This window comes from Schistocerca americana, chromosome 1 (genome assembly GCF_021461395.2).
Source record: "Schistocerca americana isolate TAMUIC-IGC-003095 chromosome 1, iqSchAmer2.1, whole genome shotgun sequence".
Lineage (NCBI taxonomy): Eukaryota > Metazoa > Arthropoda > Insecta > Orthoptera > Acrididae > Schistocerca > Schistocerca americana.
This window is the reverse complement of record NC_060119.1, coordinates 935554365-935626453: the sequence shown is the minus strand read 5'-3', so window position 1 is coordinate 935626453 and position 72089 is coordinate 935554365.

Genomic DNA, 72089 nt, shown 5'->3' with positions numbered 1-72089 from the left:
GGGGAAAAGTTTTCTCCTTGATCCTCCACCCAATGCGGACGCCTGTGAGCGGGAGGGATACTCATCGAAGCCTCCATACTCTACGAAAACGGTACCGGCATTTGTCTTAATTCTGTGGTTCGAAGTCCTCTATATCTACTGTGACTTCGTACCTTTAAGCAAACTGAGGAGTCACATATGCTCTCTAGGTCCTCAAACTGATTGTGATGTTCAAGTCAGTAGTCAGACCATACTTTGACTGTAGGTGTTAATGCTACGGGTCGTCATCAGAAACGCCTCTCGTACACATTGATAAACATAAATCTTTATAGGCACTGGTATTTACTGTGATGAGGTCGATGCCTACCGAAGGTCTAATGATGGAGACCGTTCATATTACGCAGCAAATATCGATTAGATAAATTTATGTTCAGACAGTGCCAGGTGATTAGTTCTTCCTCAGTAAAGGAAATATAACTTATTTGCTCAACGCCTAATGAGCAGCTGCTGGGTAAAGAAGTAACTTCCATCACTAGAACAAGAAGGTATTGAAATTAAACTCTCACTGTGGTCGCAGTCAGTAACAGTAATCCTGTCACGACTATTTTTATGGATAAAGTCTGTGAATTTGGAATGATTGCTTTACAACGGTGGCCGAACCTGATTACATTAGCATTATACCGTATATGAACTACCGCAGTGGTTCCCAACATGGGGATAATACCGCGTCGGGGGTACAATGAAATTTTTCAGGGGTAAAAACAAAGGGTTTCGATTGTGTTTCGCTCACGGAAATTAATTATTTTGTAAAGATTTTTACAGCTATCACTATCTCGTAAAACAGCTATACTGATTACATAAGTTACTAAAAATGGCTTTTTTTTCAAATACGGGCATTAAAGGGTAACACAATGTGGTGGAAGTTGCAACTTGTGAGTATATCTTCCACATATAATCCGCCCAATATATCCATACTTCGTATTATGTACCATACATGTTTGACAGTAAAAGTGAGACATATGGGCACATATGCTTAAATATTTAATGAAGATGTCTTCATCGAGTTTTAGGTAGTTTCCACGTTGTAATAATAATAATAATAATAATAATACTTTATTCAACATGTAATGATTCATTGCATATGTACAAAAAATGGTAAACATTACAGTTCTTGATACATAACACAATAATACAGCCTTCTGAATACTTCATTTTTTAACGTATGATAATTACAAATAAATAGTATGCTGCAGTTTACACATTTTTTCAAAGCACTTTTTGTTCTTTATGCAAATAGAATGTTTTTTTAATGTGTAGATGTTTTGTAAAATGAATTTCTTAAGCTGGAATCTAAGGTTCACTGTGAGAAGAGTCGTAATTATACTAGGCATTCCATCCTGAATGGACCTTTTCCATGCAGAGGTATTCTCTGGCTGCTGATGTAATTTTTTTATTTAATCTGATGATGTACTGATGGAGTGCAGTCTTTAAACAAGCGATATGGTTTTCACAACGTACAGGTTTACTTTAAATGAAAACTTTTTAGGTTTGACTTTACCATGACTGTTATTGGTCTTAAATGAAACAAGTTAACTGTTATCTTCACTGTTCATTACATGTAACAGATAACGTGTCACTCGATTATGCAAATGAACATGAAATTTAAGCTATACAAACTTCGCAAAATTGGATTTATATACCACCTGAAATATTTATTCCAGCACACATAATCAACACCTCAAAACAAAATTTCTCCAAAAATCTTTAACTTATTCTGTAATAATGTTGTTATGATGAACTAGGTATGTCCACAAAGTAAGTTCTTTTTGGTTATATAAAACAAACGTGTACAGATACAGAAAACATGTTTATTGTACAAAAATCTACAACTGTTAAACTACTTTTCTACATAGCTGCCGAAATTTTATAGGCACTTGTCATACCGTGGCGCAAGTTTCTGTATCCCTTCTTTAACCATGTGGTAACTTGTTCTTTTAGCTCGTCATCATCGTTGAAGTGTTGACCACCAGAGACAGATTTGATGTGCAAGAAGAGATGAAAGTCGCTAGGAGCGAGGTCATGGCTGTACGGGCGATGATCAAACGCGTCCCAGTGAAATTCTCATAAGAGTTGTTTGGTCATATTCGCTGTGTGAGATCGGGCATTATCGTGGAAAAAATATCATCACCTTTTGACAGTAATCCGCGGCGCTTGTTTTGTATTGCGGCAGCGCAATTTCTTAATGGTCTCGCTGTGATCATGTGCATTGATTTTTTGGCCTCGTGGTACGAAATCAATCAGCAAAATGCCTTTTCTGTCCCAAAAAATGGTGCACATGACTTTTCGAGGTGTCAGGATTTGCTTAGGCTTAACCCTCGTTGGGGATGAAGTGTGCCTCCATTCCACTGATTTTTGTTTCGGGGGTGTCATATGATACCCAAGTTTCATCCGCTGCGACTATCCGAGAAAGAAAACCATCGCCTTCTTCATTGTAGCGTGTCATAAACTGAAGTGCACTGCCCATCCAATGTTTTTTGTGTTCTTCAGTAAGAATTTTGGGTACCCAACGTGAGCAAAGTTTTCGAAATTTCATTTTTCAATAACAATTACATGAATTAGTGATCGTGAGATCTGCGGAACCTCCATTGCAAGGGCATCCTCTCTTCAATTGTGTGAACCATTTCAGCAGTAACCACAGACGGGCGTCCACTTTTCCTCATGGTGCACTTAATCACGTCCTTCACTGAACATTCTGACCCATCTTCTAACCATTGAATCACTCATAGCAATTTGTCCGTAAACCTTGCAGATTTTCCGATGAATTTCCTTTGGTTTAACTTTCTTTGCATTTAGAAAACGAGTCACAGATCTGATTTCACACGCGGCGGCATTTTTAATTACGGCTGACATTACAAAGAAGCACTACAAAGCACACGTCGGCAGCAGAGATCTGAAAAAGGCGTACATGTCTTCTCCTTGAGTCAGAGTAACCGTCGCGCATGTTCGAACTGCGATCGTGGCGTTGCCGCGGATAGAAATAGAAACGGTACTTGCTTTGTGAGCGACCCTCGTATATTCTTTGTAATTTGTGATAATGTTTCTCATCTGCTATATGCACCTCATAGTTTCCAGATGCCATATTTGTTAACAAAATGTGACAATATACATGTGATGTGTTACGACAGTGAAAGGAACCTGTGACCACTAAAGGTACTCTGCTTTATTTATTTTATTTTTACTGTTAGATATACGTTCAGTTTTTTGGCAAAAGAAACCTAACACCATATTCTGAAATAGTGCATTGTATCTCCACTAGACAGTGCCATAAGTTCCTCCAAAAAAAGCGTAACGCAACACACACGCACAAGTCATACTAACAAATGTAAATTTACCTGGTGATGGAGGTTTAAAACTTTAAAACGCGTCGTGGAGATAAATAAACAGTGACTGCTAACAGTAAACTTCTTGTACATGTTTACTATGATCACGCCAGTTTTTGGAAATAAGCCACAGCATGGTTCCATATATTTAGCTCCAAAGATGATTCCTGTAGCTCCTTCCTGAAGAACCAGTAGCTTATTTAGACTTGCTTTGGGTGTTGCTCCCCAAATTTCCATTCTGTAGTTCTAAAGTGTGATTAATATAAGGCATAGTGTGCAATCTTTAGGACAATAGAGTCTTTGCAAAACTTGATAATCGTACTGATTTGCAAAAATATCCTTAGATAGGTTCATGCTGGAGAGTCAGCATACATGTCCCACTTCAGATTGCTTTGAATGGTTAAATTAATGAGTTTTACACTATAATCTTTTATAAACGTTTCATTGCCTATGTGTAGTTTCACATTAACATTGAATCTTCTGGTGTTCAGCTCCATTAGAAACGTATTACTGGTACTTACACTTGGGTGGCTTTCATTTATAGGTGTCTCATTCACTTAGAAACAGATAATTGAACTTACTGACAGCACAACACAACAGTGATCCTGTAATGGCTAGTACACAGCTGTAGGGCCTACACTTCATAATAATAATAATAATAATTATTATTATTATTATTATTATTATTATTATCATTAGTCGCAATAGTTATACAAAAAGCAGTCTGAAGACTTCCAATTTCTTCCGGTTAAGAAGTAAGGAGTCAAGTGATCGAGTGATTTACAAACAATAAGTATAGCGTACACATTTTAATTTTGTTTATTTTAAATGGGGGTGCAAGGTGTGGGTGAAGCTTGAGTCGCTAGGGAGAGGAGCGGCATCATCCTAGATAAAAAAAGTTGTTAGAAATAAGTGGTACCAATTGTCTCATTGACACCTTAGTGTGTGAGTTAATAAAAAACTTATAATAACTAAATATTTATCTTTCGCCTTTGTTAAAAATAAAAAAAACGTTACAAAGAAAATTCTTTTTCACTCCGAAGTTTAGTCAGGCAGTAATATTGATGACGTTGAGTTGGGAGAGTAGATCGGTTGCACTTAGGGGTAACGGGCCTCAGAAATATCGGAAACTACTGAACTAGGGACTAGATGCATAAATATGATGTTTCTATACCCGACAGTTCAAACTTTGATCATGCTACTGACTATGCTTTCACTAATGTAAAAACCTGCAAGTTGAATCAAATGAACTTGCGCCTGTAGCAACAATAATGATGCAATCTTGGAGGCACTTAAGATATGCAACAGTAATTTCAGAACATAATATCATGATGATGTCGGACTCTCATTCAACATTAAACATGTTAGAATACCACTTTAAGCATAATAATAATAATAACCCTTACGGAACAACCGAATGTAAACAGCGATTCAGTTTGTTGTTAGAAAACAGTCGACTCATTCGGTTGTAGTTTTACGTGTCTGCTGAATTATTCATTTATTATTTTGAGTGAAACCAATCTGAGGGAATTATCAATGGAAATAATCGATTCAGTAGGCTACAGCTGTACTTATCAGTTGGACCATTCAGTAATTTCTCGAGTGAAATCAGTCTATGGGAGCAATTGAATGAAAACAATCCATACAGTACAGTGCATTCAGTTCTGAGCGAAACATTCGATCGTTTTGCCATACGGTTATAATCAAGTAAAGATAAATCTTAAATGGAGAGTCATCGACAGATGTAGAGGTAGCTTAAGTTGTGATCCAGGGAAGTGTGTTGGGACCCTTGCTGTTCATATTGTATATTAATGACCATGCAGACAAATCAGTAGTAACTTCAGACTTATTGCAGATCATACAGTGATCTAGTATGAAGTACTATCTGAAAGAAGCTGCATAAATATTCAGTCTGATAATGATAAGATTTCAAATTTGTTTAAAGATTAACAACTTGCTTTAAATATTCAGAAATGTAAAATTATGCGCTTCACAAAACGAAAAAGCGAAGGATCCTGTGACTATAGTATCGATGAGGCTCGGTGGGAATCTGTCCACTCGTCCAGATAGCTGGGTGTAACACGTGGTATGGATACGAAATGAAATGATCAATTAGGCTCAGTCGTGGTTAAAGCAGGTAGCAGACTTCACGTAATGGGTAGAGTACTGGGAAAATGCAATCAGTACAAAACAGATTCCTTACAAATCACTTGTGCGACCCATCCAAAAATACTGCTTAAGTGATGGGATCTGTACCAAATATGACTAACAGAGGATATTGAACATATACAGAGAAGGGCACCAGGAATGGTCACAGATTTGTTCGATCCGTGAGAAAGTGTCACAGAGATTCTGCTGAAACTGAACTGGGAGACCCTTGATGATGGACGTAAACAATCCCAAGTAGGCCCATTTATAAACTTTTAAGATACAGCTTTAAACTAAGAGTTCGCTCCCGTAGTGATCATGAGGACAAGATTAGATTAATCACAGCACGCACAGAGGTATTTAAACAGTTCTTCCGCGCTCCATTCGTGAATGGAATGGAAAAAACCCTAACACTTGGTACGGAGTGGCGTAGCCTCTGCCTCTCATGTCCTATCTTTAAAATGAAGCTTGACACAAATTTCGTTTACGACATTCATCAATCGTCTATTTATTAAACGAAGACAAAGTTCTGTGAGTTCCGCATGTTAAAATTTCCCAGTTTTCGTGAAGAACTTATCAAATATATATTTGTAACCAATAACACCTAACGCGAAATCAGCCGTAACACTAAACCAAGAAAAGTCAAATACTTTGAAAACTACAATAGTTTGTTTTTCATTCATACTGTTGTAAATGGCGTTTTTCCAATTACCTGACAAATACAAACAAAAGCAGAAAAGTCGCACTTTCACTTGAGGTAGAACATTCTACTGTTCATAAAACTGTAAAGTTTTGCAAAACTACAGAGCACTTATCAACCTGAGCTTGTCATAGCCACAGAGGCATTCTCTCTAGTACCTCATAACGCAGTTAATTGTAGAGCTAGCTATGTTGCGTTTTCAGTAATGGGTAGTTCCGTAGACTGCGGCAGTATTACATTTGAATAAATGAACACCTTTAAAGGAAAGAAAACCAAGCGACACGCGAAACTGTGTCCCATATCTAATTTCCTTTTTGTGTTTACAGACATAATTCTAAATCTGCATGTGAACTCTGCAGACCGATGTGAAGTACGTGGCAGTGGGGATGCCCAATTGTATCAGTTGTAAGGGCTTTTTCCCTTTCTATTCGCCTATGGAGCGCGGGAAAAATGACAGTTTAAATGCCTTTATGCGTCCCATAATTAGTCTAACCTTGTCCACAAGATCTACATGTGAGCGTTACGTAGGAGGTTGTACTATATTCCTAGAGTCATCATGTAAAGTCGGTTCTTAAAACTTTGTAAGTAGGCTTTCTTGGGCTAATTTACGTGTACCTTCAAGTATCTGCCAGTTCAGTTCTTTCAACGTTTCAGTGACACTCTCCCGCAGGTCCAACAAGCCTGTGACCATTCGTGTTGCCCTTCTCTGTATATGATCAAAATCCCCTGTTAGTCCTGTTTCGTACGGGTCCCACACACTTGAGCAATATGGTAGGATTTGTCAGATGAGTGATTTGTAACCAATCGCCTTTGTAGACTGACTGCATTTCCCTAATATTCTACCAATAGACCGAAGTCTGATACCTGCCCTGCCCTACCCATGACTGGGGCTATGTGATCGTTCCAATGTGACTCATTGATATTGCAGTCACAGGATACTACGTTTTTCTCGTTTTACTGAAGGGCACAATTTTACTTTTCTGAACATTTAATGCAAGTTACTAATGTGTGCACCACATCGAAATTTGAGCAGTACTCAATGAATATTTATGTTTCTTGATTTTTCTCAAGTTGTACATTCTTTACCGGTATCAAGTGCAACATCACAATTGCCTCTCTGGCGCCTTTATCTTTCCTAAACCATTCTGAAAGACCTGAGTCGAAACAAGGCCCCCGGAGTAGACAACATTCCATTGGAACTACTGACGGCCTTGGGAGAGCCAGTCCTGACGAAACTCTACCATCTGGTGAGCAAGATATATGAAACAGGCGAAATGGCCTCAGACTTCAAGAAGAATATAATAATTCCAATCCCAAAGAAAGCAGGTGTTGACAGATGTGAAAACTACCGAACTATCAGTTTAATAAGTCACAGCTGCAAAATACTAACGCGAATTCTTTACAGACGAATGGAGAAACTAGTAGAAGCCGACCTCGGGGAAGATCAGTTTGGATTCCGTAGAAATGTTGGAACACGTGAGGCAATACTGACCCTACGACTTATCTTAGAAGCTAAATTAAGGAAGGGCAAAGCTACGTTTCTAGCATTTGTAGACGTAGAGAAAGCTTTTGACAATGTTGACTGGAATACTCTCTTTCAAATTCTAAAGGTGGCAGGGGTAAAATGCAGGGAGCGAAAGGCAATTTACAATTTGTACAGAAACCAAATGGCAGTTATAAGAGTCGAGGGACATGAAAGGGAAGCAATGGTTGGGAAGGGAGTGGGACAGGGTTGTAGTCTCTTCCCGATGTTATTCAATCTGTATATTGAGCAAGCAGTGAAGGAAACAAAAGAAAAATTCGGAGTAGGTATTAAAATCCATGGAGAAGAAATAAAAACTTTGAGGTTCGCCTATGACATTGTAATTCTGTCAGAGACAGCAAAAGACTTGGAAGAGCAGTTGAACGGAATGGATAGTGTCTTGAAAGGAGAATATAAGATGAACATCAACAAAAGCAAAACGAGGATAATGGAATGTAGTCGAATTAAGTCGAGTGATGCTGAGGGAATTAGATTAGGAAATGAGACACTTAAAGTGGTAAAGGAGTTTTGCTATTTGGGGAGCAAAATAACTGATGATGGTCGAAGTAGAGAGGATATAAAATGTAGACTGGCAATGGCAAGGCAAGCGTTTCTGAAGAACAGAAATTTGTTAACATTGAGTATAGATTTAAGTGTCAGGAAGTCATTTCTGAAAGTATTTGTATGGATTGTAGCCATGTATGGAAGTGAAACATGGACGATAAATAGTTTGGACAAGAAGAGAATAGAAGCTTTCGAAATTTGGTGCTACAGAAGAATGCTGAAGATTAGATAGGTAGATCACATAACTAATGAGGAAGTATTGAATAGGATTGGGGAGAAGAGACGTTTATGGCACAACTTGACCAGAAGAAGGGATCGGTTTTTAGGACATGTTCTGAGGCATCAAGGGATCACCAATTTAGTATTGGAGGGCAGCGTGGAGGGTAAAAATCGTAGAGGAAGACCAAGAGATGAATACACTCAGCAGATTCAGAAGGATGTAGGTTGCAGTAGGTACTGGGAGATGAAAAAGCTTGCACAGGATAGAGTAGCATGGAGAGCTGCATCAAACCAGTCTCAGGACTGAAGACCCCAACAACAACAACTGATCGTCGTCCGACATCAGTTTCCTTTTCCATTCACCTGTTTTATTCTTTTCAGAAACTTGTTACATGGACTGTAAGATAGTTCTTGCACTTATCTTCCCTTGCTATCTTTGGGATTGTGTGGCTGATATTATTATTATTAGGCTTATTATTATTTATTCATTCACCAATCCTTAAGTATTTATTTGCAGCTGGCGCCATCATTTTTGTACACACCCCCATGTACATGCAAATAAATATCTACATTATGAAAAAGATATTACAGGACGTAGTACACCATTAGTATCACAGTATCATTTCCGTACAAGTGAACAATACATACACATTACATATGCACAAAAACATAATTTTACCAATAATGAAACAACATGTTAAACTGTTTTCACTTAGAATATTATTTTTAGATAGATGTTCGCAAATTATGAATTGCTTGCAGTACTTTATTACTTTTGAATGATTGGATGTAAGAGAGATTCAGCAATGACTATTCGGGTCCGACTTTTTACCTTTTTTAAATAGAAGTATAACAACAGTCAATTTTATGGATGAAGGGAAACAGCCACTACCATATATCAGTTTAATCTGATGGCCTGCTATCACATCCACAACCTTATTTTTTTTAGTACAATTGAGTGGCTTAACTTTGCCACTGCTGTTGTAATATCAACAATAATGTACTCAAAACACTTTAAACGTATTTGATTATCTCTTGAAGTCAGAACAATACATGTCTCAGGTCTTCAATAAACGTTTATTACTGTTAAACAACTCTATAATCCTAAACGATAGTGTGACAGTGGCAGAGTAATCTCTCCAAGATGTTAATTAAAGGAAAACAAATGGCAGAATTTAATGAAAATGTTATGTGCACTAATTTTTGATACTGGGTATTTAAGCAGAGATGATAATTGTGTGAGAGCTAGTTGATGGCTTTCCACCACATAAAGGTTACTCAAGTGAACTGTGGCAGCAGACTGGCCGTTTTGGGGTGGGGTCTATCTTATAAAGATCGACGTACAGATATTTGCTGATTGCAAAATGTACATAATCGTTTGAAAAATTGCTACATTACGTTTTCCTGCTTTTGATGGACCATATACTCAGACTATAAATGAAATATGTTGTTTGTTAGTAAATCAGGAAAGTTGGTGAAACCATTTTATGCATCTACATTGGGAATAACCGTAACTGTAAGTGTGTCAGCTATATTTCAATTTACAGTGCCCTGTACAAGGTGTCTGGGATTAACATATAATGATATAAAATGTAAGAACTTGAGAGATAATTGAGATATTTATTGACTGTATGTTTCTACAAGTATGATAACTCAAAAAGATTTTTTACACACGTAGGCCTAATACTAAATATACACACCATTAGCTGTGCAATAGACATCTAATCAGTATTTCACTTCTCTTCAAGTGTTTTGCAGCATTGTAGACATAACATTTATGATAGCTGCATGAATGCGACAGCATATATCTGGTGGATCACAGACTGGTATCTGGTACACTTAATTCATGATAAACCACCACAGAAAAAAAATCAGCTTGTATAATGCCTGGGCTTATAGGGCACTAAGCAGTCGATGGACTACTGCCAATCCAGCGATCTAGGTACTCAGGATCCAAGAAATCCCTCACAGTGACCACAAAATGGCATGGTGTTCCATCTTGCTGAAAGATCATGTCACGAAGAAATTTTGGCACAGCATGCATCTCCAGTGTGTTGCATTAATTGTAGGCTCCATGAAGAACAGTGGGCCTATAACCCTGTCCTTCATCAATACACATCACATTCAGCGAAACCCCTGTTTTACGTTTTAGTGCAATTTATGACCAAGAATATTCTTTGAGACACAATGTTTGAATTTAAAAGGTTGACAATTGATATACACTCCTGGAAATTGAAATAAGAACACCGTGAATTCATTGGCCCAGGAAGGGGAAACTTTATTGACACATTCCTGGGGTCAGATACATCACATGATCACACTGACAGAACCACAGGCACATAGACACAGGCAACAGAGCATGCACAATGTCGGCACTAGTACAGTGTATATCCACCTTTCGCAGCAATGCAGGCTGCTATTCTCCCATGGAGACGATCGTAGAGATGCTGGATGTAGTCCTGTGGAACGGCTTGCCATGCCATTTCCACCTGGCGCCTCAGTTGGACCAGCGTTCGTGCTGGACGTCAGACCGCGTGAGACGACGCTTCATCCAGTCCCAAACATGCTCAATGGGGGACAGATCCGGAGATCTTGCTGGCCAGGGTAGTTGACTTACACCTTCTAGAGCACGTTGGGTGGCACGGGATACATGCGGACGTGCATTGTCCTGTTGGAACAGCAAGTTCCCTTGCCGGTTTAGGAATGGTAGAACGATGGGTTCGATGACGATTTGGATGTACCGTGCACTATTCAGTGTCCCCTCGACGATCACCAGTGGTGTACGGCCAGTGTAGGAGATCGCTCCCCACGCCATGTTGCTGGGTGTTGGCCCTGTGTGCCTCGGTCGTATGCAGTCCTGATTGTGGCGCTCACCTGCACGGCGCCAAACACGCATACGACCATCATTGGCACCAAGGCAGAAGCGACTCTCATCGCTGAAGACGACACGTCTCCATTCGTCCCTCCATTCACGCCTGTCGCGACACCACTGGAGGCGGGCTGCACGATGTTGGGGCGTGAGCGGAAGACGGCCTAACGGTGTGCGGGACCGTAGCCCAGCTTCGTGGAGACGGTTGCGAATGGTCCTCGCCGATACCCCAGGAGCAACAGTGTCCCTAATTTGCTGGGAAGTGGCGGTGCGGTCCCCTACGGCACTGCGTAGGATCCTACGGTCTTGGCGTGCATCCGTGCGTCGCTGCAGTCCGGTCCCAGGTCGACGGGCACGTGAACCTTCCGCCGACCACTGGCGACAACATCGATGTACTGTGGAGACCTCACGCCCCACGTGTTGAGCAATTCGGCGGTACGTCCACCTGGCCTCCCACATGCCCACTATACGCCCTCGCTCAAAGTCCGTCAACTGCACATACGGTTCACGTCCACGCTGTCGCGGCATGCTACCAGTGTTAAAGACTGCGATGGAGCTCCGTATGCCACGGCAAACTGGCTGACACTGACGGCGGCGGTGCACAAATGCTGCGCAGCTAGCGCCATTCGACGGCCAACACCGCGGTTCCTGGGGTGTCCGCTGTGCCGTGCGTGTGATCATTGCTTGTACAGCCCTCTCGCAGTGTCCGGAGCAAGTATGGTGGGTCTGACACACCGGTGTCAATGTGTTCTTTTTTCCATTTCCAGGAGTGTAGTTGCTAATTACAGTACATCAAAAACACATGCAAAAAGATGCGACTGAGTTATAAATGGCACAACAAAAGGTGATGTCTGGGCCCCTATGTCACATATTGGCTTGGTCCGGAACACCTCGTGTCAACTGTCTTGTTTTTCCATAACCACTGCAACCTAGCACTAGGTATATCATAATTGCACGGTGAAGCTAAATGTCGCAAGTTGTGTTGGCAACACCGATTGTGGGGTACATCAGCATTTCCTCCCTCACATCTCTCCTCTGTGATGTGAATTATCTGTCTTTTGAGCCACTTAAAACTTGTTCAGTCACATCAAATGTCAATAGGAAGAAAACTGGACAGTGTCGAGAGAGACGTCGAGTAAGAACTTAAAATCTAGGTAAACTTTACTAGGAAGAAATGTAAAATTCGGGAATTTTTAGCATTGCCCCTATGGGTTTTTCACAAGGGCTACAAATTTATGGTGTAGAAGTGCGAAAACAAAATCGGAAAATATAAAATCGAAGTTCCACTATACTCATTTTCAGAGAGTGAAGTCTGCAGATAGGAGGGTGGATGGGGGGGGGGGGGAGGATGGATCAATTCCCCTTATGCAGAAATTGTGAAAGTTTACTTGCTGGACGAGGAGATTAGTGTTTAATGTCCCATTTTCAGTGAGGTAAATGGAGATAAAGCACAAGCTCAGATTAGGGAAGGATGGAGAAAGAGAGTGGCTGTGCCCTGTCGAAAGAACCATCCTGGCGTTTGCCTGGAGGAGAGCCAGATACGGATTTGAACTGTCGTCCTCCGAATTTACCATTATGGATGTGTGGAATGTAACCTTGTCTGAGAAACAGATGAAATCGAAGAATGCCTTAATTTCGTCCATTTTTGCCAGAATTGTCTCTGTGAATGCCTTCCATTATGGCCTGTCCTCAGGTTAGATTTTGTGATGAAGCTGTAATTTATATGCCAATATACACAACCTTATCTCGATGACATCGTGTACTGTCGAATGATGTAATTGTAGCCCCCTGACTACACAGGGATCGCTCTACTGATGCTTGCGCCGTTAACACTCCATGTATGCCAAGGAGTAGATGCCTATCTACCTGGGGCATTGGGACTCCCAGCAATGCCATCCTGCCAGGTGGCATTTGTGGGGTGGCGCCTGTGGGGAGGGCCCCTGGTTAGAGTGGATGAGACCAGGTTGGATGATCCACAATGAAGTGGACTATGTCATCCCTCCCTGGTGGTCAAACAGCAGCAGTCTCTAAGCGTTCAAGGTCTCAATTGAATGCAAGTAAGTATGACACCAATTTGTTCCCCTCCCTGGCCACATCATGGGAGGAACACCGGCTAAAGACAGAAGTGAACCTTATTTGCCCCAGTACCTAATATGTACGAAAGCTGATGGGGAATCTCTCTTCAGTTTTTTTTGTGGACCATTTAGACAAAAGTTTGTGGTGGTGGCGGGATTGCCCAAAATGCGATCTGGGTCAATCTTGATAAAAACAGCATCATCTGCTCAGTCACGGGCATTACTCACTTGCGCCAAGCTGTGGGATGTTTCTATTTCCATCATGCTGCACAAGAGCTTAAATATAGTCCAGTATTACATTCCACAGGGACCTTCTTTTGCAGTCTAGTGACGAGTTGTGCGCCAACTTATAGCAACGAGATGTTCATTTCATCCAGCGAGTCCATAGTCATCGAAAGGATAGTTAGATTGCTATCGGTGCCTTCATCTTGGCCTTTGAGGGTGATGCTTTACCCGAGAACATCATCGTGGTGGTATACCAATGTGATGTAAAGCCATATATCGTTCCCCAGTTCTGTGCTTTAGGTGCTGGAAGCTCAGGCGTATGTCTTCCCACTATACTTCCAGCATCACACGTTGAGATTGTAGACGTTCATCACATACAAATACTCCATGTACCCCGCCTCCTATCTGTGTCAGCTGCTGAGAGCACCATTCCCCTTGCTCGCCAGACTGCACGATTCTCCACAAAGAAAGGAAAATCATAGAATACAAGACCCTGGATCAACTGACCTACACAGAGGCCAAGAAGAAATTTTAAAGGCTAAACACAGTGCACATGACATAGTCTTATGCCACAGCTACAATTATGGGTCCGCCATTATAGCTGGCCACAAGACTACACCTGCCCCCTTGATAGTGGGAGAAGGGGGTGGGGGGGGTGGGGGGGTGGGGGGGGAGGCACGCTATGCCTGTTGCTCCTGCAACATCTACGTTGGGAACAACGCCCCCCCCCCCCAACCATCAGAGACATCAGTCCCCACTTCTCAGTCCAAGTAACATCAGTCTTCTTTCGTTCCATTCGCTAGGAAGGGATCCCTTGGATCACTCTTATCCAAGGTTCCTACCAGTGGGAAAGAGAATTCTCGCCAGTGGCTGAAGAAACCACAGACAGCTGATTGTAGGGCTTCAAGAGCCTCCTCAGCCCATGAGACTCAATTAGTAAAGCCCTCCCAGCCAGTAAAACCAAGGAGCAGCGAGAGGCATCCAAAAAGAAATTGCAATGGTCCACACACCACCACTACCCACAGGTTCCACGTATGAGGATGAGATGGAGATTCAGGCATCCCCCAAGGACCTAAATCTCGCCAGACCCTCATACCCAATGGTTAACGATCCCACAGGTACTCTGTCAGTGGAAGCAGGCAACCCTGAGATGTAAACTGCCTCCTTGATCTCTTTGTACTTTCCCGGCTCCAGACAAAGTCATCCTCCAGTGGAATCACAGTGGTCTTTTCCACCACCTGGCTGAGCTGTGACAACTTTTAAGCTTTACACCTACTTTCTGCAATGCCCTCCAGGAATCTTAATTCCTGGCATTGCAGACTCCTGCCCTTTGCGGCTATGTATGATATTACAAAAACTGTAGCAAATATAACAGAGTGTTGGGTGGAGTTTGCGTCTGTCTCCTGAACTAGGTATGTAGCGAACCTGAGCACCTTCAAATTCCTCTCAAAGCTGTGGCTGTCAGGATAAGGACAACACTGGAAATAGCCATCTGTAATGTATATCTTCCTCCAGATGGTGAAGTGCCCCTGAACGTTTTGGCTGCTCTGATTAATCAACTCCCCAAGCTTTCCCTACTTTTGGGAGATTTTAACACCCTTAGCCCCTTGTGGGGTGTCGCCATGCTTACTGGCCAAGGAAGTGATGTTGATAATTTCCTGTCTCAACTCAAAATACTGGGCCCCTCACACATTTCAGTGTGACTTATGGTATTTTCTCAGCCATTGATTTATCACTTTGCAGCACAGGACTTCCCTCACCTGTCTACTAGAGAGCCCACAACGACTTGTGTGGTAGTGACCACTTCCCCATCTTCCTGTTACTCCCCCAGTGTCATTCCCCCAGACGCCTACCCAGATCGGCTTTAAACAGGACAGACTGGGAAGCTTTCACTTCTGCCATCGCCGTTGAATCTCCCCCACACGGTGACACTGATGTGGTGATCGAGAGAGCAAACATAACGATCGTTTCCGCTGCGGAAAGCGCGATCCCTTGTTCCTCAGGGTGGCCCCAGCGCATGACAGTGCCTTGGTGGTCGCTGGAAATCGCTGAGGCCATTAAAGATTGTAGATGGACTCTACTGCAACATAAGAGGCACCATCAGTGGAGCACCTAATAGCTTTTAAACTCCTCTGTGCCCCTGTTTGGCAGCTCATAAAAAGACGGAAATAGGAGTGTTGGGAGAGGTACGTTTCCACCATTCAGTTACATACGTTGCTTTCGCAAGTCTGGACGAAGATCAGATATGTCTTTGGGTACCAGACACCAAAAGGTGCCCTGGCGAATCCGTCAATGGAGCATTATCTACTAACACAAATGCAGGTGCCGAGCACTTTGCTGAGACTGTGCTCGGGCCTCTGCATCGGAGAATTATCCCCACCCCCGCCCTTCATACCCTCAAACAGCGGATGGAAGGGAAAATAATACATTAGCACCTACTTCTAATGGTGAATTGTTGATCTAAATCACTCAAATACCGCCTCTCGTTCACCACATTGCACAGTGAACCGTGTAACGCACCATTTACTGAGTGGGAGCTCCTCCGCGCCCTTGTACATTGTCCCAACACAGCTTCTGGGTCAGATCGCGTCCTCGCTCAGATGATTAAACATCTCTCATCAGACTACCAGCGACATCTCCTCGTTATCTTCAACTGCATCTGGAGTGATGGCGCGAGAGCACCTTCGTTCCAGTGCTTGAACCTGGTAAAAACCTGCTTGATGTGGATAGCTATTAGCCCATCAGCCTAACCAACGTTCTTTGTAAACTGCTAGAATGTATGGTGAATCGGAGGTTTTGTTGGCTCCTGGAGTCACAGGGCCTACTGGCCCTATGCCAGGGCGGTTCCCACAACGGTCGCTCTACCACTGATAACCTTGTGACCCTCAATTGTGCCATTCTAACAGCCTTTTCCAGACGCCGACACCTGGTATCCGTCTTTTCTGATTTAACAAAAGCCTATGACACGACCTAGCGACACCACATTCTTGCCACATTCATGAGTTGGGTCTATGGAGCTTACCGCCGATTTTATCCAAAATTTTCTGTCACTCCATACATTATGTGTCAAAGTTGGTCCCTTTCATAGTTCCCCCCAATATCCTGGAGAATGGGGTATGGCAGGGCTCAGTATTGAGTGTCTCTATATTTTTAGTGGCCATTAATGGTCTAGCAACAGCTTTGGGGCCATCTGTCTCACCTTTTCTGTGTGCAGACGGCTTTTGCATTTCTTCTTGTTCTTCCAGTACTGGTGTTGCTGATCGGTGCCTGCAGGGAGTCGTCCAAAAGGCGCATCCATGGGCTTTAACCCACGGCTTTCAGTTTTCAGCCACAAAGCCGTGCACTTCTGTTGGCATCGTATCGTTCATCCAGAACCAGAACTTTACCTTGATGATGATCGACTCAGTTGATTCTTAGGATTAGTTTTTTATGCCCGATTGACTTGGCTTCCTCACCTTCAGCGGAAGTGCTGGCAGCACCTTAATGCTGTTTGCTGCCTGAGCAATACCAATTGGGGTGCAGATCACTCTATACTGCTGTGTATCTACAAAGCCCTTGTTCAGTCCTGCCTTCACTATGGGAGCATGGTTTATGGTTCTTGCTGGATCTAGTGCACACTGTGGGGTTTGACTAGCAATGGGAGCTTTTGGTACAAGTCCTGTGATCAGCCTACTGGTGCAGGCTGAGGTTCCTCCATTGCAGATCAGGTGCTGACAACTGCTCATGAAATATGCCAAGCACATTTGTAGCTCTCTTAAGCATCTAAATTACCATCTCCTCTTCCCAGCTATGATGGTTCATCTCCTGCCTTGGCAGCCCAGGTCAAGGATTATGATTTCTGTTCACATCCAGTTCTTTCTGTCTGAACTAGAGTCGTTTCCTTTATCACCTGTCTTGCAGGTCTATTCACACACAGCTCCATGGTGTATACCTAGTCTGCAGGTTCGACTGGATCTTTTGCATGGCCCTAAGGACTCAGTTCCTCCTGAGGCTCTCTGCTGTCACTTTCTCTCGATCCTTTACTGGTACTGGGACTCTGAAGTAGTCTACACCAATGGCTCAGTGGGTGATGGTCATGTTGGCTTCACTTATGCTCACACAGGACATACTGAACAGTACTTCTTGCTGCATGGCTGCAGTCTCTTCACTGCAGAGCTGGTGGCCATATCCTGTGCTCTTGAACATATCCAGCTGGTTGATGGTGGTCCACATTCTGTTGCACTGTCCTGCTGTAGCTGCACTGTGATGGAATTTCCAGTTGTACCAGACTCATTATCATTAGTTGTAGCTGACAACACCTCATCAGGTTATTTAGTTTTACACTTTGTATGTGTGTGTGGGGGGGGGGTTATTGTTCCATCTAAGTTTGAGTGTATGTCTTTTGTCCCTCTGTGTTCTCTACCCTAGTGCTTTTATTCTGGAGGTCTTAATGTGTTACAGAGTGGCTTGCTTATCCTTTTTTATTCTTGTGATCAGCCGGCCAAAGTCATCTGCTCTGCTGTTTTAATCTGTTCTATCTGTTTCTTGTGTCTCCTGCGGTTTTCTTGTCTTATTTTGTCTATTGTAGTGTTTGTTGCCCTTCTGTAGTACTTGTGGTCTTTCTTTTCTCCAGGCTTTGTGCAGTAAGTCGTGTTTGTTTTACTCCTTCCCTGTGGACTTGTTTTTTTATAGGAATAAGGGACCGATGACCATGATTTTTTGTCTCCCTTTAAACCAACCAACCAACCAATTGCATACTTGGTGTGGTGCCACGACATCAAAAGCAAATTCTTTGTTTCCTGAAGCAACTTGTCCCATTTCTTGATTGTTACATAAGTGGGAACGTTGTCGGAGCCAACACACACAATGAAAATGATGGTGCACCAGTGTAACAGACTAGAGCTCCCTGAGAGAAACCACACAGCATGCTTCTACTGTGGAGTCCATATGGTTGCTGACACACATTGTGTGAACAAAGGAGTTATGCACATACGTATGCATTACCAATAGCTGCAAGCAAACACTGAGTTACCAAACTTGCCGAAGTAAACAACCAATAAATATCTCAATTACATCTCAAGTCATTACATTTTACATTACTATATGTTTAACCTGGACAGCTTGTGTTTTAATTGTATCAAGTTTGATTTACATAGGAGATTACCTTTCTTACAATAAATATTAACAGGTAAAGTAAAAAGAAAACTGACTTTTGCTAATCATTATCCATATTAGTAGATTAGTTTCCTGCAACTGCCTTATAATTTAGGCTACATGTATGTATAGCAGACCAATCACAATGTTTAACAATATTAATGCTATGACATACATTTATTAGTAACATGTTTCAATCCACTATTGCTTCAAGGAATACAAATCACTTAACCTTTATTTATGATGCTAATAGTATTAACTATATTATCTTTATTTTCTTGAGTTCCCGGTGCCTACATTATGCACGGAACATATGCTTCCCTACATATAATTGGGAAACATTTATGGTGTATTTCTTGAGGAAAGAAGAGATGTGATGTGAGTGTTTTGAGTGATAGTATGCTGGCAAGTTACTGACTTACTTTTGGCTGCTTTGCATTTTCAGTTGTCACCAGACATTGTCTTAAGAAACCAAAACTGATTGGTTATCAAATGAGTGACAGTTGCAGAAAATCATGGAATTACTTCCGTTTTGATGTTTTTACCTATCTGTCTCATTTTTAAACAGGAAAGCAGTACCTTTCATTACTATTTTATGATCATATATTTATATGTGAACATGGTTATGGTACCTTGATCATGCAATATTGCATTATTTGACCTACTTGATATGCATACAGGGTGAGTCACTAACTATTGCCACATAGAGTAACTCCAAAATTATGATAGGAGCTGAGAAGTTTGTGGGACAAATGTTGCATGGCACAACAGGGGCCATAATATGACATTCATTTTTTGTTGCTAGGTGGGGTCATGTCAGAGATATGAAGGTTCACTTTGTTTTTTTAAAATGGGATGCTATGGTTTGGTACTTATTTTGTGATAGCAGCTATCAAGACGAATCCAATGATGCATAACAGTAAGGTCTTTGAAGGTCAACAACGTTCAAAACGGTGGCATGAACATCTATTTACAGAAGGTGTTCGAAGTGAAGACCATTGGTATCAATGCAATGCTGCAATCTCCTTATCATGGGTTGAGTGTTATTCCTTATCACTTTAGCACTTATCAAAGCACAAACTCTGACAGTTCTCTCTTGTATATAGTGCAAATAGTAAATATTTGCCAAATATGGCATATCCATCTAACATGCCATTGACATGTAAACACAGTTGACAGTTTTGCAACACAACACTAATAGGAACAGTAAGAATAGTATCGTCAAATCAAGTGAATGTGAATTATGTATTCCTGTGAAGAACAAGTCGATATGCTTCTCATTTATGGAGAACGCCAATGAAATTCAGTGAGAGCTAGAGAAAGATATCCTCAACATACTCACCCTACACGTCATACATTTAAATACATGTATGATAAGATGGATTTTTAACACATCAGAAACTTACACCGGAAAGGAAGGTTACTAACGAGGAAATAGAAATTGGTACCCTTGCCACTGTGGTTTGTGATTCTTGTGCTGTAAGGGGTATACAAAAAGAAGTGACCCAGAGGCATAATTACAGAAACCAGTACCTGTGTGTTAGAATTATTGACCCTGGCTGTTGAGACACTTGTCCTGCTGTGACACAGGGTGGTGAATGGCTTTCTCATAAAATTCCCGGGGCTGTGATGTTAACCAGTTCCGCAAGTACAGCTGGATGTCGTCATCCAAGATGACATTCTTCTTTGACCAATATGGCCCCCTTGTGATTCACTTCCTGCAGAACGGGACAACTGTGAATGCCCAGCATTACATGCAAACCTTGACCACCCTTTGCCAACTGATCAAATCAAAATGACCAGGCAATCTCACCCCTGGGGTCATTTTGCTCCACGACAATGCAAAGCCTCATACAGCCAACACAGTTGCGGCACTCCTACAGAAACTCAATGATGCGAGGTTCTCAGCCACCTCCCATACAGTCCAGACCACTCTCCTGTGATTACACCATTTTTGGTCCCCTTAAAAAGGCTCTGAGGGGCAAACGATTCACCTCAGATGACGACGTCCAGCTATATTTGTGGAACCGGTTCACACCAAAGACCCGGGAATTTTATGAGACAGCCATTCACTGCCTTGTGTCACAGTGGGACAAGTGTCTCAACAGCCAGTGTGAATACTTCTAACATACAGGTACTGGTTTCTGTAATTATACCTCTGGCTCGTTTCTTTTTGAACACCCCTTATAGTTCATGTCAAATTTCAAGGGAATCTGGCATGAGTGAGAGTAGTGTTGTTCATGTTCTGCATCACTGTAAATATCATCCTTACGATATCAGTCTCCACCAAGAATTAATTGGTATGGATTGCATGTGTCGCATTGAATTCTGCCGATGGGCTCAACTTCAGATTCAGAGAGATGACACATTTATTAATTTGATTTTATTTATTGACGAGGCTACATTCATATACCATGGAAATGTTAATTTGCATAACATGCATTATTGGACATCTGAAAATCCATGTGGGTTGCAGCAAGTTGCACACCAAAAACCGTGGTCAGTGAATGTATGGTGTGGGATTCTGAGGGACAGAATTATAGGATCCTATTTCCTCGAAAGCAATCTTAATGGTGGGAAGTACACCACATTCCTGTAAGAAACATTAGGTCTGTTACTGGAGGAAATACCTTTAGGAACAAGGAAAAGAATGTGGTATCAATACAATGGGTGTCCGGCACATTTTTCACTGATGGCTAGAAATGAGTTGTAGAGACAAATGCCAAATTGTTGGATCGGATCCGGAGGAGATGTGTCATGGCTTGGTCATTCACCAGACTTGACGTCTCTGGATTTTTTCTTGTGGGGATTTGTAAAAGACATTGTTTAAAAAGATGTTCCAACTACACCTGAAGATATGCGAGAGAGAATCACCAGAGCATGTGCTTCGATAAGTGCTGAAGTGATAAGGAATACCACTCAGTCCACAGTAAGAAGATTGCAGCACTCTACTGATACCAATTGTCATCACTTTGAACACCTGTAAATATAAGTTCATGCCACTTTTTTTTATCTTCGTTGACCTTCAAAGACTTTACTGTTACACATCATTGGATTCGTCTCGATAGCCGCTATCACAAAATAAGTACCAAACTATAGTATCCCATTTAAAAAAAACAAAGTTGACCTTCATATCTCTGAAGTGACCCCACTTAGCAACAAAATATGAATGTCATATTATGGCCCCTGTTGTCCCATGCAACATTTGTCCCACAAACTTTTCAGCTCCCATTATACTTTTGGAGTTATGATGGTGGCAATAGTTAGTGACTCACCCTCTATATAGCATATGCTGATGGATTTCCTCTTATCTGTTGTTACAGAATGTCAGTTAACTTATTTTTTGTATAGGATAAAGACTTAATTTCACAAAAAATTCACTACTGCTTTCTTTGTTTTGCTATATTTGATTATCTAATCATACATTATGTTCTCTATGTTATTTGATCTGTAAAAAGTGGTTATTCGCAAAACCAGTATGCCCATAAAATAAATAGCAACTTTGGTTAACATATGAGATTGTCCTCTTACAAGAAATGTTAACAGTTAAAGTAAATTAAAATACTGCATGACTTTATTTCTGTTTTGCAGACTGGATATCAGAAGTAGTTCACAAACCTTCAAGTGAGCCCAGTAAAAACACAGACCATCATATGACTGGGAAGGATTTATGTTATTCAGATAACTTCAGAGAGGTAGGCTGTAGTTATTTAATTAATGTTTTTATCTATACCCTAATTAAAATTACTTTTAATTGACATTTTATTTGTTGGAACTGGTTTCCTCCAATTATAGTGTTCAACATCAAGCTCAAACTGTTCATGTTTGCCAAACTGCCACAACAGATCATCACTTCACTTCCAGTTCGTTGTCTGGCTTTCTTTCTCAATGTTTTTGGATTCCAAATCCTGGGTTTGGCCCATAAATTTAGATTGTATACTGTTCTATTATGCTACCAATTGCTAGTCATGTAATTACATGTTTCATGCAAATAAATTACAAATTATTTTGCATTGCACCAGACATGATAACCACACTGACAACAGCACATACACACAATGGTGGTAACAAAATATACAATTTTCATATGCAGCACTTACTAACACCAGCCAAATACTGCTGGACTCTTTCACACAAAATTTGATTCAGCATCACATATTCAATTATTATTTTCATAGAGTTTGACCTACAGCAGATAAGCTTTATATGACATTGCATGAGGCTGAAGGACTTTTTGAAGGCAGCAAATCATCGCTGTGGCTGGTTCTGTTAATGAATAAATGTAATGCTGCTATATTAATTTGTAGGGTAGCTAGTGGGTTGAAATATGGACCTGATGTGGAGAAGGTCAGGGGTTTGAAACTTGTCAGACAATATAAACTTTTTTATTTTTAAACCTTTATCAAAATCACTTTGACAATACCTTTTATCTGGTAAATTGGTTTAAATGTGTTTTTTAATCCTTTGTTGTGTCATTTTCATTATCATATTGACTTTTTCATTTGCTCTTAAGTTTTCTTCCTATCATTCTTTTCTTCTTTGGAATCTGCCTGCGCTACATATAATGTGTAACTGAGTGTTATCCAGGACTTCTCATTGGTTGATGTCACATGAGGTCATGTGCCCTGTGGAAGGATAGTGTCAGGTAACCAATGAAAGTGAAATATTACAATTCACTTTTTGTGGTGAAACTGAAATGTTTCTGTCTTGAGTCTGCTCATGGACATAATCTTTAATCCCTGTGATTAAAGTGAGTATGATTAATAGCTCTGTCACAGGTTTTTGACCACTGTTTTCTCACATACATTTCACTTCACAAAGTCATGGTTAGGTTAGGACATGAGTGTAAAAATAGGGATACAAAATGGATTGTCTATTACAGTTGTGTCACAGTCACTGGCCACTTAAAATCAGCTGTCAAGAGAGCAATTTGCATTCTTGTCATACCTGATGGCAGCTGCTTGCAACATTGCTCTGTGTTATATGTGACAGCATTTCAGCGCTTATGAACTGACTCGCAATGTTTCCATGTCACCTTCAACCAATTGGCACCTGATGTGGCAGTGCTGTAGTGGTAAGTGACAGACATCAACCAACAAGTAATTTTAATCACACTATAGTTCTGAACATTTCATGTATTTTGACACATTCTGTTTCATAGATAAAATTATCAGATTTCATTTTCTTTACACGTTAGTATCACATTTAAATGTACAGAAATATGACCCAAGTGTCATATTACAAGATGTACCATTGAAATTGCATTAGAAATTTCCTTCAGCATACCTCACATCTTCACTGAAATAGGTATCAGATATGTTTAAAATGTGCATAATATAAGACTCAAACATATATTTTAATTTCATCGTGTTGATAGTGATTTCTATTCACAGTGGTATGAATTTCCAGGGAATATATACACGGTGTCTCATGAAGGATGCCCAGGAAGGGTCTGCAGGTGGTACGGCATGGCCACCAGCCACCGCCACCGCATCCATCGGCCGCCGCTGCACCCAGCTCTTGCACAAAAATCTGCCACTAGTCAGCTGAATTTAGCATAAAAAATTTACAGTAGGTGGTCAAAATGATGTCCCTCTGTAGTAAGAGCAGCCTGACATCTCCCAAACACATTAGCAACACTCAACAAATTTTGGCTGCCAAAATCTGGAAAATGAGTAGCCAAATTCTGTCTTCTGACTCTTCAAGTGTGTGAGAATTGGTTGCATACGCCTTGTCTTTTAACATTCCCCAAAGACAAAAATCACATGGATTTATAGGTGGAGAATGAGGAGGCCAGTCAACTATCCTATCATCAAAAACACTTTGTATTGCTGTCATAGAAGCACTGGTAACATGTGCTCTTGCATTGTCCAGTAAGAAATAACTGTACATCTTTTCATTAGTGTTAGTTCTCCAAAAAAAAAAAATGGATGCAGTATATTGTTCAATACCTGTCAGAAAGATACATGAAAAAAGATTGGTCCAATAATTCGTCTTTCACTAAATGTAAACTTGAAGGGAAACTCATTTCATATTATAGAAGACAAGTGCTCAGTGATTCTGTCTGAGGACCAGCCTATTGACATATGGGCAGGGAAAGCCCCAGGCTCAGTTCAGTTGCAATAATGATGTCCAGCAACAAGGCATGTGCAAAGTATTGGTGTTCAAGGACAACTCATTATGACAACCGGCAGACACAGCAGGGATAGTCAGCAAATGTGCCACATGAGCCATGGACCCCTCCGGGCATCTTTCATGAGACACACTGTATCTCACCACAAGACCTTCAAACATTTGTTTTGGTCCTGCTGGGTATGTATATTAATATATTAATCTTATCAGTACCTTTTATCTAGAACCAAAAGCAATACACATCTATTGAAATATATATTTGATCTCAGTGTGTAGCAGGAGTACAAATGGATGATGGTTGTTGTTTTATGGGCATCTTTTAGTTATTTCTGTATATAAAAGCAGATCAAAAACATAGTTCATTTACCAAAATTTTGTAGAGAAAAGAGTTGTGAGGGATATTTAGATTTATTTGGAATGTTATATGTTTCGGAAGAGAATTTTGTTTGGACTGTGCATTTGCAAATATATGGTTATGTTTCTTTCCCATGGGCTATTGTTGATATAATGTGGATGTTTCCCCCAGTGGAAATAATTTTAAAAATCAACACAAACAACCTGAACTGCAAAAACATTTGCTTCTATGGCAACCAGTTTTGGTCAGAGTTTGACCATCCTCAGACCTTCATGCCATGATGGTAGGCAGTGGCAGAGAATGGAGCTGGTGCTGTAGCTCCATGTACATAAGTTTATCTTTTTTTATTACTGGTCCAGTTTATAGTTATGGGTTCACCCAACATCAATTATCCTTTGCAGGAGCCACAACTGTCTGGCAGTAGAGATAACAGGACATCATCAGCAGCTGATGGGGACCTTAGTAAAATAAGGTACAGTATATTTGCATTTGGTTTAACATGTACCGTAAACTGGGGTGAATAGGGACAGAATTTCGGGTTTTTAAATAATAAATCCAGAAATACAATTTGAATATTAGTTTTTAATCATTAAAGTGGAAGATGGTATAGTCATTCAACCTCAAAACTAGGTATATTTGGTATTCCTTAATATAATTTGTAGTAATTAGCAATTATAAAGTGTCCCTATTTACCCCTTGGCAGGGGTCAATAGGGACAGTGATAAATATAACTCACAGAACCCTATTGCAACAAGAACAGCAGTCAAAAGGGACACAAAAATTATTTTTAGAAATACCAATTAACCTTAAATACTTTAGAATATTAAAACATCATTCAGACATACGTCTGCCTCATGTTATTAACAGTTCATTCATGACTTGAATCACTTGAACAGAATCAAGTTCTCAAAGTACCCTCCACCACACACCATCAGGTGGCTTGCGGAGTATGGATGTAGATGTAGATGTAGATGTAGATACATCTTCTACAACTGGGAAACCATAAACACTATTGTCTTTGGAGTTTTGTCTCAAAAATTATGCTACATATGTTTTTCCTTCAAGCAGAACTTCGGTAATTGTACCAATAAAATATTTTGGAGCCCCCGTTAGCTCTCAAATTTCACTTTCACCCAATTCTCAATGTGTAACATCCTATCAGCAGACAGTTCTTCTGGTTTCTCAGTAGGTGTGGAATATTCTCTCTCTTCATAACTGTGCTTCTATAGCCCTTTCCAGGGCCTCTTGTGTAACATGTTTGTAGCAATGACCTCTAGGATCACGCTGATATTTCCTAACCATGCTGTCCCTATTCACCCCTGAAAATTAAAAAAAGCTACAGCATAAGAGAAAATATATTACAGTTTCTACAAAAAGATGATTGAATGATAAATATCTGAGCATGTGTCTTGTGTATAGTGATAATATTTAGCTGGAAACTTTTGAAAAGATTCCTCAAAAGGATGTAGCACATACAGTTGAAGTTTTACTGCCAAAACAAAAACAACACAAACAGATGATGAGTTTGAACAAGGCCGCCAACTTCTGAAATACGTGAAAGATGATAGTAACCAAGTATTTCAGAGAAACAAACTCATAAAGTGTTTTGGACATCACATCTCACTACAGACAAATGATTTTTCATTGCGTTAGTAACACATAAAACTTTTTCCTGAACTGCTCTCCCTGTTCACACCTGTGTCCCTATTCACCCCAGTTTACAGTAACTGAAGCAAAATATGACAGTAGAATGTACGTGATCATTTACATTTACAGAAACAATGCCTCATAGACCTGCAGCTAATAGTTACACCAATAACACAAATTACTGACAGTGATTATTTTTTAACCCTCTTCTTTGTTCTGTACCTAAATATTTTCTACTTCAGCAGTTATTTTTTACATCTTTCTAAGTACTGATTAAGCATTGCACTGTCAGTCACTTTGAAGAAACTGTCTTTTGTGTTATAGAAAAGATTCTCAGTACCCTTGGGTATGCACTGTTTTTCCACTTTCGTTTTCATCCTGACGAAGCCAATGCAGGCAGAGTGGTTCGAGCATTGTGTCTGTATATATTGTATTTATTTGTTGTGACAAATATTATTTGGAGTTATAAGTCTACACAAGTATTCAATACAGCAGTATAATTAAGAGTATATCACAAATACTCATTTAAAGAGAAGTATGGAAATAGATGTCACCATTCATGACTAACATACCAGTAATTTTAATGTTTTATGTCATTTGTAGCAAGCAAGAAGTAAAAATCATTCTATTACAGACTTGAAATTCTTGCCAAACATTCAGAGCCAGGACATTATCCATAAAAAAAATAGTCATTTAGAGGCTGCCCATACCCAAGAGACAGATATCTGAGAATTCTTGAAACAAGAAACAGTATTCCTTATTACTCATTCCATTAAATGTGTAAATATTCTTGTTCTGTGACTGCACTGTTTATACTATAATATTCTACCCTAAAACTACAAAAGTATGTAGCCAGTTAGTTAGTTAGTATTTGTATTTATATAAATGTAAGTATACATTAAGGGAAACAAAAACTGATTAATATAATCAGAAAAGTAGCCAATTCCATTGATACTAAAAACCTTTACAGATGGTGATAATTGCTTTTAACTACAGTATTTTATTTACAAATAAAATAAATATAATATCCTTCATTCTTAAAATATAATGAAATTTATAATATTTGTCTTAATGGAAACTCTGTTTCATACAACCTGCTTCTGTGCTATTGAATTCCTTGGCACATTCCTAATTTCTCAATATTCTCTCCGTTTTAAAATTTTCTTTTGCATTAAACATTCAGCACAAACTTCTGTATTCTGATGCAGATGATTTCAGAAAACCTTGATACAGTCATAAAAATTGGGAATTGCTGTACATTAAAAATGAAATTAAAAGGATACCTTAACAGTTACTCATACTACATATTATATGATTATATCTAAAAACAAAGATGCTGTAACTTACCAAACGAAAGCATTGGTATGTTGATAGAGACAATAAACACACAAACACACACATAAATTTCAAGCTTTCGCAACCCAAGGTTGCTTCATCAGGAAAGAGGGAAGGAGAGGGAAAGACGAAAGGATGTGGGGCTTAAGGGAGAGGGTAAGGAGTCATTCCAATCCTGGGAGCGGAAAGCCTTACCTTAGGGGGAAAAAAGGACAGGTAAACACTCGCACACACACAAACACATATCCATCCGCACATATACAGACACAGGCAGGCATATGTAAATGGCAAGCTTGAAATTTGTGTGTGTGTGTTTGTGTGTTTATTGTCTCTATCAACATACCAACGCTTTCGTTTGGTAAGTTACAGCATCTTTGTTTTTAGATATATTTTTCCCACTTGGAATGTTTCCCTCTCTTATATTATACGATTATCTAGATTTAAAGTTTGCTTATTTCTATTAGCTGCACAACAATTACCATCATTTTCTGTAGTCTTCCGTACTTCAGTATGTAGACAATTGTGATTCAGAAAGTAAAATTTCTTGGCTAAGGATATTCTTTCTCTATCTATATCCATTTGAGATTGTTTACCATTACTGAACAGGTCTGCAATTATGGACTGGCAGCCTAGGCTGCCCTACAGATGGCCACACAATATAGGGGCCTGTACACCAAAAATTTAAAATAAAAATGTTTTTGTTTTAATATTTCTGTGGGGCCTCTTATAATCATTAAAGATCTAGATATAATTATTTTGTATGGGCTTACTGTTGTGGGTTGGCAGGAGAGCCAACACCGTTACTAGAGGAAGCCGAAAGGCACGCGTTTTAGCTCATGCAGGCTGGCATGAGGTCTGGAACAGGTCAAGGAAATTAGAATTTAGAAAAACGTACATAGCTGGAGGAATACTTAACTTTAATCCATTAATGATGAGCATCGCTCTTGACGGTACATGATTACAGTATCAAAAGCAACTGGTAATGGCGCATTGCTAGGTCGTAGCAAATGACGTAGCTGAAGGCTATGCTAACTATCGTCTCGGCAAATGAGAGTGTGTTTTGTCAGTGAACCATTGCTAGCAAAGTCAGTTGTACAACTTGGGCGAGTGCTAGGAAGTCTCTCTAGACCTGCCGTGTGGCAACGCTCGGTCTGCAATCACTGATAGTGGCGACACGTGGGTCCAATGTATACTAACGGACCGCGGTCGATTTAAAGGCTACCACCTAACAAGTGTGGTGTCTGGTGGTGACACCACATTCCTCCCCCGCAAATCGGCATACGGTTGTGTTATAAAGTTTCCGCCCACCGTGGGGAGGACCCCATGTTGACGTATGCGATGAGGTGGGGAGCCTAACAGGCGAGGCTGTGCCACCTGCACCCTGCCATTCGGACCTCGGGGAGCTAGAAAACGCCTGAAAACCTGCTCCATGGTGCACGCCAACACGTGGTGTATGCGCCCGCAGAGAGACAGGAGGGGCCAAAGGGTTGACCTCCATCGGGCCGGGGCACCCGACGGGTGAAGACGACATATGGTCTGGAGCGGGCAAGAGTCCTATGTCGGAGGACATCCGGTCATGGGAAGCGATCGGCGGTGCGTGACCCAAGGAGGCGCCCGGCGGTTGCAGCGACGCGACGGCGGGCGTCGCCAGCGGGAGAACAGGTGGCGGCAGCGGCGCGTCGTCATGGGACAAAATGGAAGGCAGCGTTGGTAACACCTGGGGCTGAGGCGAGCCAGTAGATGGGTCCCCAGGGCGCTCACTGGACGGCACCATTGCTGAAAGCAGACGGCTAGCGGCAGATCCCATGCAACGACAGAGGCGCAGCTGGTTGAGATGCCAACGCACCTCACCAGAGGCCCCCAAAACCAGATACATACTGCGTCCGAGGCAGCGAAGAATGCGCCCTTCGAGCCAACGCCATGAACCTCGGTAGTGACGATAGTAGACAACGTCGCCTGGAGCAAAAGCAGGTGTCTGCCGCTGCACAGGAACCTAATGCAGCGGATGTAGCAAAGACATCAAGGTTCGATGATGAGGACCGTGGAGCAACTCAGCCGGTGAGCAACCATCTCGGGGCTGAGAGCGATAGGAGGACAAAAAGAGCAATAACGCGTCGTCCCGAGAATGCGACTCTTTCAACTTCAACGTCTGTGACTTGAAAGTCCTGACCAATCGTTCAGCGGCACCGTTTGACTGTGACGAAAACGGCGCGGACGTCAGATGTTGATTACCAATGGCCTTGCAGAATGACGGAAATTCTGCGGACATGAATTGTGGGCCATTGTCGGAAACAATGGTCTGTGGAAGAACTTCAATGCAAAAGATAGCGGACAACGCTTGAATGGTGGCAGAAGACGTCGTGGAAGACATCCGGACAACAAAAGGAAAATTACTGAAGGAATCGACCACAACCAACCATCGAGCATTCCAGAATGGACCAGCAAAATCAATGTGTAAGCGTTGCCAAGGGGAAGTGGCTTTTGGCCATGCAAAGAATTTCTGCGGTGGTGCTGATTGTTGTTCGGCACACACCATGCAAGAAGAGCACATATTCGTTATCGCGGCATCGATTCCGAACCAAGTACAGTGCTGACGAGCAAGTTGTTTCGTTCTCACTATACCGCAATGTCCTTGGTGGAGAAGCCGTAAGACAGAGGACTGTAACGAACGTGGGACCACGACCCTGGACTGATCATTATCAGAACGCAACAGCAAAACACCACATCGAACAAAAAGTCTTTCCTTGTGAGTGAAAAATTGGCGAACCAACGGATCCCCGATCCGTGACTTTGACAAGGGCCATTGCGTAGCAACAAAACGCAGAACGGTAGCAAGGACAGGGTCGGCAGCTGTGGCTGTAGCTACACGATGAAAATCAATTGGAAATGATTCGACCACGTCATCGGTTTCCTCATCAATGAACATGCAAGCAAGTTCGGAGGAATTGAATGCCCCATCCTCAGCAACAGGCAAACGGGACAACGCATCGGCGTTTCCGTTCTTAGCAGTGGACCGATACAAGATATCATAGTGGTACTGCGAGAGGAAAATAGACCAACGAATGAATTTCTGCGCTGTACGTGGAGGTACAGGCTTGTTCGGATGAAAAAGTGATGTCAAAGATTTGTGGTCTGTGATGATGGTAAAGTGACGACCATACAAGAAATCATGAAACTCTGTAACACCAAATACGAGAGTCAATGCTTCTTTCTCGATCGGTGAATAATTTCTTTGCGCAGACGAGAGCAATTTGGACGCAAAGGAATAGGGCGATCGTGCGATCCGTCTTTGTGCGCAAGCACAGCACCGATCCCGAAATCCGATGCATCCACCATCAACAAAACGGGCTTCTGGGGATCGAATGGCGTAAGGCAAGTATTGGAAAGCAACGCTGATTTCAACTGGCGAAAGGCGCGTTCGCATTCCGTCGTCCAGACGAACGGAACACCTTTACGGCGTAAGCAATGAAGCGGAGCTGAAATGGAAGAGGTGTGCAGCACATAGTTATGATAATAGTTGATTTTTCCCAGCACACTCTGTAGCTGCTTCTAATTGTGCAGTGAAGGCAAGTCTTGTATGGCACGGAGGTGCTCGGGACTGGGATGTATGCCTTGAGCATTGAGTATATGTCACAGGTAGGGCAAGTCACGAGCAAAAAACACACATTTGTCCTTTAGCAAGCGAAGACCATTTTGTCGCAAGACCTGAAATAATGTTCTGAGATTGGCTAAATGTTCTTCTTCCGTCTTTCCGGAGATCACAATATTGTCCAGATAATTTGCTGCAGTAGGGTCCGACGCACAAACAGTTTGTAGATATTGCTGAAACAATGCAGGGGCGGATGCACGAATGGCAGTCGTTTGAATCGGTACAAACCAAGATGCGTGTTAACCACCAAAACGCGCTAGGAGTCTTCGTCCAATGGTATTTGCAAGTACGCATCTGCTAGGTCCAACTTTGAAAAATATTTATCCGGGCACAGTTTGTCAAAAAGATCTTCCGGGCGGGGTAAAGGAAAAGTTGCAGTCACTAGTTGTGGATTCACTGTTGCCTTGAAGTCCACACAAAGTCATAATTTTCCCGAAGGTTTTGGCAAAATTACTAAGGGTGATGCCCAGAGAGAAGCCTGCACACGTTCAATTACACCTTGTGATTCCAAATCATGTAATGTTTTTGCGACCTCATCACGCAATGCGTGGGGAACATTGTGCGCTCTGAAGAATTTCGGTTGCGCGTTTACTTTCAGTTCCAAATGTGCTTTATAGTTCTTAGCGCAACCAAGGCCCGGTGCAAAAATGTCTGCAAATTCTTCACACAGACGGGAAACACTGTCTGAAGGCATAGTCTGGTTCACTGATAGGACCTGATTTACTATAGACAAGTTAAACAACTGAAATAAATCGAAACCAAACAAGTTCACTGCAGAAGAAGAACAAAGGACGTAAAATGACACAAGTTTTGTTTGTCCTTTGTATGTTGCAAGAAGGCTGCATTGTCCCAACACAGGGATTTCTTGACGTGAATAGCTTGTTAACTTAATATTTGCGGCATGCAACAGAGGTGTGCCCAGCTGTTTGTACATGTCTTGATTGATCAGTGAAACTGCAGCCCCGGTATCGAGCTGGAATGGTATCACTTTGCCGTTAATGTCCAAGTCTACAGAAAGTTTATTGCCCTGCTGACAACAAGAGCGACTGTCTCGTGCAACGTGGACTGACACTGGTACATAATCACTTGTGACTTGAAGGGATTTCCGGCGATGTTGACGTACACTATTTGTGGGACGAACACAGACACTGTTAGAGAGAGTGGCACTGGGCGGAGTGGAATGAACTACATGAATTTCCATGGGCGAAGTTTCACTAGCCTGAGTATCCTTGGTTCGATTCTGATTCCAGAGCGAAGCAAAGGGCCTGGAATGGTTGTGAGTTTCTGATCTGAGCTTTTTCTGGCAAACACTCTGAACATGTCCTTTTTTATTACAGAAAAAGCAAATAGCCTGGCGGGACGGGCAATTCTCACGGGAATGTCTAGTAGCACACCGCGGGCATGATTTCACTGCATTTGCTTGCTGGCGTGGTACACGTGGCTGAGAGCCAGGCGGCTTTGGCGCGGTCGGGCGCGAGGACTGTTTACTGTTCCGTGCAGCTCACCCGGCGGACTGGTTAACCTGACACACGGGCGGCGAAGTTTCAAATGATTCCTGAGCAAAGTCAAGTGTGTCCTGCCGATCCGATATGTCTATCACTTGTTGAAGGGAGGGACTGACTAGTTTCAAAATCTGTTCCCATATACGAACATCAGAAACATTCTGTGCAATAGCATCACATACCATAGTATCTGAATAAGGGAGTCCACATTGACACTCAAAAGCACAATCCCTAGTAAGGCCTTGCAAGGTTTCAACCCACTCCCGATTAGTCTGACCGGCCGTACGTTTTGTACGAAAGAACGTATACCGTTTGCCAACTACATTGACTGATTCTTTGAAATATGCATCTAATGCAGACAAAATTTCGTCGTAGGACAGAGTTACTATATCGTGTCGAGGAAACAATTTGACTATCACAAGGTACGTGGACACGCCGACACACGATAATAAGAAAGGCTGCCGCTCATTACCTTGAATTCTGTAGGCGGCGAGATGGAATCCAAATTGGCGTGACCACTCCGTCCAGCTTTCCAGTGCCGCATAAAAAGGACGAAAAGGTGGTGCAACTGCGTGTTGTGGCTGCGTTAGCGGTGGAGCGGCGGCTGCCGCACCGTTTTGCATAGCACGTTGACCCTGGACGAGCTGTCCAAGGGCATCCAGTAAAGCCTGCGTCTGCTGATTCTGTAAGCAATAAAGTTCGTACAGTACATCTGGAGATTGTGGCGAAGCCATTACACAAGTAAATCAGGGCAATATCGATAAGAACGCGGTTTGGCCTTGTCGCCAAATGTTGTGGGTTGGCAGGAGAGCCAACACCGTTACTAGAGGAAGCCGAAAGGCACGCGTTTTAGCTCACGCAGCCTGGCGTGAGGTCTGGAACAGGTCAAGGAAATTAGAATTTAGAAAAACATACGTAGCTGGTGGAATACTTAACTTTAATCCGTTAATGATGAGCGTCGCTCTTGACAGTACATGATTACAGTATCAATAGTAACTGGTAATGGCGCCTTGCTAGGTCGTACCAAATGACGCAGCTGAAGGCTATGCTAACTATAGTCTCGGCAAATGAGAGCGTATTTTGTCAGTGAACCATCGCTAGCAAAGTCAGTTGTACAACTGGGGCGAGTGCTAGGAAGTCTCTCTAGACCTACCATGTGGCGGCGCTCGGTCTGCAATCACTTATTGTGGTGACACGCAGGTCCGACGTATACTAATGGACCGCGGCCGATTTAAAGGCTACCACCTAGTAAGTGTGGTGTCTGGCAGTGACACCACACTTACTAAGATAATTTTTTAGTGGACAGTGGATATGAAATCAGTATTCATTTCACAAACCCATCATCCCTCTCAAGACAAATTCCCAGTAGCAACTGGTCAGATGCATGGTGCTTCAGTTGATACTTTTAAAAGAATCGTTAATGTTATTTTGGTAGACCAAAGTGATTTTGATTTTGGGTAAAGTTGATGTCCACCTCATTTCCACATCTCATCAGAGCAAACCAGGAACTGCAGAATGGTTTACTTCCAGTCGCCTGACTTGGCTTCTTGAACTTTTGAAACTTGGGAAAACCATTTTCAGATAATGTGAATTGTTTAAGGAGATGTTGCAGATGTCTCAAGATCCATAGCATCATGGACAGCTTACTGACACATGATGTCATCACAGGTCCACGATTTCTGTCTGAACATTTTATTGGAAATTCTGGTTTTGCTCTGGACTGAAAATGATATTTTAATATAACGAAGTTATAAAGGTATTACAAGTAACTTTCTGAGTGTGAAGTGTAAACACAAATGAATTAACCAATAATATTATTTGAAACTTTCTTTTTCAGGCTAGTTGTTGTAAGGCTAGCATCACAGGTTAATTAGTTATATGTTTACAGGTTACATATACATGATCAGTTTTTAAATAGAGATTCATCAGTGGAATAAATAGGAGTTGTCCAGGAGTTGCGGTACAACAACCGAGTTAGAAAACTGCTGCAGAAGCAAAGGGAACTTCACAGCAAACATAAACATAGCCAAAGCCTTGCAGACAAACAAAAATTACGTGTAGCGAAATGTAGTGTGAGGAGGGCTAAGCGAGAGGCATTCAATGAATTCAAAAGTAAACTTCTATGTACTGATTTGACAGAAAATCCTAAGAAATTTTGGTCTTATGTCAAAGCGGTAGGTGGATCAAAACAAAATGTCCAGACACTCTGTGACCAAAATGGTACTGAAACAGAGGATGACAGACTAAAGGCCGAAATACTTAATGTCTTTTTCCAAAGCTGTTTCACAGAGGAAGACTGCACTGTAGTTCCTTCTCTAGATTGTCGCATAGATGAAAAAATGGTAGATATCAAAATAGATGACAGATGGATAGAGAAACAATTAAAATCACACAAAAGAGGAAAGGCCACTGGACCTGATGGGATACCTGTTCGATTTTACACAGAGTACGTGAAGGAACTTGCCCCCCTTCTTGCAGCAGTGTACCGTAGGTCTCTAGAAGAGCATAGCATTCCAAAGGATTAGAAAAGCGCACAGGTCATTCCCGTTTTCAAGAAGGGACGTCGAACAGATGTGCAGAACTATAGATCTATATCTCTAATCGATCAGTTCTGGAATTTTGGAACACGTATTATGTTCGAGTATAATGACTCTTCTGGAGACTAGAAATCTACTCTGTAGGAATCAGCATCAGTTTCAAAAAAGATGGTCATGTGAAACCCAGCTCGTGCTATTCATCCAGGAGACTCAGAGGGCCATAGACACGGGTTCCCAGGTAGATGCCGTGTTGTCTTGACTTCCGCAAGGCATTCGAAACAGATCCCCACAGTCATTTAATGAACAAAGTAAGAGCATATGGACTATCAGACCAATTGTGTGATTGGATTGAAGAGCTCCTAGATAACAGAATGCAGCATGTCATTCTCAATGGACAGAAGTCTTCCTAAGTAAGAGTGATTTAAGGTGTGCCGCAGGTGAGTGTCGTAGGACCGTTGCTAGTCACAATATACATAAATGACCTTGTGGATGACATTGGAAGTTCACTGAGGCTTTTTGCGGATGATGTTGTGGTATATCGAGAGGTTGTAACATTGGAAAATTGTACTGAAATGCAAGAGGATCTGCACCGAATTGACCCATGGTGCAGGGAACGACAATTGAATCTCAATGTAGACAAGTGTAATGTGCTGCGAATACATAGAAACATAGATCCCTTATCATTTAGCTACAATATAGCAGGTCAGCAACTGAAAGCAGTTAATTCCATAAATTATCTGGGAGTATCCATTAGGAGTGATTTAAAATGGAATGATCATATAAAATTGATCGTTGGTAAAGCAGATGCCAGACTGAGATTCATGGAAGAATCCTAAGGAAATCCAATCTGAAAACAAAGGAAGTAGGTTACAGTACGCTTGTTCGCCCACTGCTTGAATACTGCTCAGCAGTGTGGGATCCGTACCAGATAGGGTTGATGGAAGAGATAGAGAAGATCCAACGGAGAGCAGCGCGCTTCATTACAGGATCGTTTAGTAATCGTGAAAGCATTACGGAGATGATAGATAAACTCCAGTGGAAGACTCTGCAGGAGAGATGCTCAGTAGCTCGGTATGGGCTTTTGTTGAAGTTTCAAGAACATACCTTCACCGAGGAGTCAAGCAGTATATTGCTCCCTCCTACGTATATCTCGCAAAGAGACCATGAGGATAAAATCAGAGAGATTAGAGCCCACACAGAAGCATACCGACAATCCTTCTTTCCACAAACAATACGAGACTGGAATCCAAGGGAGAACCGATAGAGGTACTCAAAGTACCCTCCGCCACACACGTGATCAGTGTGAATGAATGAGGCATGTTTAGGCATGTTTCTATTGTTGGGAGCTAGATAAACTATGTAAAAGGAACATCCATTAATGCAAAGAACCTGTACCATCATTTATGATTAATTGTGTGATAGGTAATTACAGACACATCATGCACACTTGGGTTGCAGCTTATTTTGTATTCTATGGTATTGTGACCTGTTGTGAGCCTCTCCTGTGAAGCTCTGATAGCCAAAGCCTTAGGAATACAGTCATTTTAGTTTAGGGCTTACAAGTGGTATACCAAGACATAATAAATTTTCCAATCTGATTGTCATGTTCAGGAACTGAACTGAAGACTGAAGGGCAACAATAACAAACATACTGCATGTGTGAATGCCACTCTTACTGACATATGCAGCAGAAGCATCATACAATGAAACAGTTATCATCATCATTGTGCAGGAAAGAAGACAGATAACTGTGATGTGAGACAGCATCGTGACATATCAGTAAAGGCACTACAGCAAACTACGCTTCTGGCTATTCAAATTTCTACATCAAGAAGAAATGCAGATGACAAATGGGTATTCGTTGGACAAATATATTATACTAGAACTGACATGTGATTACATTTTCACGCAATTTGGGTGCATAGTTCCTGAGAAATCAGTACCCAGAATAACCTCCTCTGGCCGTAATAACGGCCTTGATATGCCTGGGCATTGAGTCAAACAGAGTTTCGATGTCATGTACAGGTATAGCTGCCCATGCAGCTTCAACACGATACCACAGTTCATCAAGAGTAGTGACTGGTGTATTGTGACAAGCCAGTTGCTCGGCCACCATTGACCAGACGTTTTCAGTTGGTGAGAGATCCGGAGAATGTGCTGGCCAGGGCAGCAGTCGAACATTTTCTGTGTCCAGAAAGGCCCATACAGGACCTGCAACATGCGGTCGTGCATTATCCTGCTGAAATGTAGGGTTTTGCAGGGATCAAATGAAAGGTAGAGCCACGGGTCGTAGCACATCTGAAATGTAACGTCCACTGTTCAAAGTGCTGTCAATGCAAACAAGAGGTGACCGAGATGTGTAACCAATGGCACCCCATACCATCACGCCGGGTGATACACCAGTATGGCGATGACGAATACACACTTCCAATGTGCGTTCACCGCAATGTCGCCAAACACGGTTGCGACCATCATGATGCTGTAAACAGAACCTGGATTCATCCAAAAAAAATGACGTTTTACCTTTCGTGCACTCAGGTTCATCATTGAGTACACCATCTAGAGCGCTCCTGTCTGCGATGATGCGTCAAGGGTAACTGCAGCCATGGTCTCTGAGCTCATAGTCCATGCTGCTGCAAACATCGTCAAACTTTTCGTGCAGATGGTTGTTGTCTTGCAAACGTCCCCATCTGTTGACTCAGGGATCAAGGCATGGCTGCATGATCTGTTACAGCCATGCAGATAAGATGCCTATCCTCTTGACTGCTAGTGATACGAGGCTGTTGGAATCCAGCACGTTGTTCTGTATTACCCTCCTGAACCCACCGATCCCATATTTTGCTAACAGTCATTGGATCTCGACAAACGTGAGCAGCAATCTCGCGATACGGTAAACCGCGATCCCGATAGGCTACAACCCTACCTTTATCAAGTCAGAAACGTGATGGTACTCATTTCTCCTCCTTACACGAGGCATGAAAACAATGTTTCACCAGGCAATGCCGGTCAACTGCTGTTTGTGTATGAGAAATTGGTTGGAAACTTTCCTCATGTCAGCACGTTGTAGGTGTCACCACCACCGCTAACCTTGTGTGAATGCTCTGAAAAGCTAATCATTTGCATATCACAGCATCTTCTTCCTGTCTGTTAAATTTTGCATCTGTAGCACGTCATCTTCGTGGTGTAGCAATTTTAATGCCCAGTAGTGTATGTTCTCAAGTGGGAAAACATGTAAGCTGCAACAGCTGTACCGGGCATGGTGGTTTGCATATAGTGTTGTTGATGTAAGCATTGTTGTGTAAAAGTGTATTATGCACGTGGTGGTAAATAAACTGATGTATGATGTTGTGAAGTGAAAATCAGGGTAACGAGAATGAAGTAGAAAGTCTCACAGGAAAATGTAAAGACAGGTTGGGAAAGGTATTTTGAGTAATGCAGACCAGGAACAGAAGTAATCATGGCCAAGAAAAAGTGAGATTCAGATTCAGGAATCATGAAATATTAGAAACAAATTCAACAGAATATTATTTAAAGGGTGAGACGTGGGAAGTGATACAACAGTAGTGAATCAGTATCATGACTGTGGCAAGAAGACTTACAACATAAAGGAAATAAGATAGAACAAGAACCCATACAGACAAGTACTGGGGGGGGGGGGGCAGGGTGGGGGGGGGGGGGAGGGGGAAGGCCAAGACAAATCAGATGTGCAGATGCTCTTAGTAACATGAATAGGAAAGATGAAGGAAAATACTGTGCACCTACTGAAAATATAACAAAAAAGTTAAAAAATAGATCAAAGAAATCACCAAGTACCTGATGGGTTGGATGACCTTGAGATAGAAAAGGGTAGGGAAAATGATAGATGAAAAAACAGCTGAAATGAAGAGGGAGACAGAGAGATAAGGAGAGAGAGAGAGAGAGAGAGAAAGTTTCCAAGGTCACAGCCCATGTCACCAGAGTTACAATAACAGCTTTGGAGTAGGTTCTCACTTGAGCAAACAGGAGACACAGCCATCAGTGCATGAAACAAAGTGTGAAGAAAAGCTCAATAATTGTGGGTGGCAAGGGGAAACAATACCCAATGCCAAGAGAATAAGATGATGAAACAGATGTAACATGTTACAAAAAGTAGTATAAAACTGCACTGCATGAGAATATACTGCAACGGAGACAGAAAAAAAAGTCCAATAATGATTCACCAATGAAAAAGAAAAGAAAAATCATTTTAAAAAACTGGATGTAGTCAACTGTTGATGTCATAGGACATTGTGGAATGTTTCGATACTTTCAGTGAGAAGAAGAAAGAAAAGAAGCTGTACCAACATATTTGAAGAAAGTGGCAAGCGCAGAAAAAAGGTGACTCTATGCAATTGCCATGAACTGTGCAATAAATAAAACATCGCGACCTAATTTTCTGTGTTTTTTTGTACAGAAGAGACAATCTTCAGGTATAGATTGTGATGTATGGAATACAATGTAATTCAATAATTGACTATTTTTGTGGTTATGTGAAGTAGGGAATATGTTAGATTCCGTAGTAGCTACAATTCCCAGGCAAAAAAGTTTTAAAATCATGCTATTTTTATGCCAGGAAGAGTTGCACTGTGCTGTACTAGGCCAGTGTATGAGATCTGCTCAAAAAATTCTGTAACATTCGTAAGTTCATGCCAATGATGTGTTGGAGAGAAATTCAGTTAGCAATCCTGCACACACACATGTATTTAATGTGTAACTGCTGGAAGTTTCATTGTTGCATGTCTGTTAGCTATTGTTCAGTGCTGTATTGAGTAGAACATTGTGTCGCACAGTTTGTGAATTTCAAGATGGCAGAGTTAGAGGAGCAATGCGACTGCTATACATTTTGTATGAAACTCAAGACATTGTTTATAGACACTCCAAATGATTTAGGAAGCCTGCAGTGATAAGTTATTATTCCATATTAGGTGTTACAAATGGTTCACTTGGTTTAAAAATGGCTGGACATAAGTTAAAGATGACCCTCATTCAGGACACCCTTCAATGTCTGCTGAAAATGCTCATGTCAGGAACATCAGCAAAATTGTGCATACCAATCGAAGACTGACTGTCCAAGAGATTGCAGAAGAATGCAACATTTTGGTTGGATCATGTCATGAAATACTGACACAGCATCTTGGAACGCATTGTGTTGCCACCAAGTTTGACCTACAGCTCATGATTCAAGACCAGAAAGACCTTTGCCTCACAATCTGTGAAGAGCTTTGCTTTCGGATCCTGCAAATGAGAATAAGATGTTCTGTAAGAGAATCATAAGTATGTGATGAGACATTGGTCTACATTTACAATGTTGAGACCAAGGTTCATCTTTGACAGTGGGTCGGGAAATGTTCTCCAAGGTCAAAAATACTCATCAGGTCAGGTCAACTGTCAAAGCCATGCTTATAGTGTTCTTTGACTTTGAAGGTACTATTGGGTCATATTGTGACACCTGTGAGAAAATGTGAGAAGGAAACAGCATGAAATGTGGTAAGACAGGTCACGGCTCATGTATCATGATAATTCACTCACAAATTCATCCCTGCTGGTGCATGACTATTGCACAAAAAATGAAATCACTGTGCTGCCTCATCCTCTGTGTTCTCCACACTTAATGCCTGTGGAGTTGTTTTTAATTTCCAAAGTTGAAAACCCCATTGATAGGATCAATATTTGCAATATTTGCAACAACTGCTGACATAAAATAAAACTCGCAGACAGCACTTCATGTGATCCAGCAAGAGGCATCCAGAAGTGGAAATGGCATTGGGAACAGTGTGTTAATTGTGGAGGAGAGTATTTTGAAGGACACCATGCACAATAAGTAAAACGTAAGCATAGAAAAATTTTGTGGACAATGTCCCAGAATTTTTTGAACAGACCTCTTAGGCTACAAATGGGACTGTGCAGAAGTTCCAGTGAACATGAATTATTTTGTTTATTTATTTTTTTATTCACACTTCAAGTTCCTTAGGACGAAATTGAGGAGCAAATCTCCAAGGTCATGGAACATGTCAGTGCATGAAATTACAACATAAAAGTAATAACGGATAAAAGTAAAATGTTTATAAACCTGAAAACAGTCAATCCATAAGTTTATGAACCCAAAAAATTTCAATCCATAAGTTTAAGTAAACGCAATCAGCACTACAACAAGAATCAGCTTAATTTTCAAGGAACTCCTTTGCACAATAGAAGGAGTGATCCATGAGGAAACTCTTCAGTTTCAATTTGAAAGTGCATGGATTACTGCTAAGATTTTTGAATTCGAGTGGTAGCTTATTGACAATGGATGCAGCAGTATACTGCACACGTTTCTACATAAGAGTTAAGGAAGTGCGATCGAAATGCAGGTTTGATTTCTGCCAAGTACTGACTGGCTGAAAACTGCTTATCCTTGGGAATAAGCTAATTTTGTTAACAAGAAATGAGAGTGAGAGACCAATGTCAAAGTACCCAGACTCATGAACTGGGGTTGACAAGAGGTTTGTGAACTTACACCACTTATTGCCTGAACTGCCCATTTCTGAGCCAAAAGCTTGTTTAAGCCATGCTTGTGTGGAAAGTAGAAGTAGGGTTATCAAGTGCTGCATGTGCAGGTGCCAAGATAAAGTGATAGCTGGTGTGTTTGTGGTATTTTAACTGTTCCATGCAGATGTCACATAATTGGTGGAGGCAATGGATCTCCAGATGCAGGTAGGCCAGGAGCAGTGGGTTTGGCAACATGTCATGTGTTAATGAGCTGGCCCCATACTGATTCTATAGATCTTCAGTGGAAGCATGAGATAATTTCACATGCAGGGAAGATGCACAATGACCTGCCTAAGAGACGGCAGCAGATCAACACTCTGTGGCACTCAATACTATGCAAACAGACATATTCCTACAGTAGGTTGTGATCTCTCATTCATTTGTCAAAAATAGGGGTCTACTAGTGGCAGCTGACCAAAATGCATCAACAGAGGCAGGCTGCATCCTTTCACTTCTAATCAGGAATTGCTTACATAAGAAACTTTCAGTGAGGTTGCATATGTACATTCCCTCTCAGAGTGGCCCCACAGTACCACAAGGTTGTGGCACTGGACCAACACCACCAACTGAGGCTGCTTAACGGATAATCTGAGGGTCCAGCAAGAGGCAGGGTGCTGCCTGCACCTTTCTGCAGACCAATTTATCCAGAAAGATGAAAATTTCAAGTGTTAGTGAGTATCATAAATGTAAGCAAGTGCAATGTCTAAAGAAAGACAATGCATTATTAATGCAGATGGATGTATTTTTATTCGGCCTTGTGGCAGACACTTTTATTAAAAATGTTATCAAGTCTAACTTATCATTCTGTATGTAATGTCTCATGTAGTTGTAGCATTTTGATTGAGAACACCCTAACACGAAAGACAGAAGGTAAGAATAAATATATACGTGTCTATGCATGTATTTAGGTGACTTCTGGGCATTGTCTGTTTTGATAAATTGTAGACTTAAACGAATGTTCATGTTTACAAATAACCTAACTTACACCATAGTGTATTCTAATACACTCTGTGTATTTGCACTTCATATAACATGTGTACAGGAAACACTTAACATAATTTATGCTGTTGGATTTTCAACATACTTGACACAAAACAGACCCTTTCATTGTTTGCTTTATGTACTCTGAAATGCTTAATGAGTTTAATGACTATTATGTCTCCTGTGTACTTGTCATGCATATAATTTGTGCAAATTGCTTGTTATTTTATGTATGTATAACTCATTTTCATGCTTATGATCATATATCTGTTTGTACGAGGGCGGTTCAGAAAGTAACCTCCGATTGGTCACAGTGCGGGTTGTGGGGGAAGTAGCGACGCTATCTGTGCGTTCACGCACTCAACAGGTCAGTCGGCATCAAGCCGTGGTCGAGTGAACGTCGTACCTGCGCTAGTTTAGTTTTTGTGGCAGTTTGAAATGTGTGCTGCAATAGAAAACCCCGCCAAATGTGAAGTGCATGCTGTCATAAGGTTTTTTTACAGCCAAAGGATATTCTGCAGCAGCTATTCATCATGAGCTTTGTGCCGTGTACGGACCAAGAGTTATGAGTGAAGGAGTTGTCCGTGAATGGGTACGTTTATTTAAAAGTGGACGAGAAAATGTTCATGATGAAGAGAGGAGTGGTAGACCATCATTGGTGACTGACGAACTCGTTCAGACAGTTGATGCAAAAGTTCGTGAAAATCGACGTTTCTCAATGTCGGAGTTGTCTACTGGTTTTCCACAGATTTCTAAGACTCTCTTGTATGAGATAGTGACAGCAAGATTGGGTTACCGTAAGTTCTGTGCACGATGGGTGCCCAAAATTCTTACCGACCGCCACAAAACTCAAAGAATGGCCTCTGCATTAGACTTTCTGTCACGTTATGAGGACGAAGGAGAACCATTGTTAAACAGAATCGTGACCGGTGATGAAACCTGGATTAAGTACGTGAACCCTGAGACAAAAGAACAATCAAAGATGTGGGCACATTCAAATTCCCCTACCAAACCAAGAAAAGCCTCGCAAGATTTTTCTGCCAGAAAACTGATGGCAACAGTGTTTTGGGATGCCAAAGGGGTGTTGTTGGTTGAATTCACGGAACGTGGTACGACCATTAATCAAGACGTGTACTGTGAAACAATAAAAAAGTTATGACAGGCTATACAGAACAAACGCCGTGGTATGCTGACTTCCGGTATCGTTTTTTTGCACGATAACGCCCGTCCTCACTCTGCTCGCAGAACAACGGCCCTTCTTGAGCCCTTCAAGTGGGACGTTATCAACCATCCACCTTACAGCCCAGACCTGGCGCCAAGTGATTATCACCTCTTCATGCATTTGAAGAAATGGCTCGGGTCACAGCGGTTTGATGACGACGAAGAGCTCAAAGATGCGGTCACAGGCTGGCTCCAGGCACAAGCGGGTGATTTTTATGCAGAAGGAATTTCAAAGCTTGTGAAGAGATACGATAAGTGCCTCAATCGCTATGGAGACTATGTAGAAAAATAGTGCAAAGATGTAGTTGTAAGATGTATATATTAAAATATTTTTATTTAACTTGGTGTATTTTTTTAAATCAACCGGAGGTTACTTTCTGAACGGCCCTCGTATATCAGCAACTTAACAAATCCAAGTCAAAGCTGTAAAATTCTGCAAACTTTGAGTGTGTAAATAAGATGAAGTGTAGTCTTATTAAAACTTGTTCTAAAGCCACAAGTGAGGGTACAGCCACAGAAATTGGTTGAGTGTTTTGATGTGTAGAGTTGTACTTTTATGTGGATGAGATGTTTCTTTGTAAATTTCAAGAGGCTTCAAATTGTTAATTTTTGCTAAAATTTATATTTTACAAAAGAGTTAAGGGTGGGGATCTAAGGAAATCATGATTAGCATTTGTTAACTGGTAAGACAATAACTTTTAGCAGCCTCACTTCACAACTTTTCTGGAGGACTGGGCACTGTCATGTCACACTAGCGGTTCTGGTCAATAGCAAGAGTGCAAAGTCAACAGCAGGTTGGATCTGGCGGAGTTATCTAGTGAAGGAGTTGGGAGGCAGAATTGCGTGAAATAAAAGTGCAAAATGTTTAATAGTTCTATTGAGAAGCTTAATTAATTAATGTAGACAAGTTGAACAGTCTTTGGCTTTTTGGAGTGAATGGATTGAAATTTGTGAACTTCATCAGCATGAATGCAGGAGGTATGTTTAGGCATGTATTTATTGTTGGAAGCTGAATAAACTATGTAAAAGGACCATCTGTTAATGCAGAGGACCTGGACCAACATTTGTGATGGAACATGATCAGTATAGTTAGAATCACTGAGGGAGAGCTTACATCTAATTGTCTTATTTTGGCAAAAGCCTTTTAATACTCTGTAAAATTCATCATGCTGTGTCATATCTTCCATCTCATTTACACTTACTTCCTCTTTTCTTTCTACAATATTGTCTTAAAATTCATTTTGTTTCCATATCCCACTGTAAATTCCGTCCACCTTTCAGCATTCTCTATTTTGCTTACTACTGGCTTGCTGTATGAGCTCTTAATATTCATAGAGACGCTTCTCATTTCTCCAATAGAGTCTTTAATTTTCCTCTATGCAGCATCCATCTTTCCATTCATGCTTCTACAACTCTGAATTTCTCCTTTGTCCATTCCTGCTTTGTCAGTTTGCATTTCTTGTCAAGGTCCTCATACTTTTAAGTGTTTCTATTATCTTTTGCCTATTTCATTTGAGGGAATATGGAATAGTTGTAGGTAAACAACTAGAATTCTCTCAGATACAGATTTATTCACACTTAGCTTCTACACATATACAAGTCCGGAGGCTAACTGCCGTTAGCGTCCAACATCCTGCCCAAAGCCCTCTCCTCAAAGATAGCACACTTACGCACAGAACAAATATCGATATTTATGGCGCTCTATGCCACATAGCTCCCCCCCCCCCCCCCCTCCGCCCTCCCGCACAGTATGGAGTACGTCCCTGTGAATGGGGGGGGGGGGGGGGGGGGTGAGAAGTTAGGAAGGTAACACACAGTTCTTCTGCGTCAGGGGGAAGCGGTCGACTGGTAGGAGACCGGGGGGTGAAACCCGGTACGTCGACGGTGAAGTCAGCAAGCGACACCGGCGGCTGAAGACGACGTCCCGTCCTGGAGTGGAGGTATAGCACTTCGTCAGCTGGCAGGCGGAGAATCACCTTGCCAGAAGGCCTAACAAAGGCATGCAAATTGCCACACGCAGCACTTCTGCTCAATTTAAAGCGGCGCACCACACGAGATTCTGCACTTCCTCCCTCAATATTGTCACACGCGAGTACCACACACACCATATCGCCATCTACGACAACAGATAATTTATGTATGTCATCAGGGTGCACATCTGTTGTGAATTCTTGGATGGCACCTGTACGAGCAATGGTAGGGAGGCAGGGAGGTGTGGGAAAGCCATGGCAGGGGGAAGCATCTGCTAAGAGGGGGGTGGCAGGTGCACTGGACTGCGCAGGAGACAACCTCGGGCGATCGGCTGACAGACAAGGGAGGGTGACCGAAGGCAACGAGGAGCCAGCATGGATTGAACGGCGTGACAAACAGTGGCTAGTTTAACAAACTTGTTATTAGCAGCACCAGACAAGGGCGTGGCATCAGAAAGCGTCTTAGTACGGTCACGTCCAGAATGCAGTGCACGGAGCTCACGTTGCCTGGTGGAGTATGCTCTGTCGGAGGTGCGTAAACGTTCATTTACTGGCCTATCTTCATATGCAGAGATTGCAGTCTGGACAGGCAAAGGCAGCTTTTCAGTCCAGATTTCTGCGAGCATGTCATCAGGCATAACTTGCTCATCGATGAGAAGATGGATGCACCGCCACAGCTGGGATGGAGACCTGTCACCGAGACACTCTTCGTAGATGAGCTGTCGCACATTTTCTCTCCTGGTTTTAGAGACGCGCTCCAGTATCGTCTGTTTCGCCACAGCATACTTCCCTGCTGGGGGGGGGGGGGGGTGCTTTGACCAGGTCGTAAATTAAATCGACGCGGTCGGGAAGATGGTTCATGAGGCAGGCAAAGCGTGCGTCATCGTCCAAAGCACAGGCATTGAATGTTTGCTCAACCAGGTTAAACCAGAACTCCGGGTGCGCGGGTTTGAAGTCTGGTAATTTCGGCAGATTCGGCACTGCAGTCACTGCGGAGGTGCGCCTATTACTTCGGACGGAAGTAGAGCATGCAGAAGATTGCAAGTCCGAATTATTGGTGTCCCGTAATGCGGGAATCGTGAAATTCACTTGACGCCGGGGGGGCGGCTGAGAAGCGATGGACGCTCGAACGGTTTGAGGATCGTAGTCAAAATGTGCATTCTCATTGACGTGGTAGCTCGGAGAGAAGCCACAAGTGCTTAAGTATGCCGGTGAATGTCCGTTATGCACACAGTATTCACTCGACTGTGAGTGGTTGGGCTGGTTGCAGATGTTGGAGTAATTACTGCCCAGCACAGAATTGTTTATTTGATTAGAAGCAACACAAGGATCCCACACACATCCACTAGGATGCACACTCGGTGTGATATTTGCTGTTTGGCGAGCATTGAACACCTGTTGACTAACCGGCATGGAAGGATACACATGTGGCGGGAACTGATTCGAGTTTGAATTTACTACTGGATTTTCCAAAGTAGCAAAACCTCGCTCGACGCCACGAACTGTATTGAATTGTGTGTTCGACACAGGAGTAGGAATGTTCCAACCAACACTCTGTGGAGAACATGTGGGAAGGTCCAGGCTAACAAAGCCAGAGTCCACGACCATTGGCGGTTGGAAGAAACTGGTGGCACTCGATGAATTCCACTGCATGTTCTGGCTGAAGGATTCCGAAGAGTCTTGCGGCATGTCCACTATGATGGCAGGAGTGCTGGAGAGATGTTGCTGGAATCCGGGCAGCAGTGAATGCTGAAAGGCCATTGTTTGGAGCTGAACAAAGGCCCTTGTGATCGCGGAGAAACCCGACGTGGTAGGCGAGTAAATAACCTTCGGGCGGTAACTCGGACGCGTATTACACAAAAACGGGGTCACCAGTGAGGGAATATGGAATAGTTGTAGGCAAACAACTAGAATTCTCTCAGATACAGATTTATTCACACTTAGCTTCTACACAGATACAAGTCCGGAGGCTAACTGCCGTTGGCATCCAACATCCTGCCCAAAGCCCTCTCCTCAAAGATAGCACACTTACGCACAGAACAAATACCGATATTTATAGTGCTCTATGCCACACATTTATCTTATTCTGTACTTTCTCTTTTCATTAATTAAATTCTATATCTAAAGTGGTATCCAAGAGTTCCTATTAGGCCTTGTCTTTCTAACTATTTGATCCTCTGATGGCTTTGCTGTTCCATTTGTCAAAGCTTTCCATTCATCTTCTATTGTATATCTTCCTGCTGTTTCAGTCAGTCAGTGGTTGATGCTCACTTTGAGACTCTCAACAATCACTGTTTCAATTTATCCAGGTCTCATCTCCTTCATTTACTAAAATCCTATTTTGATTGGCAGTTCAGCATCAATAAATATTGTGAAAGTCCAAGTTTGGCCCTGATAATTTCAGTTTAAAATTTGGTCTTAAAATCTCTGTCTTATCATTATACAATTTAGTTGTAACCTTCTGGTGTCTCCAGGTTTCTTCAGTGTATGCAGCATCCTTTCATGATGCTTAAACAAAGCATTTGTAATAATGAAATTGGGCTTTGTACAAGATTCTGCCAGACAGATTTCCCTTTCATTTATTTCCCCCAGTCCTTGTTCTCATACAATTTGTCCATATTTTTCTTTTCTTGCTATCAAACTCTAGTCACCTATGACAATTAAACTTTTGTCTCCCTTAACAACTGAATAATTTCTACTATCACATCATACATTTATTCAAACACTTCATCACCTGTGTGACTGGGAGACAAATATACTTATATTACTGTGATGAGTCTTGTTTTTCTTCATCTACATCTACATATACATCTATATTGATAGTCTCCTAATCACCATGAAGTGCATGGCACAGGGTATTTTCCTTTTGTACTAGTTATTAGGGTTTTTTCCTGTTCCATTCACATATGGAATGCATGAAGAGTGATTGTTTGATGCTTCTGTGCATGCAGTAAATATTATAATCTTATCCTCATGATCTCCATGTGGGCGATACATAGGGGGTTGTCATATATTCCTAGAGTCATCATTTAAAGCTGGTTCTTGCAACTTCATTAATCAACTTTCTCAGGATAGTTTTCATCTATCTTCAAGAGTCTTCCAGTTCAGTTTCTTCAGTATCTCTAACTCTCCATCATGAATCAAACAAACCTGTGACCCTTCGTGCTGCCCTTCTTTTTATATGTTCAATATCCTCTGTTAGCCATATTTGGTACATGTCCCATATGCTTGAACTGTAGAACCAATCATGGGAGTGATTTGTAAGCAAACTCCTTTGTAGACTGTTTGAGCTTCCCCAGTACTCTACCAGTAAACCTGATTTAACCACAACTAAGATTATGTGATCATTCCATTTTATATCCCTACAAAGTGTTGCACACAGGTATTTGTATGAGTTGGCTGATTCCAACAGTTACTCATTGATATTATAGTTATAGGATACTATGGTTTTTTTTCATTTTGTAAAGTGCACTATTTTACATTTCTGAATATTTAAAGCAAGTTGTCAATCTCTGCACCACTTTGAAATGTTATCAAGATATGACTTAATACTTATACAGCTTCTTTCAGACAGTACTTCATTATAGATAACAGCACCATCTGCAAAGAGTCTGAGGTTAGTGTTAGTATTGTCTGCAAGCTCATTAATACACAAAATGAAGAGCAAGGGCCCCAACACACTTCTACGGGACACACTTGAAGTAAACTCTACATCTGATGATGACTCTTCATCCAAGATAATGTGCTGTGTCCTCCCTACCAAAAAGTCTTCATCCAGTAACAAATTTCACTTGGTATCCAATATGGTAATACTTTTGACAATAAACCTATGTGTGGTACTGAGTGAAATGCTTTTTGGAAATCAAGAGGTACTGCATCCACCTGACTGCCTTGATCCAATCCTGTCAGTACGTCACGTCAGAAAAGTGCAAATTGTTTCACATTATAAATGTTATTGTAACTATGTAGTACACAAGACCAGTCCTATGTAACTCAAATATGGATTTATTCATGAAATACTCAACTGCAACAGAAGACAGACTCCCATGAATCCAGATGTAACAAGACACTGTACACTGAAGTGAACAGCGTGCTGAAAAGACACACAAGAGGGCTATTTAGCACTGCTCCATGCATATGTAAGTCTGATGGAACATGGTGGAGACCTCGGCATGTGAATGCCTCCCACAGGTGGCCTCCAGTGGCTGGCTCACACTGATACAGTTGGTGGCCAATCGAAACACACATGCGAGGCAACACCATACTTGGCGCACACACACTCACACACTGGTCACAGGATATAATCCACCTCCCCCTTGTGCGAAGTGTATATCCAGACAATGGAGGAGACAGCAGTGGCCTGACAAGAGCCACATCCATTGGTCTGGAGTGGTGGCAGCCAGAGCCAATGGAGGGGGTGGGACAGTGTGCCGCGTGGGCCAGAGCACGGGAGGACGCAGGCTCACCTGCGAGTGGTGGGCCCTGGTAGTGCCCAATGACAACATGAGGGAGAAGGGTGCCATTGCCATCTTGATGTTGTCATTAGCAGGTGGGTCCCACTGCGGGAGTGGCAGATCTGGACCCACTAGCAACAATGACTGATGTGATGATGGAGAGGGGGCTGGTAGAAGTGGCCCAACTGGAACAGCAGCCTGCAGCAATGGACCTGAGACCTGAGACAGACTGGCACCCTGTGCTGGGAAGCTTTCACTGATCAAATATTAAATTCTGTGAATAAGTGAACATCACTCATTGATTGTGTGAATCATGAAATTCTTCTCAATAAGCTTTAGTATTGTGGTATGAGTGAGACAGTGCACAAATGGTTTGATTCATATTTAACTGGAAGAAAGCAGAAGGTTGAAATTAACAGTACAGATAGTCTGCAAAAATCAGTAGGTCTTCTAACTGGGGAGATATTAAGAATGGTGTCCTATAGGGTACTGTCTTGGGTCTCTTACTGTTCTTAATATATATTAATGACTTGCCATTCTGTATTCATGAAGATGAAAAACTAGTTCTTTCTGCTGATGACACAGTTTAGTAATCACACCCAACAAATGAGAATCACCTGAGGAAATTGTAAATGATGTCTTTCAGAAAATTATTATGTACTTTTCTGCAAAGGGACTCACACAAAATTTTGAGAAAACATAGTATATATTTCTATACAGCAAACAACGTAACACCATTGATGAATATAGACTTTGAACAGAAGTCTGTTGCTAACACAGAATATTCAAAATTTTTGGGTGTTTGCATTGATGAGAAACTGAACTGGTAGAAAGACATTGATGATCTGCTGAAACATTTGAGTTCAGCTGTTTATGCTGTTAGGGTTATTGCAAATTTTGGTGAGAAACATATTGGCAAATTAGCCTACTATGCATATTTCCATTCACTGCCTTAATATGTCGTCATATTTTGAGGTAATTTGTCATTAAGAGAAAAACTGTTTATTGCACAAAAGCGTGTAATCAGGTTAAAAACTGGAACCCACCCAAGATCACCTTGGAGACATTTACTTGAGGAACTAGGAATATTCGCAATATCTTCACGATACGTATATTCACTTATGAAATTTGTTATTAATAACCCATACCAGTTCAAAAATAATAGCAAAGTGTGTAACTACAACACTATAAGAAAGGATGATCTTTACTATTCTGGGTTAAGTCAGACTTGGCACAGAAAGGGGTGAACTTTGCTGCCATAAAAATCTTTGATCATTTGCCAAACAACCTTAAAAGTCTGACAGATAGCCAACCAATATTTAAAAACAAATTTAAGAGGATTTCTGAATGACAACTCTTTCTACTCAGCAGATTAATTTTTAGATTAAAATAGTAGAAAACAAGAAAAATTATGTTCTGTAAAGAAAACTTATATTAAAGTGACATGTTCCACTTCATTACAAAGTGGCATATTCATGATCTAGGAGACAACTATTAATTTAATGTAATGGAATGTACTCTCTGCCATCTGATTTATTTGATCTACCTATAAAATGTCTGTTCTTGCCACCAGTGGAAAATGATACCAATACAAATTCACCACTCTTGTAAGAACTACAGTTTTCAGTTTCTTCAATAGTTCCAACCTATATATGACACTAGACCTACCAGTATCATCCTCGACATTAGCTCGGAATCAGAATGCAATTGATTATCACATGACGGTGATGACTGCATATCATCAATTTAGAACAGGCTGCGCACCCTATTTGTTTTTGTATTATCCCTTCATCCACTCATTTAACATTGAATGTGCCACACTGCAGACTTGGGTGTTTTATGAATACTCAACATCCCAGTCTTCACTTCCCAAATGGCATGTTTTAGATATACTACATTGTGGTACCTTTTTCCCTCCTACCCATCTTTACATACATTCATGGCATGTTTAATTTCACCCTGGGAAATATAACAATTCAACTGGTAGATCAGCATTCATCTATTAAACTAACTTCAGCCTTGCAAACATATAAATCGCATGACAATAAGTTCACTTACTGACTGAAAGTCTGAAAACAGCTGAATTATGTGCCCATAAGGCAGTATTGTGACATATATTGTGTGGCTTCGTTCACAGGCCACCACTATGCATTTGTTTATTTCCCACAGTGACACTGAATGTATCTCCACAGAGAATATTCTACAGATAAATACTCTGCAACTCATTGGCTTCTGAAGAGAATCTATACCATGAAGTGTTCACATTTGCCATCAGGAAGCAGTAGTGAAAACAGTCACAATGTATTGGTGATCAACTTCACCCCACCTGATAAACTTCACCCTTTCTCATAGAATTTTAGGAGTAAAGGATACCACTCACCAAATCTTAGAGGCAGTGGTTTGTCCAGGGGAGGATGGAAACCTGCAACCTTCAGAACAAATCCTTTAATGAGTTGGAGTGCACATGCACATCACCCCCTCCCCCCCCCCCCCCCCCCCCACAACCACCACCACCATCACTACCACCACACACACACATGGGTGCACATACACTGATCCAGCTGAACATGCATTGCCAGGATTGCAGATTGGAAGGTAGACTGGGGTGAATGGTTATGTCACAAGGGGAGGGTAGAGAGAGGAAGACATGGGAGGGGGGACTGAGGAGGATTAAGTAGTGGCCCAGACTGATACAGCAGATGTATTGGAAGGAATGTGGGAAGGGAGGGCAGCATGGCTTGGAATGCCACACACTGGCACTGAAGCCAGTGAGTTCACGCGGTGCAGGTTGAGAGAAAGTGACAGGACAGAGGAAGGAGTTTTGTTGAGGGTGCAAGTGAAGTGGGTGAGCAGAAACTGAGACCAGGAGGATTATAGGAAGAAAGATGTGTTATGTGGATAACTCCCATCTGCACAACTCATAAAAGCTGATACTGAAGCGAAGGATCCAGATGACATGGGCTGTGAAACAGGCTTTGAACTCAAGCATGTTGTGCTCAGTAGCACATTCTCCCATGTGTAGTTAACTTTGTTCTTGGCCACAATTTGGCAGTGGCCATTCCTCCTGGTAGGAGGAGATTTGTGGTCATGTCCATATAAATGCTGTGCAGAAATTACAGCTCAACTACTACATGACATGGCTCATTTTACAGGTGACCCTGACTGGTGAGAAAGGATAAGCCTGCAAGAAGACTAGAGCAGCATATGCTGGGTGGATGAATTGGGCAAGTCTTGCACCAGGATCTTTTGTAGGTATATGATGCTTGTATTAATGTGTATGGAGTGGGAATGGCACAGGAATGCAGCAGGATGTTATAAAGTTTGAGTGGGTGATAGAACACCATTTTAAAAAGGGTGGGAAGGATCATATGTAGAATGTCCTTCACTTCCAGGCATGATGATAGATGGATATCCTTCTGATTCCAAACCCACTACCTCTTTCCTTATACACCTCATCAATTACATCCTCACACACAACTACTTTTCCTTTGATATATAAACAAATTTGCAGCACAGCTGTGGGCACCTGCATCACACCCTTCTATGCCAACCTATCTCCCAAAACCCTGAACTCTTTATCTGTGGTTTATCTGTGATGTCTTCATGATACCAATGCAGGCCCAATAGACCCTAATATCATTTCTCCACTACTTCAACACCTTCTGTCTCATCTCCTTTACCTGGTTCTTACTCCAACGTGCTACCTTCATGGACATTGATCTCCACCTCTCTGATGTCTTCATCCATACCTCTCCCCATATCAAGCCCACTACCTGCCATACCTGCCAACAGTACCTACATTTTAACATATGTCACCCCTAGCACACCCAAAAATTGCTCCAATTTAGCATGGTCACTCATGCAGTTAAAGGAATTCCCTTGCTCAGTATGCAGAAGGCCTCACAAAGGCCTTCGCATAAAAGCATTTCGGCCAGACCTAGTCTGCATAGATTTCCCGAACCATATCCTCATACAACCCTAGTCCTCTAAGCACTCCCAAGAATAAATTGCAAATGAGCATTCCTCTCATCACCCAGTATCACTCCACACTGCAGCAACAGAACCACGTCATTTGTCAGGGCTTTGACTATCAATCATCATGGCCAGAAGTAAATGACTTCCTACCTATGATCATTCGCATCCCATCTAAAATGGTATTCCTCTACTCACCCAACCAACACAACGTCCTGGTCCATCCCAGCCCATTGCCACAAGACTGTAAGACCCAGGCACAAGACTTGTCTGATTTACCCATTCAGTGCTTCCTAATCTGGTCCTGCTTATTTCATCCCATCAGAGACAGGACCGCCTGTGAAAGCAGCCACATCATTCACCTACTCTGCTGCTATCTCTGCACAGCATTTTATGTGGGCATGACCATTAACCAGCTGTCCACTATAATGAATGGCCATCACCAACTGTGCCCAAGATCAGAGTTGAACACCCAATGAAGTTACAGTCATGCTGAGATGTACACACCACCACCAGCAGAATTTTCTGTTTGTACACAAAATTTAGTTTATTTCTTTTCCCAAAAGATTTAGTTTAGTTTTTTATCACACTGCTTGTGCAAAGAAATTAACTGCGCCTATGTATTTTACTGTGTTAACTAGTGTATTATAGTGTGGTTCATGGGATGATTTAGAGGTGAAAGTTATTCTTTGATTGTTTGATACCTTTTGTGAAAAGATTTGTGTGGACCATAATTGTTATGAGTCCACAAATGGAACCACAGCACAATACACTGTTGCGAACATATCTAATAAGCATGATGTAATCGGAGAAAGCATACAGAAAATTATATATTTTTCAACACATACAATATGATTCAGTGAGCCATCTAACTTGGAGACCTCATTTTCTGTAATCATAGTATTTCGTGCACATTCAGCCATTCATATAATCTCTTTTTACTTTTACTTTTCTTTCTTGCAATGTATGGACTCGTAAACAAAGAAATAGGACAAATCATGAAATAAGCAATGCAAAATTATTGGTGCACAAGTTTGTAGTATTTTTGTTTTGCATGTTGGTACTTCAGTTACTATTTATCAATCATCATCTTTATTTGTAGTTCACTGTTGTTATTTGAATTTACATATTATCATTTTGTCATTTGGAGATAATGAGTGAAGCTGTGGACACTAGAAAATGGAGTGCCAATTTGAGAAATTGGAATACTTCCGACTTATTCTTCTGTTTGAGTTCAGTAGAAGGATGACACAACAGAAACATTTGTGCCATGTATGGGGATAATGTCAATGGACAGAATACATCAAGAAAATGGTTTACTCATTTCAAGGAGGATCATTTTGACAATAGTAACACACCTCATTCAATAATACCTTTGACGTTTGATGAAAATCATTAAAATGCATTAATCCACAATGATCCACATCAGTATTTTTGAGAACTGGCATTGTGATAAACTGTGATTATCCAACCATTGTGTGATATTTGCATGCAATGGTGAAAGTTCAAAAATCGAGTGTATGGGTACCACATGCTCTAAGCCAAAATCACAAAAACCAGCAGGCAGCTGTATGTGCATCTCTGCTTCCTTGTCATCAATTGGCTTGTGATCAACACTGCCCATTCTTACCCTGTATCATTATAGATGTTGAGGGGAGGGGGTGGGGGGAAACTAGCACTACAACATGTCCTTGGTTCTCACCACCCACCTGGCCTTAATTTATGTTAATTTCTTCCATCTCAGCTTTTCTTCACTGTAACTACTCTTTGCTTCACTCTATTTTAGTTTCCTACATCTTTCATTGTCTTTTCTGTCTGTTTTTCACCGCCCCCTCCCACCTCTGTTACATACAATGCACTTAGCTTATCACTCTTTTTAACACAAGTACTATGTTTTAGTAATAACCTCTGTCTTGCATATTACCCTGTCTTCCCACTTTAAGCTCTCGGGTTTTCAAATCTCATCAGTTGCAGTCCCCAACAATCAGTCTTTCTTTCTCATCCCGTATGGTAAGTGTTCCATGACCCACAGTTCTGGGTGATTTTCCCAAAGTCTACCCCTTTTCCTAGACCTCTCCAGTGCTTTTCCTTCGCCTTTTTTTCTTCCCCTTCAACCCTTCTGCCTGAAGAAGGATCCACTTGCTCCAAAAGCTTGCCAATCACAACAGTTTTTTATGCGAATGTTCTGCCGCTGCTTGGTGAGTTGATTTTTTATCTGTCCAATTAAATAATTTAACCAAATACATGAGTACAGATAAAATTAATGAAAGCTACATAGGTGCTGCACATGTCATGTACAAATGCACAGGGAATTGGCCACTGTTCATAACCCACTGGAATTTGTGTTGGCCAAGAGCAACAGGCCTTAGGCAACTACCCTAGCCTTTGTGGCATCAGGGCACCTGAGATGAATACTTGAGCATCTCTGGTGTCACCTGGGATACCTGGTGTTCATGCAGCTTCTGATTCATACATTCCAGCCAGTTGAAATGTATCTGATAGAGAGCGGTGAGCAGTAGTATTTTTGGGCAAAAGGTAAAAGTGAGTAGAGGCCCCATGGATGCCCCTCATGTTTTCAGTCAGGTTTGAGGTACTGCCGACTGCTGAAAGGACATACAAGCCAGCATGTGACAACTCATTTGTTGGGACTTGGGCCAATCTCCTTGAATGGTCTGAACAAGCATAATGAGCATAATTGCTTTTCATTAGGCACTCCAGCACTAGGTGGGTGATGGAGCCCCTTAGGGGTATAGCAGGTTGTTTGCTTGCTGGGGAGTCATGTCCAAGATATGGAGGAGGTTCTGCAGGCAGCAATTGAGTGTACTTGGTACACCTGGCTGTAGGTTATGGCTGATGTTGGCATGAAAGATGCCTGCTACCTGGGTTTGGGTGTTGTTCATATGATACTTTAGTAAGTAATTTATGTTTTTCTTTGTACTCTGAATTGTACTTACTTGATGATTTTTCATTTGTTTCAGCATATTCAACAAATTGAGAGTTTCAGATTTAAATAGAAACAGTAAGTAAAGATATGCAATAACTATCTGTTTACCATTTAAATAATCTGTTATTTTCTTCTTTTATGTTTTTTACTGGTCCAGCACAATAAGATAAAAATGCCTGAGAACTATAAAGTCATATGTTGGATGTTATAATAGAGGTAACTTTGAAACAAGGGAATGAAAAAAAATTCTGCAGTCACCAGAATTTAACAGTTTCATTAGTTTAGGATACCCTTAATTGGTTCTCTAAAATATTCCCTGAGGCATAATTAACACCACTGTTGCAGATTGTTTGATAAGCAAATAATATCCTCAAAGAATGTACAAAAATTATAAGACACACAAACTTAAAAGAAGTGCTGTGGAGATAATTATAAGATTATATTTAAAAACAAAGATGATGTGACTTACCATACGAAAGCGCTGGCAGGTTGATAGAAACACAAACAAACACATACATACACACAAAATTCTAGCTTTCGCAACCAATGATTGCTTCATCAGGAAAGAGGGAAGGAGAGGGAAAGACGAAAGGATGTGGGTTTTAAAGGAGAGGGTAAGGAGTCATTCCAATCCCGGGAGCGGAAAGACTTACCTTAGGGGGAAAAAAGGACAGGTATACACTCGCACACACACACATATCCATCTGCACATACACAGACACAAGCAGACATTTGTAAAGGCAAAGAGTTTGGGCAGAGATGTCAGTCGAGACGGAAGTACAGAGGCAAAGATGTTGTTGAAAGACAGGTGAGGTATGAGCGGCGGCAACTTGAAATTAGCGGAGGTTGAGTCCTGGCAGATAATGAGAAGAGAGGATATACTGAAGGGCAAGTTCCCATCTCCGGAGTTCTGACAGGTTGGTGTTAGTGGGAAGTATCCAGATAACCCGGACAGTGTAACACTGTGCCAAGATGCGCTGGCCATGCACCAAGGCACGTTTAGCCACAGGGTGATCCTCATTACCAACAAACACTGTCTGCCTGTGTCCATTCATGCAAATGGACAGTTTGTTGCTGGTCATTCCCACATAGAAAGCTTCACAGTGTAGGCAGGTCAGTTGGTAAATCACGTGGGTGCTTTCACACGTGGCTCTGCCTTTGATCTTGTACACCTTCCGTGTTACAGGACTGGAGTAGGTGGTGGGGGGAGGGTGCATTGGACAGGTTTTACACCAGGGGCAGTTACAAGGGTAGGAGCCAGAGGGTAAGGAAGGTGGTTTGGGGATTTCATAGGGATGAACTAAGAGGTTACGAAGGTTAGGTGGACGGCGGAAAGAAACTCTTGGTGGAGTGGGGAGGATTTCATGAAGGATGGATCTCACTTCAGGGCAGGATTTGAGGAAGTCGTATCCCTGCTGGAGAGCCACATTCAGAGTCTGATCCAGTCCCGGAAAGTATCCTGTCACAAGTGGGGCACTTTTGTGGTTCTTCTGTGGGAGGTTCTGGGTTTGAGGGGACGAGGAAGTGGCTCTGGTTATTTGCTTCTGTACCAGGTCGGGAGGGTAGTTGCGGGATGTGAAAGCTGTTTCCAGGTTGTTGGTGTAATGGTTCAGGGATTCCGGACTGGAGCAGATTCATTTGCCACGAAGACCTGGGCTGTAGGGAAGGGACCGTTTGATGTGGAATGGGTGGCAGCTGTCATAATGGAGGTACTGTTGCTTGTTGGTGGGTTTGATGTGGACGGACGTGTGAAGCTGGCCATTGGACAGATGGAGGTCAACGTCAAGGAAAGTGGCATGGGATTTGGAGTAGGACCAGGTGAATCTGATAGAACCAAAGGAGTTGAGGTTGGAGAGGAAATTCTGGAGTTCTTCTTCACTGTGAGTCCAGATCATGAAGATGTAATCAATAAATCTGTACCAAACTTTGGGTTGGCAGGCTTGGGTAACCAAGAAGGCTTCCTATAAGCAACCCATGAATAGGTTGGCGTATGAGGGGGCCATCCTGGTACCCATGGCTGTTCCCTTTAATTGTTGGTATGTCTGGCCTTCAAAAGTGAAGAAGTTGTGGGTCAGGATGAAGCTGGCTAAGGTAATGAGGAAAGAGGTTTTAGGTAGGGTGGAAGGTGATCGGCGTGAAAGGAAGTGCTCCATCGCAGCGAGGCCCTGGATGTGCGGAATATTTGTGTGTAAGGAAGTGGCATCAATGGTTACAAGGATGGTTTCCGGGGGTAATAGATTGGGCAAGGGTTCCAGGTGTTCGAGAAAGTGGTTGGTGTCTTTGATGAAGGATGGGAGACTGCATGTAATGGGTTGAAGGTGTTGATCTACATAGGCGGAGATACGTTCTGTGGGAGCTTGGTAACCAGCTACAATGGGGCGGCCAGGATGATTGGGTTTGTGAATTTTAGGTAGAAGGTAGGGGTGCGGGGTGTCGGTGGGGTCAGGAGGTTGATGGAGTCAGGTGAAAGGTTTTGTAGGGGGCCTAAGGTTCTGAGGATTCCTTGAAGCTCCGCCTGGACCTCAGGAATGGGATTACCTTCGCAAACTTTGTATGTGGTGTTGTCTGAAAGCTTACGCAGTCCCTCAGCCACATACTCCTGATGATCAAGTACCACGGTCGTGGAACCCTTGTCCGCCGGAAGAATGACGATGGATCGGTCAGCCTTCAGATCACGGATAGCTTGGGCTACAGCAGTGGTGATGTTGGGAGTAGGATTAAGGTTTTTTAAGAAGGATGGAAAAGCAAGGCTGGAAGTCAGAAATTCCTGGAAGGTTTGGAGAGGGTGATTTTGAGGAAGAGGAGGTGGGTCCCGCTGTGACGGAGGACGGAACTGTTCCAGGCAGGGTTCAATTTGGATAGTGTCTTGGGGAGTTGGATCATTAGGAGTAGGATTAGGATCATTTTTCTTCGTGGAAAAGTGATATTTCCGGCAGAGAGTACGAGTGTAGGACAGTAAATCTTTGACGAGGGCTGTTTGGTTGAATCTGGGAGTGGGGCTGAAGGTGAGGCCTTTGGATAGGACAGAGGTTTCGGACTGGGAGAGAGGTTTGGAGGAAAGGTTAACTACTGAATTGGGGTGTTGTGGCTCCAGATTGTGTTGATCGGAATTTTGAGGTTTTGGAGGGAGTGGAGCTGGAAGTGGGAGATTGAGTAGATGGGAGAGACTGGGTTTGTGTGGAATGAGAGGATGTTGAGGTTTGCTGGAAAGGTTGTGAAGGGTGAGTAAGTTGCCTTTCCAGAGGTGGGAAACCAGGAGATTGGATAATTTTTTGAGGTGGAGGGTGGCATGCTGTTCTAATTTGCGGTTGGCCTGTAGGAGGATGCTTTGAACAGCCGGTGTGGATGTGGGAGAGGAAAGATTGAGGACCTTTATTAAGGATAGGAGTTGACGGGTGTGTTCATTGGCTGAGTTGATGTGTAGGTGAAGGATTAGGTGGGTGAGGACAATGGATTGTTCAGTTTGGAACTGGTATAGGGACTGATGGAAAGAAGGGTTGCAGCCAGAGATGGAAACTTTAAGTGTGAGGCCTTTGGGGGTAATGCCAAATGTCAGACAAGCCTGAGAAAATAAAATATGGGAGCGTAATCTGGCTAGGGCGAAGGCATGTTTGCGGAGGGAATGTAAATAAAACTTAATGGGGTCGTTGTGGGGGTGTTGTGAGGGTGACATGGTATTAGAAGGTGGAAAGTGTAACATGAGGCTGAAATGAAATATATATATATATATGGGGAGAGATAAAGGTGAACTAGAAAGCAACTGGAGATCTGGTGTGAAAAAAGGCGAAAAAGTGTTGGTTAAAGCTGGGCTGTGTTGATCCTGTGGTGAACTTGGGTTGGTAGACAACGATGTGCATGAAGGTTAGGTGGTTGTGTTGCCGCCAAAACACGTTAAAGGGTGGAAAAATTCGGGAAAATTTCGAAAAAATTACTTGTAAATGTATTAAACGGAGTGGTTTTGTGGTGGCAGATTATGAGAATGAGGCTAACAATTGTTTGACGAAGAAATAATGACGTTAATACCTGTGGGAAGCGGCTAAAAATGATCAATGATGTGTAAAAAACGGAAATGGAAATAAAGCGAAAGTTATTAGAACTAGCCGAAATGGTTGTTTAATAATTTCAAGTTGCCGCCGCTCATACCTCACCTGTCTTTCAACAACATCTTTGCCTCTGTACTTCCACCTCGACTGACATCTCTGCCCAAACTCTTTGCCTTTACAAATGTCTGCTTGTGTATGTGTATGTGCGGATGGATATGTGTGTGTGTGCGAGTGTATACCTGTCCTTTTTTCCCCCTAAGGTAAGTCTTTCCACTCCTGGGATTGGAATGACTCCTTACCCTCTCCCTTAAAACCCACATCCTTTCATCTTTCCCTCTCCTTCTCTCTTTCCTGACGAAGCAACCATTGGTTGCGAAAGCTAGAATTTTGTGTGTATGTATGTGTTTGTTTGTGTTTCTATCGACCTGCCAGTGCTTTCGTATGGTAAGTCACATCATCTTTGTTTTTAAATATATTTTTCCTGCATGGAATGTTTCCCTCTATTATATTCATATAATTATAAGATTATTTAGTCATATATCTCTCTGTGAGCCTTCAGAACCACACAAAAAATTGTGAACTGAAATATGACATACTTTCAGCTAACTTCCAGTTGTGATGCCAAGGACATGAAATAAAACTATTGAACTTCTTTAATCCCATTATTTGTGGAACTTCTTGAGGCGATAGTTAATTATCACTGTTATGTAACAACAGAGTGAATTGTTGAATAATGTCTCCAACACCTACTTCACTCATGTTTCAATAGATTTGAGAAATACCCTGTTTCATATTTACTACAATGTGAAAAGGATAAATTGCTACTTACCACATAGAGAAAGCATTGAATCACAGACAGGCACAATGAAAGTTTGCCAGATTTTATCAGCTCTTGGACTAAGTCCTTCATTATATGAAGACAAAACAAATCTCACACACATTCACACAAGCACAGCTTGCATACTCATAGCCACAGTCTTCTCCAGACACTAAGGTCTTTCTGCAACTCAATGCCTCTTCTATGTGTTAAGTAGCACTCCTGTATTTTCATGTTATTGTTATTCCACCCCAGATTTCCACTGTTTCATACTTGTTAAAGTATGTAGGATTATGTGCTGAGAGAACTCTTTTTTATTTCTCATATGAACTGAGTAGTTGCAGATACATTAAAGTTTGTGTATAATACAAGAACCAGAATGAACAGTCCAAATGAAACCACACTCCAAGGATTTGTAGAACAACATATCAGTAATAAGTGATTAAGACTGCAGAGTGTCAATGTGGATGCAGCACTCTCTCTTATATGAACAACAGGGCCATGTTTTCTCTAAGCTCAGACTATTAAGAGCAGTAAAACAAAGCGAAAATTTAGAGTGAAGTGACAGTATTTTGTGTTAACATTGGATGGTGTAAGATAAGTATGTGAGTGAGTTTGGATAGAACAGCATGGGTGAACTGTATTAAGTATTTTTATCAAACCATAATGTTATGGTTATACAGGACGGTAGTCCTATGACAGTTAGGAAGGCATGAGTGGAACCACTGAATGGAACAGAGACATCTGTAGACATGTTTTGATAGTGGACTACACAATGTGACCACAAACTTTGATGACCACATCCTTGTGAGTCTTACGCAGCATCCTAAACTAGCAAATTGAGATATGAAATGTGAATTACTAAAACTGATATTTAATTTCTCTTTCTTGTAGTGTGTATGAAATATGCACACTAGTGGTTCAAGTCTAATTGTAGTAACCTTTTGCTCACTCATTGAGAGACTTTGATTGCAGCTCGTGTTGGCTGCATGACAAGCTGAAGTAACAAAGTCAGAGATCATATATACATCTCATATCTAATCCTTTTGTGTGCTGTGTACCTAATATGTAGTATAGTAAAACAATGGAAAATCCAGGATGGAATGTAACAATATTATGAAAAGGAAAGTTGCTGCTCACTATATAGCGGAGATCCTGAGTTGCAGACAGGCACAACAAAAAGACTCTCACAATTAAAGCTTTCAGTCATTAAGGCCTTCATCAACAATAGATGACACACACACACACACACACACACACACACACACACACACACACACATACACACACACACGCAAATGCAACTCACACATACGACTGCAGTCTCAGGCAACTGAAACCACACTGCAAGCAGCAGTGGTGACTGGGTGGGGGTAAGGATGATGCTGAGGCATGGAGAGGGAGGGATAGTACGGTGAGGCTGGTGGACAATCAAGTTGTGCAGGTTAATGGAGGGCAGGGGAGAGGTGGGAAGGGGGGAGGGAGTAACAGAAAAGGAGTGATGGTGGAATGACGGCTTTGTAGTGCTGGAATGGGAACAGGGAAAGGGCTGGATGGACAAGGACAGTGACTAATGAAGGTTGAGGCCAGGAAGGTTACTAGAAAATAGGATGTATTGCAAGAAAAGCTCCCACCTGTGAAATTCAGAAAAGGTGGTGTTGGTGGGAAGGATTCATACAGCACAAGCTGTGAAGCAGTCATTGAAATGAAGGATATCATGTTTGGCAGCATGCTCAGCAACAGGGTGTTCCACTTGTTTCTTGGCCACAGTTTGTCAGTGGCCATTCATGTGGACAGACAGCTTGTTGGTTGTCATGCCTACATAGAATGCAGCACAATGGTTGCAGCTTAGCTCGTAGATCACATGACTGGTTTCACAGGTAACACTGCCTTTGATGGGATAGGTGATGTTAGTGACCAGACTAGAGCAGATGGTGGTGGGAGGATGTATGGGACAGGTCTTGCATCTAGGTGTATTACAGGAGTATGAGCCATAAGTTAAGGGATTGTTAGCAGTGGTTGTGTAAGGATGGACAAGTATATTGTGTAGGTTTGGTGGATGGCAGAGTACCTTTGTGGGAGGGGGCGTAGGACAGTGGGCAGGACATTTCTCATTTCAGGGCCCAACGAGAGGTAATCCTGGTGGAGAATGTTATTCAGTTGCTCTAATCCTGGGTGGTACTGAGTCACAAGGGGAATGCTCCTCTGGGGCCAGACTGTGGGACTTTGGGAGGTGGTGGGAGACCAGAAAGATAAGGCCAGGAGATTTTTTTTTGTTTAAGGTTGGGAGGATAATTACAGTCAGTGAAGGCTTCAGCCAGACAGTTGGTATATTTTGAGATGGACTGCTCATCACTGCACATGTGACAGCCATGGGTAACAAGGCTGTACGGAAGGGACTTTTTGGTATGGAACAGGTGGCAGCTGTCGAAGTGGAGGTATTGCTGGTGGTTAGTAGATCTGATATTGATGGAGGTACTGATGTAGCCATCTTTGAGGTGGAGGTCAACATCTAAGAAGGTGACTTGTTGGGTTGAGTAGGACTAGGTGAAGTAAATGGGGAGAAGTTGTTGAGGTTCTGGAGGAATGTGGACAGGGTGCCCTCATCTTCGATCCAGATAGCAAAGATGTCATCAGTGAATCTAAACCAGAATTCTGGGTTTTTAGGATTGATTCCTCTAGATGGCCCATGAATAGGTTGGCATAGGATGGTGCCATGCGGGTGCCCAAAGCCTTTCCCCAGATTTGTTTGTAGGTAATGCCTTCAAAGGAGAAGTAATTGTGGATGAAGATAAAGCTCGTCACGGTGACTAGGAAGGAGGTTGTTTGTTTGGAATCTGTCGGGCATTGGGAAAGGTAGTGTTCCATAGCAGTAAGGCCATGGGCAATATAAATGTTAGTGTACAGGGGCGTGGTATCAATATTGATGAGCAGGGAACTGTGTGGTAAAGGGGCAGGAACTGTGGAGAGTCGTTGGAGGAAATGATTGGTATCTTTTATATAGGAGTGTAGGTTCTGGGTAATAGGTTGAAGGTCTTGGTCTGAAAGAGCAGAGATTCTCTTAGTGGGTCTAGGCATGCAGGGAATGGTAGGGGTGAGTAGACGGATGGACTCTGGGGAGAGGTTTTGGGATGGGCCTAAGGATTTGAGCAGTGACTAGGGATCCTGCTGGATTACTGGAATTGGGACACTGTGGCAAGGTTTGTAGGTGGAAGTATCTGTGTTGTGACTTGGCAAGACAGCCAAGCCACTCTGAGATAGCCGAAAGGCACGCGTTTAAGCTCACACAGGCTGGCGTGAGGTCTGGAACAGTTAAAGGAGTTGAGTCTAGTAAAAAAAGTACGTAGCTTCTGGAATACTTAACTTTAATCCATAATTGGTGAACATCAGTCTGACGGTACATGCATCACAAGATAAATAGCAACTGATAATGGCGCCTTGCTAGGTCATAGCAAATGACGTAGCTGAAGGCTATGCTATCGTCTCGGCAAATGAGAGCGTAATTTGTCAGTGAACCATCGCTAGCAAAGTTGGCTGTACAACTGGGGTGAGTGCTAGGAAGTCTCTCTAGACCTTCCGTGTGGCGGCGCTCGGTCTGCAATCACTGACAGTGGCGACACACAGGTCCGACGTATACTAACGGACCGCGGCCGACTTAAAGGCTACCACCTAGCAAGTGTGGTGTCTGGTGGTGACACCACATTCCTCCCCCACAAATCGGCATACGGTTGCGTTATAAGGCTTCCGCCCGCCGTGGGGAGGACCCCATGTTGACGTATGCGACGAGGTGGGGAGCCTAACAACAGGCGAGGCTGTGCCACCTGCACCCTGCCATTCGGTCTGAGGGGAGCTAGGAAACGCCTGAAAACCTAGCCCAGGGTGCACGCCAACATTCGGTGTACGCACCCGTAAAGAGACAGGAGGGGCCGAAGGGTCGACCTCCATCGGGTCGGGGCACCCGATGGGCGAAGACGCCATGTGGTCCAGAACGGGCAAGAGTTCCATGTCGGAGGACAGCTGGACACGGGAAGTGATCGGTGGCGCGTGACCCAAGGAGGCGCCCGGCGGTTGCAGCGACGTGTCCACTGCGGGCGTTGCTGGTGGGAGAACAGGCGGCGGTGGCACGTAACCATGGGGCAAAATGGAAGGCAGCTTCAGTAACACCTGGGGCTGAGGAGAGCCAGTAGATGGGTCCCCAGGGCGCTGACCGGACGGCACCGTCGCTGAAAGCAGATGGGGAGCACTAGATCCCGTGCGACGACAGAGGCGCAGCTGATTGAGATGCCGACGCACCTCACCAGAGGCCCTCAAAACCAGATACATAGCGTGGCCGAGGCAGCGAAGAATGCGCCCTTCGAGCCAACGCCGTGATCCTCGATAGTTGCGGTAGTAGACAACGTCGCCTGGGGCAAAAGCAGGTGTCTGCCGCTGCACAGGAACCTGATGCGGCGGATGTAGCAAAGACATCAAGGTTCGATGAGGGCAACCGTGAAGCAACTCAGCCGGCGAGCGACCATCTCGGGGCTGAGAACGATACGAGGACAGAAAGAGCAATAACGCGTCGTCCCGAGAATACGACTCTTTCAACTTCAACATCTGTGACTTGAAAGTCCTGACCAATCATTCAGCGGCACCGTTTGACTGTGGCGAAAACGGCGCGGACGTCAGATGCCGAATACCATTGGGCTTGCAGAATGACTGAAATTCTGCGGACATGAATTGTGGGCCATTGTCGGAAACAATAGTCTGTGGAGGACCTTCAACGCAAAAGATAGCGGGTAACGCTTGGATGGTGGCAGACGACGTTGTGTAAGACATCCGGACAACAAAAGGAAAATTACTGAATGAATCAACCAGGACCAACCATCGAGCATTCCAGAAAGGACCAGCAAAATCGATGTGTAAGCGTTGCCAAGGGGAAGTGGCTTTTGGCCATGCAAAGAATTTCCGCGGTGGTGCGGACTGTTGGTCGGCACACGCCGTGCAAGAAGAGCACATATTCGTAATTGCAGCATCGATTCCGAACCAAGTACAGTGCTGACGAGCAAGTTGTTTCGTTCGCACTATACCCCAATATCCTTGGTGGAGAAGCCGTAAGACAGAGGACTGTAACGAACGTGGGACCACGACCCTGGACTGATCATTATCAGAACGCAACAGCAAAACACCACGTCGAACAAAAAGTCTCTCCTTGTGAGCAAAGAATCGGCGAACCAACGGATCCTCGATCCGTGACTTTGACAAGGGCCATTGCGTAGCAACAAAACGCAGAACGGTAGCAAGGACAGGGTCAGCAGCTGTGGCTGTAGCAACACGACGAAAATCAAAGGAAACGATTCGACCACGTCATCGGTTGCCGAATCAATGAACATGCAAGCAAGTTCGGAGGAATCGAATGCTCGATCCTCAGCAACTGGCAAACGGGACAACGCATCGGCGTTTCCGTGCTTAGCAGTGGACCGATACAAGATATCGTAGCGGTACTGCGAGAGGAAAATAGACCAGCGAATGAATTTATGTGCTGTACGTGGGAGGACAGGCTTGTTCGGATGAAAAAGCGATGTCAAAGGTTTGTGGTCTGTGATGATGGTAAAGTGACGACCATACAAGAAATCATGAAACTTTGTAACACCAAATACGAGAGCCAAACCTTCTTTCTCGATCTGTGAATAATGTCTTTGCGCAGACGAGAGTAATTTGGACGCAAAGGAATAGGGCGATCATGCGATCCATCTTTGTGCACAAGCACAGCACCGATCCCGAAATCCGAGGCATCTACCATCAACAAAAGGTGTTTCTGGGCATCGGATGGCGTAAGGAAAGTAGGAAAGCAACGCCGTTTCCAACTGGCGAAAGGCGCGTTCGCATTCCGTCGTCCAGACGAACGGAACACCTTTATGGCATAAGCGATGAAGCGGAGCTGAAATGGAAGAGGCGTGGCGCAGATATTTATGGTAGTAATTGATTTTTCCCAGCACACTCTGTAGCTGCTTCAAATTCTGCGGCGAAGGCAAGTCTTGTATGGCACGGAGGTGCTCGGGACTGGGATGTATGCCTTGGGCATTGAGTACACACATTTGTCCTTCCGCAAGCGAAGACCATTTTGGCGCAAGACCTGAAATAATGTTCTGAGATTGGCTAAATGTTCTTCTTCCATCTTTCCGGAGATCACAATATCGTTCAAATAGTTTACTGCAGTAGGGACCGACGCACAAACAGTTTGTAGATATTGCTGAAACAATGCAGGGGCGGATGCACGAATGGCAGTCGTTTGAATTGGTACAAACCAAGACGCGTATTAACCACCAAAACGCGCTGGCAGTCTTCGTCCACTGGTATTTGCAAGTAAGCATCTGCTAGGTCCAACTTTGAAAAATATTTACCCAGGCACAGTTTGTCAAAAAGATCTTTCGGGTGGGGTAAAGGAAAAGTTGCAGTCACTAGTTGTGGATTCACTGTTGCCTTGAAGTCCACGCAAAGTCTCAATTTTCCGGAAGGTTTTGGCAAAATTACTAAGGGTGTTGCCCAGAGAGAAGCCTGCACACGTTCAATTACATCTTGTGATTCCAAATCGTGTAATGTTCTTACGACCTCATCACGCAATGCGTGGGGAACATTGCGTGCTCTGAAGAATTTCGGTTGCGCGTTTACTTTCAGTTACAAATGTGCTTTATAGTTCTTAGCGCAACCAAGGCCCGGTGCAAAAATGTCTGCAAATTCTTCACATAGACGAGAAACGCTGGCGTAAGGCACAGTCTGGTTCACTGATAGGACCTGATTGACTATAGACAAGTTAAACAACTGAAATAAATCTAAACCAAACAAGTTCACTGCAGAAGAAGAACGAAGGACGTACGATGACACAAGTTTTGTTTGTCCTTTGTATGTTGCAAGAAGGCTGGACTGTCCTAACACAGGGATTGCTTGTCCTGAATAACTACTGAGCTTAACATTTGCAGCATGCAACGGAGGGGTGCCCAGCTGTTTGTACGTGTCTTGATTGATCAAGGAAACTGCAGCTCCGGTATCGAGCTGGAATGGTATCACGTTGCCATTAATGTCCAAGTCTACAAAAAGTTTATTGTCCTGCTGACGACAAGAGCGACTGTCGCATGCACCGTGAAGTAACACTGGTACAGAAGCACGTGCGACGTGACGGGATTTCTGGCGATGTCGACGCACACTATTTGTGGGACGAACACAGTCACAGAGAGTGGCACTAGGCGGAGTGGAATGAACTGCATAAATTTCCATGGGCGAAGTGTCGCGAGCCTGAGTATCCTTGGTTCGATTCTGATTCCAGCGCGAAGCAAAGGGTCTGGAATGGTTTTGAGCTTCCGATCGGAGCTTTTTCTGGCAAACACTTTGAACATGTCCTTTTTTATTACAGAAAAAGCAAATAGCCTGGCGGGACGGGCAATTCTCACGGGAATGTATAGTAGCACACCGCGGGCATGATTTCACTGCATTTGCTTGTTGGCGCGGTACATGTGGCTGAGAGCCAGGCGGCTTTGGCGCGGTCGGGCGCGAGGACTGTTTACTGTTCCATGCAGCTCACCCGGCGGACTGGTTAAACTGACACACGAGCGGCGAAGTTTCAAATGATTCCTGAGCAAAGTCAAGTGTGTCCTGTCAATCCGATATGTCTATCACTTGTTGAAGGGAGGGATTGACTAGTTTCAAAATCTGTTCCCGTATACGAACATCAGAAACGTTCTGTGCAATAGCATCACATACCATAGTATCTGAATAAGGGAGTCCACATTGACACCCAAAAGCACAATCCCAATAAGGCCTTGCAAAGTTGCAACCCACTCCCAATTAGTCTGACCGGCCATACGTTTTGTACGAAAGAACGTATACCGTTTGGCAACTACATTGACTGATTCTTTGAAATATGCATCTAATGCAGACAAAATTTCGTCGTAGGACAGAGTTACTTCATCGTGTCGAGGAAACAATTTGACTATCACAAGGTACGTGGACATGCCGGCGCACGATAATAAGAAAGGCTGCCGCTCATTACATTGAATTCTGTAGGCGGCGAGATGGAATCCAAATTGGCGTGACCACTCCGTCCAGCTTTCCAGTGCCGCATAAGAAGGACGAAATGGTGGTGCAACTTCATGTTGCGGCTGCGTGAGCGGTGGAGTGGCAGCTGCCGCATCGTTTTGCATTGCACGTTGACCCTGGACGAGCTGTCCAAGGTCATCCAGTAAAGCCTGCGTCTGCTGGTTCTGTAAGCGATAAAATTTGGACAGTACATCTGGAGATGGTGGCGAAGCCATTACACAAGTAAATCAGGGCAAATTTGGTACAAACGCAGTCCCATCCTCGTCGCCAAACTGTTGTGACTCGGCAAGACAGCCAAGCCACTCTGAGATAGCCTAAAGGCACGCGTTCAAGCTCACGTAGGCTGGCGTGAGGTCTGGAACAGTTAAAGGAGTTGAGTCTAGTAAAAAAAGTACATAGCTTCTGGAATACTTAAATTTAATACATAATTGGTGAACATCGGTCTGACAGTACATGCATCACAAGATAAATAGCAATTGATAATCGCACCTTGCTGGGGTCATAGCAAATGACGTAGCTGAAGGCTATGCTAACTATCGTCTCGGCAAATGAGAGCATAATTTGTCAGTGAACCATCGCTAGCAAAGTCGGCTGTACAACTGGGGTGAGTGCTAGGAAGTCTCTCTAGACCTGCCGTGTGGCGGCGCTCGGTCTGCAATCACTGACAGTGGCGACACGCGGGTCCGACGCATACTAACGGACCGCGGCCAATTTAAAGGCTACCACCTAGCAAGTGTGGTGTCTGGCGGTGACACCACAATCTGACAGCTGACGGAGTCCTTCTGCAGAAGAAACAAGTGGCCCACCCTGTTGCTAAACACACTGCCAAGCATGATATCCTTCATTTCAATGACTGCTTCACAGCCTGTGTCATATGGATCCTTCACAATAACACCAACTTCTCTGAATTGTGCAGATGGGAGCTTTCTCTGCAATACATTCTATGTTCCCGTAACCCTCCTGGCGTCAACCTTCTTTAGTCACTGTTCTCACCCATACCATTCCTTCCCTGCTATACAGCCATCATTCAACCATCACATCCAGGCTTTTTATTTGTCTCCTTTTCCGCTACTCACCTCCTCCGCCCCCCCTTCCCC